The sequence below is a fragment of the Necator americanus genome, chromosome V (assembly GCF_031761385.1).
Source record: "Necator americanus strain Aroian chromosome V, whole genome shotgun sequence".
Classification (NCBI taxonomy): domain Eukaryota; kingdom Metazoa; phylum Nematoda; class Chromadorea; order Rhabditida; family Ancylostomatidae; genus Necator; species Necator americanus.
This window is the reverse complement of record NC_087375.1, coordinates 6948268-7009215: the sequence shown is the minus strand read 5'-3', so window position 1 is coordinate 7009215 and position 60948 is coordinate 6948268. Positions and strand designations below refer to the sequence as shown.

Below are 60948 nucleotides of genomic sequence, written 5' to 3'. Positions count from 1 at the left end.
CTATTTATTTTCTTCTGTAGGAAACGCCAACAAATTTCATTTTTCATTGCTTAAAGACTCTATTCTAAAATCAACAGCGTCAGAAACATACTTACAATACACCGTTGTCGAGAAAACAATTTCCTTACTAATGACTCTACAACACGAATGAACGAGCCTTAAATCTATCGACAGTCGTCTGTCATCTTATGTCCTACGGCCTGAATCGTTTACGCATGTGCATGTACATGATGAGCTTCCACGTACGGATTTTCCTGAAATTACCAGTACTAGGATAATATGTGAAGTGAAATTAATTCAGCTTCCTCTTATTTATTTTTTTCCAAGCGAATCATTTTCTAGCATCGAATTCTATGTTTTAATGGTTTTTTTTTTCGAGAGAAATGAGGAGAGATGGATAAACGTTACTAACTAAAACAGTGCCGAATTCTAGATGACATATCCAAATGAAATAATCAGATCTCACCAAATCCTTCAGTGCCGCCTTCTTTGCTTTTGCCATTGTGGAAGAGTGACGTGTGACAACATTAGTAATATAGAAATCTGGTAGTATCTTCTGAGCTGGTGTCAAATCAGTATCAACGGGGGTGGACTAAAAGAAGTTCTTATAGACGACTGCAATAGCTGCTATCAAAAGTGTATGGTCAAACGACGAGCTATTAACCTACCGAAACTTTAGCCAGTTGCAAGCCTTGCTTGAGGTACCCAGCCGGTTCCACATCACCGAATCTAACCAGATGAGGTGCAATCTATAATTCATTCCGTTTCTCATAAAATGCACGTAAATGTAAAGTTTAACCATAGTAATAACTACAGTAACATTGAAGAAAAAAAGAAAACCATATCGGTCAAATATTGGTTTCTATTTGTTACGCAGAAAAAGAGAACACTAAGAAAGAAGAGAAGAAAAAGAAACTCTCGAAACTGCAAAAAGAAAAGAATGATGAAGAAAGAAGCAAAATGGTGCAAAAGGAAAGCATCGTTTTTTTTTCTTTTCTTTTCATCTTTGATGCAGCTCTCAAGAAATGGAATGCTCGGAAAACACGGTGGAAAATCGTAAATGTAAATGAGGTAAATGATAAAAAAAAAGAGAAAAGAAGAATTATTCAGAAATGCAAACACACCTCTGATATTCTATGGCGCAATTGTCTAAGATCATCGTATGGTAGTGGTTTTCCAGCAACTTCCGAAATAGCTCTAATAATCTTCCAATCAACCCGAGCGTCGCCTGGAGGCGGAACCGCGGGTAACGTCCTGAGCGAGAGTGGATCATCATTTTGTGCCACCTACTTTCGGCTTCAGTTAGAAGTTTCAATGTCATCAGTCACTAACCTCTGCACCCTTCCTTCAGTATTTACAAATGTACCCTCTTTTTCAGTGTAAGCAGCTCCTGGTAGGATCACATCAGCCATTTCTGCCCCAGCATCTCCATGATGACCTTAATAGTTTTTTTTTTGCTGGAACTTCCTCTAAAAATCTCCAAGAAATAGGATCAACCTTGGTAGACCACGAACGCGGATGGATCAAGATTTTGTCTCGTAACCTTCTCTTCATCTGCGCCTAACATATAGAGGAACTTGATTGGCTTCTTACGAATCGCTGCTGTGCCAGCCTTAAAAACAGAGAGCAAACACTAATTTTTTAAAATTTGTCAACTGAATATGAATGGCATGCTGACCTGATATCCCACATCCAGAGCACCAACTTGGCCAGCCCATCGGTGCAGTACGTTCACAACCTTCCTAGATTTATCACAAGCGCTGCCAGAATGCAACTTATCTGCCTAAAAATAGCCACACATTTCAATACTGAGAAGAAGGGAATATCTGGCATATTCCGTACCAGTTGTTGAACTTTAGCCAGTACATCGGCACCCTTTTCTCCTTGTAGAACACCCGATCCAACAATGATCATAGGGTTTTTTGCAGACAGCAATCGCTGAAAATATCACCGTTTACTTACCACCGTTCCACATTTAACTTCAAACCCTGCCATGCAGAACTAAGGACAACGTATACCTTCGCAAACTGTGATTTTCCAGCCATGACGTCATCGAGTGCCTTAGCGCTATCACCAAGATGTTCGTAGTCGTACGTAAGATCGGAGTGACCTCCAATAACACCCACTTCAATGTCAGTGTTCAAGTAACTGCAATATGGCTTTCTCAGCATAGTTTTTCCATTTCTTTCCGTGTCTAGAGAACAGGGAATTGCTGAGTAATGTAACTCACGTCTTTCTTATTCTAGCATTAAGGACAGGTGCTTCATAACGTGGGTTCGTCCCAACAAGCAGAAGAGCATCACAATTCTCTACTCCAGCTATTGCATCATTCATTATGTAATTCGATCTGCAAAAATAGAAGAACTGATATTATCAAAGGTATTCGTTCCAGAAAAAAACATAAAGATCTTCTCAAAATAGTTACTGCTTCCGAACTAATAAATCGAAGTGATATCCGAGTGAATTTTGAATCAAACCTAAGATCTGATGTAGCCGGAAACTCCTCCTCGGTGCAAAGGTTTTCAGAGTTAAAACGATTGAATAAATCCTTGAGCGCCACCATAGATTCTGAACAAATACACGCATGGGATGATGTCTCCCAAGCACACTGTGCGTCTTCGTTTATCAAAGCGTTCAAAATATTTCGGGACGATTACAGAACCATTTCAAATGAAATTTGCACTCCCTCTAACACGTCTTTGCACGTCCGTAATGAGAAGTTTGGAAAAAGAAGGTTTTCGTTCGCTGAAGAAATTTGAAATCACAATTGAAATCCACAACTATACTGATATTATGTAATATTCATCAATTTGCACATCTCTACAAATGCAAATACTCTCGAGGCACAAGCAGAGATAAACTTTAAAAATGGACTCAAATTCACTTCCAGACCCTTTTAGAAGTGCAACTTCAAACTTTAAACTTTGTGGTAAGTCGCAAAATAAATTTTCAGCACCTAAATAAGCAATATGCATAGACAATATGCGTTTCCTCTATCAACCAACAGTACAGTAACCACTCACCAACATCATTCAACCCTCCAACAACAGCAGCTTTCAACTCAGCTGGTGTCTCGCGGAATTTCTGCGCCACCGTGAACAACGTCTCCTCCCAGTTAGTTTGCCTTGAACAAAAAATATTGGATATTGAAGAAATGGAAATCAAATGGGACCCTTCACCTCAAAACGCCATCTTCATCTTTAATCATTGGAGAAAGCAGGCGTTGCGTCTTTAAACCATCAACAGCAAAACGAGTCTTGTCACTGATCCATTCCTCATTAACGTTCTGGAAATATTAAAGGTTAAGCAGCAGTGTTTATTCCTAATGGGCTCCTAGAAATTCTTGAGGATGCGACAAACAGTTACTAACGTCGTTGATCTTGGGGATAACTCGTAACAGTTCGCCGGTTCTATGTGACAAAACTATATTTGAGCCGATAGCATCCATCACGTCCACGCTTTCAGTTTTTCGGGTCTCCCATGGGCGAGCAGTGAAGCTTAACAGAAGAAAGAATGAAAATGAGACAATGAAGAAAACATTTTGAGGATTCCTGTTAAACAAATATGCAACTACGAGAAAATCTAAGACCTGTATGGTTTGCTCGTGAGTGCACCGACTGGACAGAGATCTATGATGTTACCAGACAGCTCAGAAGCGAAAAACTTCTCAACGTAAGTGCCAATCTTAAAGGAAAAAGGAGCTGTATATACTACTTCTGCTCTAGGAAATAAACTGACATATCAAACATTAATTAAACGGTTTCATTAAAGAGACGGAAAGGATGTAAAATCCAAATAAGAATGAACATTTAGTGATATAAATTGAATAGTACGAACCTGAAGATCTGATCCTCGGCCAGTTGTTCCGAAATCAGGGAAACCAGCTATCTATAATCGAAAGTTGAATCTTATGAGACATAGTTCACTCGAACACAAAAAAATCTCACCTCGTTAGCAAATCGGACACATCGCGTACACTGGATGCAACGAGTCATAACAGTCTTAACTAGTGGACCAATGTTTTTATCTTCAACAGCTCTAAAAAATTGAATTTTGAAAAGATGAACATAACCAGTACACTAACAATTCCAAGTGAGCAACAATTTTTTTTAAGCATTTTTTCACAAACTAACACCACGTGGTCGGGTAGTAGGCCTAAATTTCGCTGCAACCCTATGAAAAGGGGGAAAAATGAGAATACTTCACCTCTTTCCATCGTAGGTGCACTGAAGTCGTCCGCGGTCGCTACCGAATGCCATCGACTGATCTTGAAGATCGCATTCACCTCCCTTAAAACAATATATTCAATTCATGCAGAATAAGGCAGAAATTTCTAAGTAAACCAGAACCGCTGAAAAAGAACAGCAATAGCAAGATAAAAAACCTCTACTCAGCATTTATATGAGGGACTGGCTTTCTGTAAGTATGCCAGAATCAGTCAAAAGAAAAACCCGAGCAAAAGTAAAGAACCTCTACTCAACACTCAAGTGTAGGACTGGACTGGGTACACAGGTCAACGTGAAGTGTTCACCAATAAAAGCCAATGTAGTGTCATTCCAATAAAAATGTTTATAATTTGAAGCTTCCAAACAGTTCTAATCTTTCGTATCGCCTCTATAACAGCTACATCGTTTCTTGTCTAAACGCAGAGGCATACCTGATCGCAGATAGGACAATCCAGAGGGTGATTGACTAGCAGGAACTCCATCACACCCTCACGAGCTTTACGAACAAATTCTGAGTTTGTTTTCACCTTCATCCCTTTCATCACTGGCATTGCGCAAGAGGCGACAGGCTGAAGAATATTTTTGCTTCTTAGCTCTCACATGAAAATGTTACGGTACCAAACCTTAATGCTTTTTTCGACTTCGACAAGACACATCCGGCAGTTTCCAGCGATCGATAGGCGATCATGATAGCAGAACCGCGGAATGTCGACACCAGCAAGAGCGCATGCCTGAAGAAAAACGAAAGCTCTCAACAATAAAAAGAAAAGAGGAGCGTGAATGAGAAACACATCTGCCGCAGACGTTTTTCCCATTCTAAATGTACGAATATGACAGAAACGAGGGCTGAAAATTGTAATATGGTTCTCCAGTTTTTAAAGATGATCGAAGACCCCCAAATAACGTGTATAATAGTTTGAACAGAAACATAGACCCCCTAGTGGTTTGAGTGGTGGATGATGACGTTTCTCTGAACATGAACAGGAACATCCGCACACCTTTGTTAGTTAATGGTTAGGCTCACGGATAACACTTTTTTGTGAACCTTCCTGGAACCGTTCGATAAATAATTCCATGATAGTTCCATACTAATACATAATAATTCCATACTACTCAGCAATGGTACGAGGTATTCTTGCAACATATTTTGTCTTTGTGATGTATAACAGGAGCAATGACATTGCTCTCACGACGACATTCTGGACACCACTCTTCAATACAACACTCTCACACAACTTTGCACATCAAAAAGTAAAAAAGTAAAAAGTAAAAACTACAGTGAGAAAATTAAAGAGTAAAAAGTAAGTTAGGAGTAAAGTAAAGTAAAAAGTAAAAAGTAGTGATAGTAGCGGCAATTTTTGGCAAAAATTTGAAAAGTGTTTTCCTTCAGTGAATGAATCGACAGATGGTGGCAACAAACCAGGAGACAAGGATACCAAAATGGAAGCAACTGCACTTCAAGCGAACTCAACGCCTCTACACAAATATGATAAGTAACACTTGAAAAAAAAAAAACTAGCTAATATCATGGATTTTACTGTACACTTCGCTACTTTTCCACACTAGCGGCTAACTTGTTCACATGAAAAAAGCAGAACAGAAATATTGGTGTAACCTGCAAAATGGTTAGTCCTGGATCCACGAGTATCTTTTTGTCGTCAATAAACACTTCGATCTTTTGTGGGGTGGTTGCGGTTGATTGCGTACGTCGGCAGGCAATGCTGCCGTAGCGCACCGCTCGCGCTACCGAACCGACGCGGTGCATACCCTAAAAACTTATGCGAATGCATATGGAAAAATCGCGTATTTTATGTGAACTGCAACAAACGAGCTATTGGTATTTCAGAGTAGGTGACCCTGCGATAACCACATTTGACGACTCAAACAGTGTAAGATTTATCTCGTTTTATACGTATTCCACCCAATATTACGCTTTATTGTGAGTAGAACCGAATAAATATCTACTTTAAATATCACAGATACGATATACGATGTGTACAATAGATGAGAAATAGTAACTGACGACGAAAATTAACACTAACTTGAGAGAAAATCAAATAATGACCAAAGAAATCAAGTGCGGGAGCAGCACCAAACTGTCTTTTCGACTTCTCTAACTAAGAGGTCAACTTCTGAACACTACCTGTCATTATAATACGTTGAGATCTATGGTAGGGTCAAAACTACACGAGCCACGGGTGCAGCTGTGTTAATGGCTGCGCTCGAAGCGATGCGATTGAGAAAGCGGTAGGAATCGAGGTGGGACCATCGCTAAGTGAAGCGAAAAATGGTGTTAGCAAAGGTCCTCTCTTGATCCTAACCGCTTAAAGCCACTTACTGAACTGCACCGTGTTTCATTTCACCGTCTTTTGACCTTACCATACATATATTAAGGCACAGATATGGGGTTAAAATGAGCGCAAAAGGGTGAAAGGATACTCCTCAAAATTTTTAACAACGCACAAAACATGGAAGTTACTGGGAACTATAATACCACGTGCCGATATATTTGTAGAACCAACCGTATGTACAAAAACACGGTTAAGTTGACTCAATAAAACAAGGACAAATATAGCCCAGAAGTTGAACGCTTGACAACAAGTCGTAAAGATAGCATCTCAAGTATCATTCTTCTTCTTCTTCAAAAAAAGAAGTTCCACAAATCCCTCCTAATACCCTCCAGACACATGAAATCCTCTTCATTCCCAATAGACAATTGTCTCCACTTATTTGAAGTTAAGAATGCTAGACAACAATTTGAAAAAGAAACTTCTTACCGCTGCATTATAATCAGTTCTAAATCACAACACATTCTTTCAAAGAAAAAGCAAAAAAAAAAACTTGAGGAACGATAATTAAATAGAATCGGCCACGCCTCCTTCAACAGCTACACGAATATTAGGATTATTCATAGGATCAAGCAGGGGATCTTCTGCTGCTCCTATTCCAGCCTTCGTCAGCACAACAATTACCGTAACCAGCAAAAGGAAGAGAAAAAGCGCAATAATCAGAACACGTTTATATCCCGTGAAGTGATCCGGTGTGGAGCTGCCGTATTTCGCCCTAAAAGAGCAAATACAGTTTAACTAAGCACGACTTTACTCCATATAATTTCCCCTATGCACGAATGCTACTGCAAGAGTTCAAAATAATCTCTACTGATATGTAGAAAAGGTAACCTCCATATGCCTCTCAACCACTCTCTCGCCGGTCTTCTTTTATATTTGTTATGCTCACTGTCTGCATCTCGTTCGCTCGTCCTCGAGAGAAGTGGCTGCGTGTCAGGTTCAGCACCACCCGCATGCTTCTTGCGTGCTAAAAAACCGTTGAGGTAGAGAACAAACATAAAAGGAGAAAACGATTTGGATAGAAATAGAACACATACACGTAAAGGTCACTTGCTCCCTCTTTCCAGAAAATGCAGCATCATCTATCTCTAACGCCACTTCGGGTGTTGCTGTTCCAGACCTAAATTTTCTCTTCCACTCTCAATTTCTTTTTAATGAGCAAGGAGAAGGGAATTACCTATTCGCATGACTTTGCACTGGAAAATGGCCATCGTTGTTCACTACATTGAAATGTGGCGGTCCTGATGTAGAGTTGCTGGTAGGTCGGTGAGCTTGTTGAGGAGGCAAAGACGTAGGTTCCAGTTCAGGTAGCTAAATAGTGTAAAATCCAATCAGAAAGGAATGAAAAAGGAGTGAAAACTCACCAGTGGCAGTCCCAGGCCAGCCCTAGCCCAGTTCGCTTGTTGAAGTTTAGTTCGGAGCTCATCAATCATCGGAGAAGTTTGATTCATCGCAGGAAAGAGGGCTTCCCTGAGTCATTACAGAGTTAAGAATGTGAATATGGTTGTCATGTTGCTTCATATTTTGAGAAATATTTCAGAGTATCACACAGTAACCATCATCTAGACAATATTGAAAAAAAAACGCAAAATGGAATAGCTGGATATTCTGGACATGCTTGCGAGATTACTTTTCGGCGGATCTTATGCAAAATCAAAACGTTTCGAACATAATTGTATATTATCAGCGCATTAGCACTGATTTCCGCAACATTTGTAGCAATGACCTTACGCAAAATACCTGATAATGCACGAAATACTAGAAGATTGGAATGAAAAAAAAAATTGATTTGTGTGAAGGCAATACGTTCAAAAAAACATCGATTTTCCAAAAACCAAAAAAATAGAGGAAGCTCACCGACAGAAGGGGCAACAGTATCCAGCAGGTGCAGTTGTTGCAGGGAAGCGCCGAGCCCACTCATCCAGACAGGACCAATGTAACAGATCTGAAAGGGAATTAGTAAATCAAAAAGATTCCGCATTCAAACAAATGATTCAAACCAAAGAATGAGCTCACGTAAACACTGCAAACGAATAGTCTCTGCGTCAGCCAGAGGTCTCTCGCACAGCGAACAATTTGTGTCGTAGTCACAATCTGTGAGCCATTGCAAATAGCTCTGCACTACGCACTAAAACAAAGAAATAATGCTATGAACGATATACTGTCTTAAATAATGAAAAAAATCAAATTCAGTCTGCCACCGATTTTTATTTGAAGGAACATGTTGAACGAACAGTTCATTAAAGGATAAAGTTTGAAGTTTCAGGCGTTAATCAATCCGCTTGGGATTCGCCCCCACGTTCATTTCAATTCAGAATAGTTTGAGGCTTACAAACGTGTAACTGGCCTATACAAGGACTTGCGGTGGCTAGCCGATGTGCCAAGCCAGTAGTTTTATCCTCCCAGACACGTCTTGTACCAATTTATCGACCCCGGAAGGATGGAAAGCTTGGTTGGCACTAGGACGGAATCGAAGGTCCGATTGATCACGCTGCGGTCACCAGGAACCTCTTACCGACTGCACTATAGCGCCCCACAACATTTGATTACTGTTTGAAGTTATCCGCTTGCTTTAGCATCACGTCTTACGACGAAGATGCCTCCAGAAGCCAGTCAAGAAGAGATACTGCAAATATGCTTCTGAACACTTCTAAGCTTCTTCGCTTTTAAACGAGTGTCTCCTGGGAATTAGTCGTTGACAAAAGAATTGTAGTTTGACCACTACATCTGAACTGGCGGTCTTTACGACCCTTTTCGCTTTAAGGCTGCTAACAATTCTAATTATTTACATGCAAAATTTAATAGCTGCAAGGGAACCACTCAGAACGTCTACAAATCCAAAGAAAGAATAGAAGAGCTCTCCGCCACATGACACAAGTGTCGATTCGCGCTGGGGTAAAAGTTGTATCCTTTAGTTTTGTAAAAAAAAAAATCGAACGACTTACACCACGGTGATTCTCCACCAGACAGTGCTCACAGACGTTAACACGATGTTCGAAGCAAAAAAGGTTTGTGACCTTCTTCCTGGGACATTTACACAATCCCATCGCTTTCTCTGAAAGAAGGGAACGCTACTCAACTCATATCCCAAGCAATTTCTCTGAGATTAGCACAATTAGCACAAACCAAAGTCCTAAAAACCTTGAACGTCTTGAAAACTATTCTTAAAGAAAAGGAAAAGTCTCGCCAATAATAACTCGACAAAGACAAACCAGTACTAGAAACGTGTCCGACTTCAGCAAGAGAATGTTGGTTGTTATCGATAATGCACCTTACCAGCAGGGGATTCGTTTTGGGACGCGCTTCACCAATGACGTCGATGCTGGAGTGAACATTGCTTTGACGTGTTTCTGTTTGCTTTTCCTTCTTTTTCTCCATTGGTTGAGGAGTTTTTCCCCAAGATTTTCTGTACATTGTATAAGATTTGTCGGAAAATATCATGCTTTGGTCTAATTTATCACCGCCTTCAAAATTTGACGTTCCAATGATCAGCTGTTTTAGAATGGGTGCTCAGGGAAGCAAGGTCAATTTTCGACAGGCTGTAATTGATCTCACATCGAAACCAGGCAAACAGGTTCGTGGTCTCGATTTCAAATATGCTGCCTTTTTCTATTTTTGCCATTTTCCTGTTCTTTTTTTTTCCTCTTTTCGATTCATCTCGTTAATATTCTTCTCTGTCCGTCTTTTTTCTGATCAGTTAGAACATGCACTAAAAACTTTCCTATATTTGCAAACTCTGCTCATTTTTATGTTTTGCATGGTTTTTGCCGCTTTGAAGTTTTTCGTTAACTAAATTAGCTGGCAAATGCAGCTTAGTCCGCCTATTACTCTGAAATCAATCCTAAATGTGCTGTGACCACAGCTCGAGAGAAAGATCTGCGGTGTTCTCTGCCATTTCTTTGTCTGTTGTTTTGAAAACTGCCATTTGTACTAAAACCTTGAAGCAAAGCTAACCTATTAAGGTGAGATTTTTTAAATTGAGCCGGATTACCATATTTAGCATTTCACTGCATTGTAACATAAATTTCCACTGAGGAAATAACTTGTCGTAGTGTGCATGCAAAATAGTTTAATTTCCATACTACATGAGTTAGAGCTCATCAGTGAACAACGATTTTGCATGGATTATCAGATCCTGAGAATGGTCTGGTTACCCGTAAGGTTAGCTAATGCGTGAAAATGAACAATAGAAAGCGTTAATGACTTCAAATAAAAGCATATATCTATTTTTCCTTCTATAAAGGCCTTTGCAGGAACATTCTAGATACCTGTTTTTCTTATTTTGGCTAAAATTTCAACCGAAGAAAAAATCTCCTGAATCATACGCGCGATAGGGGGGCCGGACCCTTCTCAGGAGGGGGTCTAACTTCTAGGATGCAGCGCAGCAGGTGATGAGCTTTCCTTCGCCGATCGTCGAAAACTGAAGCGGGTCTCTTCAGCAACCGTCCAAAAGTGTAGGGGTTCGAACTATCGCATGTATAACCTGGATCTTGTGCAGAGTCTTACTCCTACATGTTAGCAATGTTATAGTCGATAAACTTTGGTATATTCAGGATGATGACTCCTTTTGGGAGCAATTATGGTCGCCTGATAGTGTTCACAGTGTTAATGACGTATTTGCCATGATTCCAGCGGATGACGTTCGAAAATTGAGGTTCGTTACATTGTCTCATCTTTCCCCAGTTTTTTAATCCCAACTAGCTCCTATCTATCTGTTAATAAGGCGTTTTTAGTTGGTGATTAATCCAATAGTTGACAATACAATCTTTTCAGGGAGGATTCACCTAAAAATCTTGCCACTTTATGTTACAAAACTTTGGAAAAGTTACAATATGCAAGAGATCACCCTAACAATCTAAGTGAAAGAAAGGTGGCGTTTGAAATAGATTCTATAATAGGTTTTTCGTGTAAGTTGATTATCTTTTGTGTAATTTCAGAAGGCTTTTTTTTGGGTTTGCCATAATTTAGCTTGTATGTAATTGGCTGCTTCAAATGACTGAAAGGGTTTGATTTTCAGGTAATCAACTGTATTCGATTGCTCACTAGACTTATGCCGTACATGTTTGAAGATGCGGAATGGAGGGGCTACTTTTGGTCATCGGTACCAACTGTAAGTTCCTCATTATCGTATTTCATTTTCATTGCCAGCTCGTTCTGTTTAACTCGAGTTCTGGACACGTGAATTTTTTTCTACGAAATATTTGTTAGGGTGATGGACAAACGCCAATGGCCAGCGTGTTATTGGGTATCCTAAGTGATCTGCTTTTCTGCCCTGGATTCACAGTTTCTTCCAAGGTATCGTGATATTTAATTGTATTGCCTATGACGCCAAAAATTTAACATCTGCATCGGTACTTTTTTCTGAAAGTTTTTCTGGTGTCATACAATTTTCTTGTCTCTTGTGAAACGCTTGTAATCCATATGCAAATTTCTATTAGTATTCCGTGTATATGATTGATATGACGCTTGGTATTTTTCATTGTCAAAATGCTGCAATTTTTGGAACGATTCACTTTCCCTTAGCTTATTTTTGAAGAACAAGTCATTGTTCAGGAGAAAACCGATGATTTGGCTTCGCTCGAGACATGTGAATTGATTTGGGAAGCAGGAGTAGGCTTTGCAAATAAGCCAGTTTCCAGCGCACAGTTCGACCAGAATCGTACTGAAATACTTAAATTACTTCTGACGTGTTTCTCAGAAGTAATATATGCACCAATTACTGGTAAGTAACTTTGTTCGTTGTTAATTGGAAGTTTGCTAAATGCCTTCATTTCTCTAGATGAGAGTCGCCTTCGTTGGGTTGCTCGTTTTACTTCGGCTGAGAATCGACACGTGCTACCATTATTCACCTCATTACTTAACGTTGTTTGCGCCTATAATCCTGTTGGACTGGGTCTGCCATACAATTATCTGCTTTTTAATGACTATCGGGAACCGCTTGTAGAGGCTGCACTTCAGGTGAGCTATTCAGGTCTATTTTAAACTGGAAATCTTGTGCTGAAGCGCCAACCTCTTTTTGTTTCTAACCTTTAAAGGACCCTTATTTGCCTTTTTCATGATCTTTCCGTAACATAATTTAGGTCCTTATTGTATGTTTGGACAAAGACAGTCAACCACAAGCTGATGACACTGGCTACTCCGATAACTACTTTATCAACTATCTCGGCAGAATACATCGAGAAGAGGACTTTGATTTCATGCTTAAAGTACTAAATTTTCCATTTGTAACGTGCGACATATTGTTTACCATTTCATTACACAATAACCATTTTCAGGGCATAACGAGATTGCTAAGTAATCCTTTGCAGTCTACATACCTGCCTAACTCTGCAAAGAAAGTCAACTTCCATCAAGAGTTACTAGTATTACTGTGGAAATGTTGTGAATATAATCAGGTTGGTTATTTGACGTTGGTTGACCACATTTTACTCAATTTCACAGCGACTCTGAAGACCTCATGCATTTATTTACATATTTGGTTCCTTAAAGTGAAGGAATTTAATTATTACTCTTATACACGCTATTTGGAAGATTAGATTGTAATTTTTGCAGAAGTTCTTGTTCTACGTTCTAAAGACATCAGATGTCCTCGAAATTCTGGTCCCAATTCTATACCACATTACAGAATCAAGGAACGATCCAAGTGAGTATTTATTTGCAGACTTTGCTTGTTCTAAACATTTTTGAAGAAATTATCCGAAATTGTGAAGAGGTGTTGAAAGTACGAAGGATCTTGCACTTCCTGTTTTGATATACATTCGAGCGATGCCAAATGCCCATGATTATTCTGGGAAACCGACTTTTTATAAGCTTGAATATTTGTAAATGTACCACGTAAATGTGTCTACAAATGAAGAAAAGCTTTTTTCTCTGCTCACATCTGTCTTCGCTGGTCAAGTCTTGGAATCGCTATACTAGGTGTTGTTGAACAGCTTGTCAGTCTATCATTAATAATTTCATCAAATACTCTGTCCAGTCGTCGCAGAACATGTTATACTGGCGTGATGCATGGCGTCCACGGTTGTGGTGGCCACCGCACTCGACAAACTCTTCGAAACCCACTTTTTTCTTTTTCTCGATAATTCTTTGAACTTTTGTTTCCATCACCTATGCATGAGTTAGATGGTTTAGTTTTTTAGTTGGTTACCTGTACTTCTTTATTTGCTCTCATATAATATTGCATTAATGTCATTATCTTACCAAGCTTTGGATCAAGTAGAACAGTTGCAGTCTGACAAACACTGCTGCTGTAAATTCTGGAATAAACAACTGCTACGTTCATTTGAACGTGATCTTAAGCTTCAGTGCTCATAATACTGATCGAGAAATTTCTGCAGAACTCACTCGGAGCAGAATTGTAGTTTGAAACCGTCGTCTTCGACTGGTTTGTACGTTTTGTAGTTTTGTTTTGGTACTTTGATGCCTGTAAGATTTTAGCTTGTAGAGTTTGAATCTCTTTCTCATTATCCTCTGGTAATTGTGTACTTTTAAGCATTCTCCAGAGTCGTAGTTCCAGAAGAATCCTTCTTCGGCAGTTTAGAAGTTTCTCCTGCGTGGAGTTCCTTCAAAGACTTCAGCTTCATCGTGAATCATGTATCGTGAACGTGAACGTAAATCATGTATACTTACGCATAAAAAAGGAGCAGAAATCCAAACCATGCAGACTAGATATTAGAACCGTCTTAATAGCGAACTAAATGAAGAAGAAGTTTGGTGAGATGATGTGGTCTTGTCAATGCTAGATTTTGCAAAAAAAAAGCTATTAAAAGCAAAAAAAAGAGAGCACCGAGGAGTTTGTCGTGGTCTGTGGAGGTGGTGGCCACCTTCATGGAGGACGTGTTTCATTAAGCGCTGCGGTACGTTCTGCACTGTGCTGTCTAAGTAGATACACAACAGTTAAGTTGTGGAAAGAGCACGAATTTTTTTTTAGCAAGTTTAGTTCTGCATCGAAGATTTGATTGGTTCTGTTTAGCGCGTGTCGGTTTAATTCACATGGGCGTGTTCCTTGTGCTGCTGCTAAGTGGAGAACGTAATTTTGGTGTACGTCTCAATAAACCCTATATCGCAAAAGCAGCCATTGATATTCAGTCTTTTACGGGAACTCATGCTGATCTGTTAATCATTGTAAGTTACATTTACGTCTACTCTATTTTGTCAGAGAAAATTCTTTTATTACAGGTGTTCCATAAATTAATAACCACAGGAAATCATAGACTTCAATCTTTATTCGATTGTCTACTTACAATAATTGTAAATGGTAAGCAAATCTCTCGTATGAATGATGTTATCGTGAAATCGATTGTTTTTAGTATCTCCATATCTAAAATCGCTGTCAATGGTGGCAGCAAATAAGTTACTTCATTTGGTCGAAGCATTCTCAACTCCCTGGTTCCTATTTTCTTCACCAACAAATCACCATCTTGTGTTCTTCCTTCTTGAGGTGTTCAACAATATTGTGCAGTATCAATTTGATGGTTAGTTCGACGACAAACGTAATTTTCCTGTAAACACTATATTTTTCTTGTTCCAGGTAACTCTAACTTGATCTATACCATAATACGCAAACGACAAGTGTTTTATCAGCTTGCCAACCTCCCAACAGATGCAGCATCAATCTCAAAATCGCTTTCGGGAAGAAAAGGAAAAGGTTAGTAGAAAGAATGACTGCATGTCGCCCTTGAAGTTGAGCTTCTAATTTGCGAAAGAGAGCCACAGGGCGGCGCTGCACACAAGAAATGTGTTTTTGGTATTTCCACTAGAGAATGTGAGAGTATTCATTTATTTGTTTTTTTTTCCTTATCGTAAGTGCTCACAAAATCTTTTCTCATTCCTGCTGATTATTATTCCCTTCAGCTAGAGAGGAAATGGTAGACCAACTGAAGAGTCCAACAGCTCCAGCGGCGCCAGAAATCCCAACTGGTAGGCTTTCAAAATTTCGCTTTATGTCTTCAACTATCGCTAAAATTTCAATCATTAGGGTCCACTGCTGGTTTGGCCGCCACCCCTCAAGTGACAAGTATGCCTGGAAGTTCAAACGAAACAGATGGGAAAGTGAGTCCAGGAGAAGGTGGGTCCGACATTTTGCAGTGTAAGTTAACAACGCTTTCTGAACCCTTGAGCTTTGCAGATTGGGCACCTACTGCTGAGTGGGCAGAACAGTGGAAATCAAAACTTCCACTGCAAACAATAATGCGTCTACTCCAGGTTCTAGTTCCTCAAGTGGAGAAGATATGCATTGACAAGTGTGGCTTCAAATCAATATTTTAATAGAATCCATATTGACCGCTGATGTAAATGCTTTTATGCAAACTGCAGAGGTCTCACTGACGAAAGCGAAATTCTGAAATTCCTCCAACATGGCACACTTGTGGGACTTCTACCAGTACCGCATCCGATCCTTATTCGAAAGTACCAAGCAAATGCTGGAACAAATCACTGGTTCAGGACTTATATGTGGGGAGTGATTTATTTGCGGTAAGTCTGCAGTTTTTACTTGTTATTTACTTATTTCTTGTGCAAATAAGAAATACATAGGTTCTAGAGCGAACGAAGGGGAAGGAACAATTTTAGGATGTTTAAAACATGTTACACAACTCATCCTATACCTGGATTATTTTTTAAAATCTTTTCCACCACGTCATTTTCCTAGTTTGATTTTTCCCGCACAGAGAATATGTAGTAGGAGTTTTTTCGTAGAATCAGTGGAATAATCATAAAACAATATCAGCGCATCGGATCCAATCATCAACATATTTGAATCATTTGGTTGGCCAGATATGTTACGACATTTAATTATTTAAAATCTGAAAATGGTCTCTTTATTCATCCTGAACTTGGAATTTAGGTGTTTACGATGATCCTTTTCTAAATGTTCACTCACTCTTTTTAGTAACACAGAGCCTCCGATTTGGTACGATACTGAAGTCAAGCTATTTGAAATCCAGTAATGATGCTCGGCATGCGGTGGCATTTCAAGTGATGGATTTGATTTTATAAATTGACTTCTGATCTGTACGTAACTAACAACCAGAATAGTTGTTCTCCTTTGATAGTGATGAGTTGTGATATAGAAGTATTTATTTATCCTGTTTATTCTAGCATTTTCTTCATAGATTTTCAGGATAGAGAGATATCACGACTTGTAAATATTCCATATCAGGCGCTTGATGCACTGGATCCTGTCTATTTTTGTTTCTAGTCTTTTGCTCTGTTTTCATCTCGATTCTCGTAAAATCTTTTCCTTTCATGGGTGCTTTGGATTAAGGTGAAATCAAAATGTTAAGTTTTCTGGCCATTTTGAAGATTACATAAATTATCCTATCAACTTACTTTTCTTTATTATCGTTTCGTTCTCTGTAGGTGGTTCTCATTTTTAATAAATATTTTCGCTGTCTCAGCAGTAACCTACCATTGTGCACCCATTCCTTGCCCGGATCCAGAGATATAGAATAGGAGATAATAAGATCCTATCCTATCTATAGAATAGGATAGTATCTTATTATCTTCAACTCATCGCAACAACAACAACAAAGATAGAAAGCTTACAGAAGAAATTGAAGAAGTTACAGAAGTTTGTAGGAAAAGGTGGATTATTTTTCCGCTAAAAAAACTGGACAGAATCAAACAGACAGTTGAAACCGAGAAGTTTAAGATAAATGTTCTTTTTACAAGAAAAACAAGGATATCCTAACTTTTCTTCTTAAATTTGACATCATCTTGAGCATCAAATTACGTAAGCCGCTACAGTACAGGGGACTGATCTCTGCTCGTTGTATTCTTTTCTCTTTTCTGTATTTTCACTACGTATTTACCGTATTTATATATGTTTGTCTTTGCCAGTTTCTTTTAGCTCGTCATTTAGCGTAGTGAAAGACTGAATAAATAAGTAAATAAGCAAATCTAACGACAGCTGGTAAATTTGTCGATTCCACGCTCCATAACAGAAATGTCTGGGTGCGGTCGCTTGGCGCGCTCCAGCTGATTTGATTTTACATTGCCATGGTCTATCGGACGTCTTTTAGTGAGTCGATTTCGAAGGTTTCCCTGGTTTTCGTGGATTTAATCATTTATCAGTACTTAGTAACGGGTAATTTGTTCAATAGTACTCTTGGGATTGTGCGATTCTGCTCGACTCAAAGCTTGGTGGTGTTTTTTTTGGAAATGTGTTGAAGGAAATACGAATTGACGTAGTGTTGTGTTTCTATCGATTACTTCCTTAATGCGATGAATTCCTGGCAAATATACTTGGTTTAACTTTCGCAAAACGTAAAGCATTCACCTTATTCTAGTTCTACTTCCAAGTTCAGGATTTTCAATGCTCTGATATTTTATTTATTTGTTGCTTTGTGTCTTATTCCCTTATATTGTTTCAACGGGATGTTTCACTCGTAGTTCGCTTAACTAGGTTTAGTTTTGTTTACCAACATTCCTTGTAACATCTACGTGACCGACCAGTTTGTATTCGGATCGAATTCTTTCCCTTTTCCTTTTCTCAGTCCCAGGTGACCTTCAACATCTGTTTTCGTTTCATTGCTACTCTTTTATTCATAATACTGCCGTCAATTAAATCCGTACGACCGCGGTGAACAACGATTCTTTTTAGAGCTCGTTAAAAATTCGCGAAGGTTTTTTTCCAAGAGTCACACATCAGATTTTCCATTCCCTAGGTTTCTTTTTTCTTTGAGCAGTCATTGCAAAACACAGAAATGTGCAACGTCATAAATTCTTAGTTACTTTTGACTGGGCTCTGAAACCATGTAACCCACAGTATTTGTATGCTTTCATATTTGCAATCTTATTCGTGTACAATTTCTTAAATTTCAATAAATTTCTTCAAATGATAATTCTTAAGGAAATTTATTTCTGTTGCTGAACTTATGCTGAATATTTTTTCGTTTGGCATCATTTAGTTGAGTCTTAAAGAAATTTATGCATGCATAAAAATGCAAAGTTTTGCGGAATTATGCCAAGATTCAAGGAAGGTCGAACTTTCGCGTTTCTAAAAGTTATTTATTTATTCTAAATCTAAATGTAGTTATTTGTTCTAAATCGATCGGTATGGTTGAGGAACCATTTTTCAATTCGTTTGCTTGTGTCTCATTCAATTTTGCGCTTTCTTCAATCGCATTCAGGATATTTTTTCGCATTCTTTTTTCGATTTTCTAAGGAACTGTATTAGGTTTAGATGGGGTTTTGACATTTAATTTAGCATTAGAACCCTCAAAAGTGTGGTTACATAAGATTTGGAGGCTTTCGGCGAACGGAAAGGAACGCCAATACTACGTATTCGTCTTATCGCACATCTTTTTTTGTGTGATGATTAACGTCGGAACTAGTTAGCCGATCTGTCTGCTCTTCTTTATGCAATTTTCGAAACGGTTCAGTTCATAGCGATATGAAGTCGAGATAGCTAACAAGAACCAGCTTTTCGGTGCTGTCTGTGGTAAGATCTGTTGCGAGATGGCCGGACGCCGCTGACTATGACGACGACGATCGTCTCGTAACCCGTTTCGTCATCGCCCCCGCTAGTGAACCCGCTTCTACGCGCGACGGGTTCGCGTTGTCGCGCGCAGGACTCATTGCCTGCAAGCGCCAATTGAGTCTGTCTTAATTCACGACGTCATCCACAATGTCATCGACCCAACATTTTCTGTTACATTGATCTCCGAACGAAAGCCGGGGAAATATTTGATTCCCTGCCTTCTTGATCCCTCTGGTGGGTCGTTGCTGATTGGAAAGCGGAAGGAAGTTTTATGGAGGAGGAACGAAACTCAGACGCCTCGGACTGCTCCTCACGACCTGATTCGGTAAGATTTATTCAGAATAGTTACTTTGTTTGTTATTCTTTTGCCTAGTTTACCTACTCAATCTTTTCTTTAATACTGATGGAATTATCGCTGCCGGTTCTCTCCGATGAGATCTCTCATCAGTGGCGAAAAATTTGCGACTTAAGTTTGATCCGATAAATGAGTTGTAATTGGTTCCATCTTGTGCAATTCAAGGTGATTTATAGTAAGGTCAAAACGACATGAAGCGTGGTGCAGTTGCGTAAACGGCTCGGAGTGGTGCGGTGGCGCGTAGCGGTTAGAGTCGAAGCCCTTGCTAACACAATTCTTCGCTGCAGTTTGCGATGTCTCCAGTCGCGTTTTCCACCGCGCCGCTTCGAGCGCAGCTGCTTACGCAACGGCACCGTGCTTCATGTCGTTTTGACCAGAGTATGCTTCGTAAGCGAAGTAAGGTGGCTACGTCGTAAGATTTTAATTGATTCTGAATTAAGCGTACGTTATAAGACTTGATAAAGATCATGGCGAAAGGGAACTGTCCTATAAAAGCACTACTGCCTAGCACATTCAGTTTTATGTGCTTCGCACTGAGATTCTACAGATATTGTAGTCACTGTGTACTAGCATTTCTTTCCTCTGTAGATTCATTTTTTATCCTTTATTGAATGGTGAATCTGGTTTTTTGTTTTTCGTAGGTGCCATAAGTTCTTTTTCTTGAAGCTTTTTAAATTCAATCCGTATTTTTTTTCGTTAAAAGTGCGTCTTGTTGAAGTTTTTTTTTTTGAAAACTCTCCTTCTGTTTAACTTTGCTGCGTTCCCTGGTTTTATTTAGATAGAAAAAATGATACGGGCCAGTCAAACTATAATTCCTCACGATGTCCTGATTCCGCAGTTCGATAGAACTTCATTTCTAGTATCTTTCTCTCAACAAAAACTTGATCTACAACTTTTTATGGGTCAAATTCTGCAAATATCTGCACATTTTTGTTGTTTGCGCAGACGAGAAAGCCGGAATGATGGCTTCTTATGCTTGTTGCTACTGGTGAGGTGAAGGTCAACTACCAGAACTTTCGAAAGCAAACTTTTTGTGTGCTTTAGAGATCTGGGTTTTTCGAGGCTGCGCGACTTGCGTGGAGCTACAGCAACAGATGGCGCGTACAGTTATTTAGTTTCAACTTCGTTTACTTCATTTTCGTCCTCGTTTTCTGAACTTTTCGCGTTTTATTTCGGCTTTTTTGTTCAACCTTCGTTCTTCGTCACAGCTTCATCCTTTCTATAGTTGAAGTTAATTCTACTGCATTTAATGTTGTTAAGGCAGCTGCGAGCGGCCTTGTTACGAATTTTGTAGTTGGAACGTCGAGATTAAGGGATAGTCCAGCGATATATAACCGAGTTATTATCACTAGCACGGAGCACAAAACATGAACATTGACGACAGTGCATCGCCAGAACGTATCATCACCGATCGACGAAGAATCCTATACTCTGTGAGAAGCGACACTATAGAACTAAGTGCTGATTGTACTCTACATCATTCGGTGAATTTCGTGGACAAAATCTATTCTCTTCAGTTTACTAAAACTATGATATCTCCCTAAATATTTTCCAAACCCTTCCGAGCTTTTATCGAATTTCTTCTCGTTGTTGTCGTTTCAATTGTTATCCGTTATAATTTTTGTTGTGTTGTTTACAGAATGGGTAATGAGGGAAATCTGAGGAAGCGAAAGTACTGTTGGAATAACACGTAAGTCGTTTTGAAACGTTTTGCTTTTGTTGTAGAATTAGCTGTAGCACAAGAATTAGTTTGAATTAGAATTGCTTATACTCTGTCTTTGGCTTAACCTATTAAATTTCGTATGAATAGGAAAGTTGTCGTAAAAAGTGACTGACTTTTTTTTGGTGTAATAAATGTGTGGAATTTTGTGTATAATTTTAGTACTAAGCAAAAGAGCGTGGAAGCTGGGATCAGTGGGCTATTCATAACATGCGATAGTCATGAAAAGCAGGCTATTGCTGAAGCATATAACATCATCGATCACTTGATGGAAAATACGAAAGGTCGGGTTTGTGTCTTCAATGATTCAGAGGGGTTCTTTTAGTTTTCTATTTGGAATAAGAATTTCCTCTTAAACAAAATCTTGAGTATTTCTCATTCAAAATTGTTGCGATATATATGATGTTCATCACTAACTAATTCCAAATAGAAACAGTTGTAAAGTTCTTATAAGCAAAAAGTCTTTGAAAGCGTTGTTTGTCGTAAGTGCTAGATATCGGAATTTTTTCAGTGCTTGTAGTTCGCTCGTCTATCTTTTAGCCAGTTGGCATCCTACTCCCACTAGCATTACTGGCGGTAGCTCATTATTTGTCGTAATGATTTGGGTACGCACTGCGCAAGAGATTACGAATGACTTGATGTGCACACGAATGTTGCAGAAGAACTTTATGTTTCCTGAATATCCTATCGTCTTAATGATCTTAGTAGATTTGTGTAATGATGTAATGTTTACCAGCCATTTTGTTTTTGTAGCTGCAGAGCATACCATACACCATTCCGATGACGATGGTAGTGGAGAGGATGTGGCTGATTCATTGAAAAGAGTAAGTCCGCCAATTTTCACGTTCTACATCCACTCTTTGCGTTCTTTTTTTTTTCGTAGTATTGCGTTGGAATGGTAATTACCAATGAGAATTGAAAATGGATAAATACTGTAATAGATTATTGTGTCACTTCATTTTGCGACATTGTTCAAAATTTTTTCGATTGACTTTCTTCGCTAACTTTCTCGCTAAAGCGAAGTGTAGAAAACTCTGACATTAGTTTCACAATGAATTTGATGGAGACATATAGCTTCGTTTGAAATCCACTAAATTTTGCATGACTTGCGAATTCCAATCGTGCACAGCTGTTTCGCAAAATTTTAGCGTTCTGCCAGCATGAGTTTGAGTATTCTTCAATGTTTCTGTTACTATTTCATTGGTCGCTCACTTCGTTCATTCTATTTGAACGTTTTTATTCAACATTTGTCGGCCTATAGTTTCGTACCTGCTTTCTAGCAGCACTGCTGTATTTTGATGGGAAATTAATGTGCCAAATAAGTGACAAAGTATAGTGTTACTCCTGTCTCCTAGATTTCGATGTTTGCATTTGATCGTTATCTGTTCTATCGTGTTCTAATCGAAATTCTCTGAACATTTTCAGGTCTGTGAAGAGGTGCGAGATAACAAGGAAAAAGTTCGGAGATGTAAACAAAGGCCGACTGGTGTGAAAAATTGTCTTTTTATAACGGTTCGAGGTAGGTTTCGGCACTTCCAAAAGCTCTGTTTTCTTTTTTTTTTTAGAAATCTGTCGAATATTCCTATTATGCACAGTAGTCCTGGTTTGTGTGGAGTCTCGTCTTGCAATGCACAAATGAAAGATATACATGAGATGCAAAACTCATACACTTTTCATTCTATTTTATTTTTATTTTAATGCTTAATTTGTCTTACGCCATTTTTATTGTTAGTTGTAGATGAAACAGCGATAGTATTACAGCTTGAGTCCTTATTATTTGATGAAGTTGTACTGAGCAAGCTATTCTCCACTTTAGTTCTTTGAATGACTGAACAACTCTTATTCTGAAGACTTAGTATTATAAGAACAACCTCTTCTATGGGACTTCATGTTTTTCTTTTATTTTAACTACATTATGCATTTGAAGAGGAACGGTTTTCAGATGCAGATGTTGTGGATCTCGCTGAACAAATGGTATCATATGCACAAGCATGTAGGCAGTGCCGATATTTACAGGTAACATTTATTTGTTCACGTTCAAGCGTTCAAAGACCGACCTCAAACATTGCGATGAGTGTCGATGTTTAATATCTAACAATTTCTTCTCCTATCTAGCTCTAGAAGCTTTAAAAAATTTTTCCTAACAGCGGCGAGAAGATTTCATTCGCAAGAATTTACTGTGTTGTTTTGGCTTACTCTTAGCTGTAAATTTTGTTTGTACCTGATCGAAGAAATCAATCAATAACAAATAGCAATTTTCTGTTGGGAATTCCTTTGAGGATATGAATTAGTACTACGTTTCAAAAATAACGCAATTATTCTTCGGAATTTTTCTCGATTTTTCCGAGAATGTCATTTTTGAATGGATTCAGGTTTGTCAGTCGATGCTAATTTTTTTCCGCATATGGAATACTTTATTCAGTAATTGTTCGAATAATTTACCCAGAGTGTTGCTCAATTTGAATATTCATTATTGAAGTGGTTTTTCTTCGTCTAATTATTCGAAAAACTGAAATGCTGGGAATATTCTGACAGTCGGCATTTTCGAAAGATTTGTTTGCTCAAGCAGTTGGACTGTCAGTGTTTTTAAACACTTGCTTGTCCGAATATTCGTTTTTCTTAAATAAAACATTTTAAAGATGGAATTACGTAGATTTGGTAGAGGTACTAAAGATATTTCATACCATCCAATTTTTCTGAAAAAAAAGGGAACCGAAAAACAGCCAAACTGGTCCTGTTACAGCATTGTGATGATTATAGTCCGGTCAAAACGATATGAATCACGAGTGTAGTTGTGGTGTATTTGCGTACGGAGCGCTCGGAACGGCGCGGTGGAGGCAGTTGGGACCGTCGAAAACCATAGCGATGGGTGGTACCAACAAAGGTTTCACCACGCTCCACGGAAGCGCTCCCTGGAGAGCGCACGCAATTGCGTACGTGCTTCATGTCGTTTTGACCCTACTATATGTGGAAACGAAGTGATACGTTGTGGCTACGAATGGTAATTGGAACCATGTAAGAAAATTTTCCTCTGCTTGCATTCCTCGAATGGAAATTGCTCGGGAAAAACAAGTAGTTACAACTGGCTTATATGCGTTACTAACTACCTGCCCACAAGTGAAGTGTACGAGATTAAACTGGTCTCTAAAAGTGAGGTCTATCTAGATGGGATAGCATCTTATGGAAAAAACCACCAAATTCTTTGTATTTGCTGAGCAGTTCCTAGAAAATATTCGGGAAAAAAAGGACTCGACATTGAGATGATGCAGACTTCAAACCCCTATTCTTTAATAGCTGATCTTCTTATACGTCTTCAATAAATCATAAAAGAATAATAAATTGGTGGCATAGTCAATATTCCTCCTTAGATCTAGACTCTAGATTTCTTACAAGTTAACCATTAGTCTAGCCTCGAGCATTTCTCTCTTTACTTAAGGAAATCTAAGTTATATGTAAGTAGAGTTGAACAAAAATCGTTCGGAACATAGGCGTAGATATTTTTTGTTTCATCTATTGCTTTCCTCTAACAATTGCGACAGTTTATTGTTCAAAGCAGGGTTCTCCTTTAAGAAGAGAATTTTGACATTTTTCCCCAGTATCATCGAATAATACGGCTTAGCTTTGGACAACTCGGGTTAATAAAGTAGTCGTGGGCATTTTTCTAGCGTAGCGCCGATTATTTTCATTTTAAAAAATTCTGTCATTTTCTTGGTTTGTCACGTAACTTGACTGGACTGTCATATCCTACTCTTCGTGGCCATTTCAGACCATATCATTGCGGTTTCGGAATATTGTATGTTCCTGTTGTTGCGAGGTCTTTCTGGCAAAAAATCCATAATTATATCTAGTCTTCCGAATTTTCGCCAATCATTTTCCAGCTTTGTACGTTTCAGCGAGTGCTACCAGTAGAAGAGACGGCTGATGTGAATTTGAAGAAGTTGAATGATATGATTTTGAAGGTATTTTTTCCTCTAAATCGATTGTGACGCTTTTTATTATCGCTTGTCGCAGAGTTGGCCAATGATTTTGAATTTACTGTATCTCAACAGAGATTTTCTGAACAAAACTGATTGGTTTTGGTACTTTCTTAGAAATTCTATTTTCTTGTGGTTTGATGATCAAGTATTTTGTTTGATTTTTAACTGAAAGTTGACACCTGTGACAAATTTTAAACCACTTATTAAGGATCTCTGTTTGTAGACCGATTGTGTTTCTAGTGCGTATCTAAACACTTGAAAGCTAAAGATGACGGTTCGTTTCCATCATATGCACTGGAATTCAAAGCTCGAAACAATGACTCCATTAGAAAGTCGGATGTATTAGAGATGCTAGCCGATGCAGTGAACGCAGTTGCTCCATCTGCAAAAGTGGACCTAAGCGGTGAGCTCTATCTCTCTCGCGGTGTTTGTAATCGCCCATAAATACGGTATCTTATCATACTGGTGGGAAAGGCGTTGCTAAGTAGTAATCAGCAGTAGTAGCGATCCAGAGTGGATTTTCTTCAGATCCCGAGCTTCTTCTGAGCGACCTTATGTGTCTTTTTTTTTCTGGATAGAAGACTCGTCTTAGATCTATAATACGAATGTAAAGTCGAACAACTTTGTCAAAACAACAAAGTGACTGTGCTTCATGTACATATATGTTTATTTTTGGTGTAAATTTTTTTTTCTAAATTCAATTCTTTGTGTTAAAATACCTGTTTTTTTTTTTTGTCAAATGAATCTGCTTTAAGGTGCAAATGTAACATTCATGATTCAAGTGGTGCGGAAAACAATGATGATAGGTGCGATGCCGAATTATTATGCGAAGAGAAAATACAGTATGCGACCTAAAGAAGAAAAGCGGGATGATATTAAAGAGACCGAGAATTCCACTGGAAATAATCAGGCTGCCCTGAATAACGAAGAGGTGGGCGCGACGTGAGATGTAGAGGTGCGCGGAATTCCTCTTTTTTTAATCACACTGTTAGTGTTTTGTTTCATTCTGCTGGTTTAAGCTATGATTTAAATTAAGTATTGTGTTCATACATATACACATCTAACATTTGTTGCTCGTCTTTTTTTTTAGTATGACGAGAATTGTTGAATACATGTTTATTACATTTCCAATGTTGTTATTGATATTTCTAGCCTATGCTAGTATCCAAATAAACTATTACGATTGCAAAGTAAGTAAATGACGAGTTGGAGAAATCCGAGGTCTACTGGTGTTTTTTTCTCGGCTGATATTTCTCGAATTTTTCTCTATCCTCTGAGGAATAATGTGTATTCTCCTCTGCGCGCGCGTTAATCTTGCATGGAGTGTAGTTTTACACAAGAAACGCGGTCGAACGCGCGTTGTTTTTGCCCGATCCGCCATTTCGGATTTGTGGGGTGTCCATCTATCTTCCCTTTCTCGCTTTCTTTTTTTTTTCGTTTTTCTCTCGTGACCTTTCAACTCATTAAGTTATTATTCGTTTTCGACAGTCAGCTGCTCGAATGTCAGATAATTCAGTGAGTTTTTGAGTATTTGCTTCACTAAGATACTTTATCAGTGGTCTTTATTATGACAACAGTTGTACTGCTGTCAGCTGTTCCTGCTTTTGATTGGTTGATATTGGCATGATTGTCTGTTTTTGCAATCTCTTTGCTTACTTCTTCTATTCCTTAGTTTTCGTAGTAACGTGTGAGTACCCGTATGATGTGGTTATTATACTAAATATCTTGTGATTAATAGAAATTGGTATTTTCCTCTTACTATTTCTTGTTGAGGGATTTCCACCAGTGAAATTTATCACTGTTGCAGTGTTACGATACTGTGAAAAATAAAAACGAGGTCACGATGGAGGGGAGATCCTTCGTCAAAGTTTAGAAAATGCAATATTTCAAAGTACCTGTTGCACTTAATTATTTGCTTCCAAAGTATTTTTCCTACTAACAGAGATTTGAAATCAGATACTGTTAATCCCATTCTAGCAAAGTGAGAGATTTATTTTTTTAAATTTATTTTGGCTTTCCTCAATTTCACACCAATGATGCATGATTACCTCAGTACTTGTTTGATTCCGTTTCTCTTTTAAGTTTGCCGTGTCAAATTTCCTTCCTTTTTTCTGAAAGACGCAAGAATTTACGAATTTTCCTAAAGTTCTTCCCTGGTTGTGAGTTCTTTCTATTTCTTTTCTCTCGCAACAAAAACATTAGCTATAGATGTTATGTTCCTCTTTCTTCTTTATTTCCGTATATTTTTTTTATTGCAGAAACGACATCCACATCTGATTAATATCGTCCGATCTTCCTTCGACAATTTCTTTTGCTGTTTCCCTGAATTCCTTTCCATTTCTTTTAATTTTTAAAATCCAATATTACTATCCTTTTACTTCTGTTGAGTTTCGATACTTTGGATCTGAAGACTTCATCTTTTCTCCTGTTTCTAGCCTTGAAAATTTTCGTTTCTTTGGAAATTATCTACTTTTTAAAATTTAATGTTACTATCCTTTTACTATTTTTTAAATTGTTGCTTTCAGTATGTAAATATGCAGATTCGCATACAACAAAAATACTAGCAGAATTTAATAAAAAGATATTCTGATAGATGCTCAAATAGAAACCTGAATATCCCCGGATTCCGTTGTGTTTTCTTTTCTCCTTTGAATAACGGATTCTACGTTCAGTGTAAAATGTGTACACAACCACCACATGGTTCAGTGACTAATATAACGAAATCGTGACTAGTTATCGTGCGCAGTGTTTGCAGATTGGCCTGATTGTTGAGCTCTCTATAGTTCCTTTGTAATAGACAACCAGTATGTGGTATATGAGTACGCTTGACCAATGGTCGTAGATTTGGAATTTCTCCGCCTCCTGTACCACCAGTTACAGTACACTCATAGTCAAGTTGTTTGTTGGAATCCTTTCACATTTTTCTAAAGGCATACCTATAAATATGACATTTATTCGTTTTCTCTAGATATTTTTTACTGGCATTTTTTAGAGTCGTGTTTTGATCTCTTGGAGCTATCAACTTCAGAGCAACGAGATTCTTAAATAATAATACTAGCTTCTTAATTAGAGTAATGGCTTCGTAACAAAGGACTTCCAGTAAGGAATACTAGTATGCTAATACTAGCTAATACTAATACTAATAATAGCTAATGCTAATGCTAAGGAATACTAGCTTCTAACCTCTTACTCTTACTTACCTCTTACGTACATAGATGCGATAGTCGCAGCCGATGCTCTGACCCCCTTCATTTTTGCTTTTAAACGGTTGGCGAAATTACCTCTTTCACTTTTGGGCGGGTTGGCGAAAGGACCCCCTTCATTTGAGCTGCACCCCATGAGCTGAACCCCCTTCACTTGAGGAGGGTCCGGCTTCTCCCTATCGCACCTATGCTTACGTATTCTTTCTTAGTTTTTTTTTTCACTTTAACTAACGTCTGCTATTATGTATTATTGCAATCAAAATTATTCATAGTATATTTACCGGTGCTACCTTACTCGTATATTTGACGCATGGTGCTCCTATAGAATATCTTGTAACTCAGACACGAATTTGATTCGTTTTATTCTATTTCTTGATCATGATTCGATGAACTTAAACTTGCTTAGTTTTGCGAGTTTGAATCTACAAAAAATCTTCCCGAGAATAGCTCGATAAATTATGAATTGTGAGCGAAACACGAAAGCTCCAGCGATTATCAACTGATTGATTCGGAGATATCGATGGACGGCGGTTTCCTTTTCTGTTGCCGAAATCTTGCCATTCGCTTTCGTATTAAGAAGCAAATGCAGATCTAAGATGGGCAGGTTCTGTGGGCGAAGCTTTTCAAGCGATGGATTATTTGAGAAATTTTGAAATAGGAAGCGGAGATTGTGTGGAAATTATTTATTTATACTGGGCGGGAATGAGGAATTTCCCTATTCTAATAATGAATCTTCTCTTTACTTTTTTGTGTTAAAAAGGTATAGACTTATTTTTTTCTATCTATTTTGGAAATATTGTTGGATAGTTTTTTTTTGTTTCAACATCTAAACCCAGTGACGTAGGCTTTGCTAGACCTTCTCTAACTTTTTTTCATCATCGAGCAAGTGAAATGGGTTTATTTCCAACATAGGTAAAATATTGAATGGGAATACAACCTATATTAATGGTAATAACTAATAAAAAATAGTAACTAATAATAATAATAGTAATAGTAATAATGATAATAGTAATAATAACCTCATGTAATCAATATAGGTTATTATTACTATTATCATTATTACTATTACTATCATTATTACAATAACACTATTCGGAATTACTGTTCCGAATAGTGTCCTACCTATTTCCAACGTATTTACGAGCACTTCACAGGTTTTCGCTGGTTCGTTGTCATTAGAATTGTATTAGTTACCGTCGCAATGACCAATGAGTGTTTCGTGCAGGAGATTTGTGTCAATGAGTGGGGCGAAAGTACCGGTTTTACACCGTGAACCGCTCATTTTTCGCGTGTGATTAGCACCAGACGTGCGCGAGTCGCTTTTTTAGCACTCATCGCGATCTTGTCCTAGGTCTTCTTCGCTCGACGTGTGCAGCAGTTGCACGGTCAACACGAAACTTTTAGGGAGAACGTGATCCGTGGATTTCTGGCACTTCTCAACCAATTGTTCTGTTTTCGAATTAGCCTACGGTCAGGTATTTGGATTTTAATCATCATCGGTATAGCTGTGATTTGAAATGCACAAGAATTTTCGTTTTTTTTTTCTTCATCTTCTTCTTCTTACGATTCTCTCGTGAGAGCATTTTCTACAAACACAATGTGTTGTTGCTGGTGAATAGCTGTACGACTATTAATCAGCTGTTTTATGGCCTCGTTTTCTTTTAAATAGGTTCGTTGGAATGTGGGATGAGTGTTGGGTCGGGTTGAATACGAACGACATAGAAATTCCCGCTTAGTTCTAAAGTGATTGACAGACGTTTGAAGTCTTATCAACTGTCCACCGTACTTTCTGGAGTGCCTTCAAGGACTGAAGCAAGAGCTGTTTATTATTTTTCTTTTTTTTAGGAAAAAAAATCAAATCTCTAGTAGAAATTCTCTAGCTACGTTCCCCTTAAAGAACTCAAAAACTGTAAAGGGTATAAAAATCACGTAAACTATTTAAGAGGAAGGGTGTGTAAGACATTGAGGATTTCTCTGCCAACATAGTAATTGACAGTTTTTATTTAGGGACAGGATTCTATTGGGTTGTCGTTTTTTTTTTTGTTGTTTGACATTTTTTCACTCGCATATTTTTCATCATGATTTTTCTAGCATTTTTTTCTCTTACTCAACAACAAAGATAATCCAATCACATGGTTGGCAGAACAGTCTTCGTCTATTGATACGATAGATTGCTGATTCCCTCAGCGTCGAACTCAGGTTGCTGTTGACAAAATGTTGACGATCGTGCAAGGAATCTTATGGGGCAACCTAATATCTAGTGTAGTTTAATACGTAAAGAAGCTAACATCATTAAAGGTGCAATGTGATCGAGAACTGGGTTTGAGAACCGGGAGTAATTCATGTTCTACTCAAGTCTTTCGCATGTGTCCTGTTTTAATTTCCCAGTCAACTTCGGCGGAGAGAATCCGGATCATTTACCACTTTAAAGTGAAATGGAAATAGCGAATTATCAAACGATGTGAGAAGATTAAAAGTCCTTTCTCTTCTTCTCACATAGTTTAATAATTATATTATCTCTATACTTTATTATTACTACTTACTACTTACTTTATTATACTTTACTATACTTTATTTATAATTCGTACCATATCATCCATAGGTGGGATACTGCCTGATGAGGTGAACAAATTTCTCACTACTTAGTTCTCATTCACTACCCGCTTATCTGGTTCATACAGAGAGATCCTCGAGAGTCGTCGTTACTTCGTGAAATAAATGGACCGTTAGATAGGAAGTTGAAAATTTAAGTCTAAGTCGCCTCCTCCGTATTTATTGTGTTACTTTTCAATTACTTTATTGTTTACTTTATTACTTTATTGTGTAATGGTTTACATTTTTAAATAGATCTTTGTAATTAGTTGACAGTACTATGTACTACTGTAGTATTTTCTGGATGTACGAAATGATTAACCTTGGATATATGCTAAGGTTGTGGTGTGCTTACATAAGAAAAATCCACTTATGGATTAGTCCCGAAAACTACGTATTTAGTGAAAATATGTAAGCTTCTTGAATTTAGCAATTTTGCTCAGATTTTCTTCTTCTTCGGATTCATTTGTACGTAATTGAACGCTGAGTTTCCTTCCGTTATCTACGGTAAAGGGATAATTAGAGATTATTCACTATCTGTTTTCTTATTTTCCATTTTTTCTTATATTTTGTATTTTTTTACACTACTTTTATATTTATATATTTTTTCATTCATATGTTTTCTTCCATTCATGATCATAGAGCTAGGTAACTTCTAGCTAAGCTGCAGTTTTTCTTCTCAACTATTTCTTCTCCTCTCTTCTCTTTTTCTTTCTTTTTTTCTTCTCCTGCATATTAGGTGGTATTTATCATATAAGTTTCTTCCTACTGTCGTCAACATTTTTAATTTCCAGCACCCAAAGTCCTAGGCCGAAAGAATCAGAAATCTACTTACTGCATCAATGAACGAAGACCATTGACTATATTGTTGATTGGAGTATTTTTATTGCTGGATTTAAAAAATGGAAATAACAAAAAAGTAACGAAGAAACTTGTGAGACAACCTTATGCATGTCACAGTAACATCCTGCTTTTTTTTTTCTTGATGAATGTCTTTATTCCGCCGAAGATTCTGCTAAAATTAGAACGAAAGGTGGAACGTATTCGTTTTCTTCTTGTTATCGATTTGTTATCGTTTTGTCGAACTGGGGATCATTAATTCACATCACATGTTCGCATTAATTCTTTGTCTAAAGGAATGATTTTGGAAATATGTTCGTTCATTTCTCATGCACTCATTTCGCATTTCGTTTTTCTACGGTGAAGTGGGATGTGGAACATTTTCCTAAAATATCACTCATATCTAGATTTATGTCAAATTTCTCTCATCTCAGTTGTTTGATACTAATCTAAGGTTTTGAATCGTCTAAAAAATTCTGGTTGGGACACAATGATCACCCAAATTTTAAATTTCTATAAAAATTAGAGGAAAAATCTATATAGAAAAATTGAAAACATTTTTCAAGAGTACATGCAATGCTTCTTTATTTATTGAGCTTTGCCGTCCGTACTTTTATGCTGAAGGTCGGGCAAAGGTAATTGCAGCTGAATATTACGCTGAAATGTTGAAAAAAATAATTATGCGCCCCAAGTTATGTAGCCGATTTAAATTCCGAGAATGTGTGGTTTCAACAAGACTTTGCTACAGCTGACAAAGCACGACGGTCGATAGAAGTGTTAAGAGAAGTGTTCTCCACTCAAATGCTGTTTTCCGAACACTTTTCCGGACATTATCCTCAATCCCTTGAGGATTCATGGGACAGGAAATCGACGTCATTCCGTCTGAGATAACGCAAAAAGTGATGAAGAACTTCCGGGAACGTCTTCAACAATGTATTGACAACTACGGCCACCCATCTGTCGAATGTAATCCTTCACCTCAATTATTAAAATAGTAATTCATGTACTTTTCAGAAATATGTTGAGATTTTCTTCTATGTCAATTCTCTTCGTTTTTATAGCGTTAAAAAAAGCAGTAGGTCAGCATGCTTCAACCTTTATATGACTAATAGGCTGCGAAATGCACCCCGTCCTGGTTTCTTTAGATTTCATTGGATTGGCTTCTATTTTTCCGATCCATATCCATGAAAGTTTGAAAGTTTGCATGGACTCTTTCGGAACTACTGTCATCTTATATTCAAGTTTCTGCGATTGGTTTACTTTTTTCGTTGAAGGTTTTCTTGTTCTCACCTTCCTTTCCACTTTATGTTTCCTTATTTTTCTTCTTTTTTCTTTGGAATTTAAATGGTCGCGAGTGAAGGAAGTGAATAATTTCCATTCAGGGATCGATTATGTTGGTCCATAACACGGGTGACGCTATAATGCGTCTCTCAATAAATAATAATTTCCGGGAATGACTAGATTTCTTGGATGGTGAGGCCTTGTTGTCTACACGACAAGCGAGAGGATGTGTGTTTATCTATACGGCAGCCGGAAAGATGTGTTTGTCTTTGGTTTCTTTCTGTTTGATGAAGTGATAGACGTGAGAAAAAAGGCTGCAGGCGGCTTGACAGACACTTAAAACTACAAAAAAACCCTACTTAGAACTATGCTTGAAACTAACACGTAGGAGCAGTACGTAAAAGAAGAGGTGTTGGTAGTAGTAAGGGGACGGGAGCAAGGTGGGACCCTTAAGAGAGGCTAAGGAACGACCGTTCTGTATTCGGTGCTAGTTGTCTATAACTACTAGACTACTGCTATAGTGCACTCCGATTCCTAAAAAAAAAGCACACGCAAACGGAAATGTGAGAATTTGACCTAAATTGTGCTGGTTTGCTGGTGGGACATCTCCATTAGGGCCCACTCTAACCTACAATGCAATTGTTGTAACATTCTCTAAGTAACAATTAGGTCATCATCAATGTTCACTCCCGAATATACTGTGTTTCATACATCTCTGAATGTTTTTATTAGCGTTCGTGAATATAAAATGCACCGGAACTGTTCCAGTTCCATCGTTGCTTGTCAAGGATCCGCTCTTCGTCTACATTATTTGCACAACCAAAAGGTGTTTGTGGCGCCATCTGGCGCCTATAACATTTCCGCGTCCTACTTCATTCCGCTTCCGCTGCCGCCGCCGCCGCCCCCGCCCCACGTTCACCACACTCGTCAGTTAGCCCTCTCGCCTCGTCGCCACTCCTTTACAGCTCTATTGATCCCTGTGTGTCAAGCACAAATGTCTTGTGTATGTGTGTGTGTGTGGGAGAAGAGAGCATGGCTGCTCTTTCCATGATATTATGCATCGTTTCATACATTTCCTTTCATTGTTCTTCTGCTATTCCACATCATTTCAATGTGTTCTTGAAACGTTTACTGCTATTCATTGGAATACCGCTATCCGGTTTACTTTATGTGTTTTTTTTTTCTGTAAACTACGCTTTAATGCTTAATCGTCAAAGCATACGGATGGAGGCTATTCATTTTTTTCTTCGCATTCATAATAATGCACATAATAGGTTTCCATTTGGATGTTAGAATTATGGCGCGTAGTCTATATGCGGCGAAGCGCGCTGACGTTTTTCATTCAACGTTTGCATCAGATGGACCTAATTCGTTGTTTTTTTTTTTCAAAACTGAAGATTTATTGCTGAAAACCAACCTTTCATGTCTTAGTCTTGCGTATTTGACCTCAGTAAAATTTTTCTGAGTTTTCCCCTAACAAGAAAAACAGTGTCGACATCGTTTTTTTTCCACGTCACCCATGCAGATTTCCTAATTTATCCTTTTTTGCCCATGTTCGACATGTCTTTGAATCTTGGCATGTTGGAATGTAGTTTTTAATTGATTTTGTTGAGCTTATCCTTTTTTTTGTTTTTCAAGGACTCAATGAGACATTTCTTGATGAGATTGGATTTATAAGTCCCTTTAGTTCTCTGTTATAAGTCCCTATAGTTTTTATTTTATTTCTCTTACTTTTAGGCAATAATTTTATTGTAAGGAGAGGGAGTTCTTGGATATATTCGAAAATCTTGTCCAGGTTTTTCTTTGGTTTTCTATGGTTGTTATAATTCTCTAACATTTATGTTTTTTTGTCTCTATGGCTCATACTTTCCTCGGTTCCTTGATTTTTGATTTGTTTGCCTAAAAGACAGCTATTCTCCAATCTGCATTATTCTCAATGACGTTTTCATCTTTTTCTAGTTTTTTTTTCTTCTAAAAAATTGCTTCTAATAGTTTATTCTTCTGTCATATCATAAAATCTCTTGCAAATATTTTTACATCTGTTGGAACTTTGTGAGTTGTTCTTATTTCTAATCAAATGTTATTCTTCGCTGCACTTTTTCCAAATCATTTGCGTGTTTTTAAGTGAAAACAGCTAGAAATTCTCATGTATTTTTATTTCTTTGACTTCCTGTAATATTCTTCGAACGAACTTCTGTTTCGAAAGCTCAAGGAATACGAAGGATCGCTCGTTGAAACGCACTGGCAACGATTTGGCCGTTCTTCGCCGCCTAATGGGATTTATTCTCATTTTGAGGCTCTTCATGCGTTGAAGCATCCTATAAATGTCAGCTGTTGTGTCGATTTCATTAGCGAAATCTGCCTTACCGTAACCCGCCGCTGCATTTTTGCAAATCTCAATTTTCGAGTAACTGGGGTGTTGTAGCAATCCTCATAGTGTCAATGATGTTTGTACGTGGTGGCCTTGTGACGGGAACTTACGCACTGGTGGTGTGCACGTACACATAGACGAAGTGGCGCCATTGAGTTGGTCGCCTCAAGTGGTTTGGGGGAATCCTGTTCTTTGTTGAAGAGCTCATAGAGTAGTAACGATGGAGATGTCTTCATTACAAGCAAGACGAGCAGAAAGTAGCAAAACATCGTAGAAACTACTCAGCTTTTATACTTACTACGTAAAATACTGTGTAAAACTTAGGCAAAATTCTAGTGAGCTCTTTTCCAGCTTCCTCTTGTTTTGTGACACACCTTTAGGTGTTTTCAAATGAATAAATAAAATAACACGGACCGATAGCTAATTTGAAGCGTTCTGGATCTGAGGGACGGATCATATAAGGGAACGTTTCGCATTCAGTAGGAGAAAAACGACCTGTTCATGCTTGCCACTAGAACGAGTTATGAACGAAAAAAAGAAAGAAAAAAAGAAAAAAGAAGAAGAAAAGAACGGTGGCGTCAGTTTCGATTGCGAAAAAATTAAGCGCGGAATTTTTCATTTCGACTCGGACAAAATATGGTTTTCCTTTTTTGGTAGATGTGAATAATTGGATAAGTGAATGTAAAAACTGCTGAGTACATCAAATATATGTTAAATTTTTGCTTAATTACTTATCTCTTGTTGTAATTAATTATTTTATTGCATTGCACTTATACATCTACACATTTGTTTTTTTTTACATTTTTTATATTTATCTTTCGTATTTTCCGAAGATAAGTTATGTTTGGAGAGCTGTTACTCATCCTTGTTGTCGTTAGGTAGTTGTAATGATTAAATCCATCCTCCTCCCTCCTCACTGGATTTTGCAGGAATACGCCAAATAAGGTCTAAATATGCATTTGAGAAAGATTCTCAATGGAATTCTCAATTGAACGTCCAGTTGAACGGCGACGACTGCGCCCGTATTATGGGTCGTTTCATGTTGTTAAATGGGTATAAGTCCAACAGGGAATATTCATTTGAGTAGAAATACTGGAACTTTCCTCCTGAAATCGTATTGATTTTCTCATTGGAGTGTATTTAATCATTTACTCGTCTATTTGCACATTTATTTTATTTATTTGCATATTTATCTTATTTATTTTTCTATGTTTACTTATTTATTTACTTATTTATTTGTATATTTATTTATTGCATATTTGCATAATTCATCAAAGATGAACCGAAGTAATTGGAAACATGTAATATGAAAAGTGAAGTCGAAATTTCCGCATTTTTTTTTAAATATAAAAAGAAAAGCTGTTATATGTACTTGGTCTATGACGGGGCATATGGTTCTTCTCCTGATTATGGGAACCTTTAAGCTGATTTGGAAACATTTGTCGACAGTTGAGGTTTGAAATGTTGTGCTCTACTTTGGGGTAACTGCGTCCGTGTTAATATGGGCAGCTATTACGCAACGATGCGTGATAGGGGTATTAGCGACGGAACACATCATCTAGATTTTGAATCGCTCCCCGACAAACATGTATAACGGATGAAACTAACACAAATTCTGAAAAATTATGAGCACTTCAGCTTTTTGTTAAAATCTCTTCATGATTGTCTTCGTAGCTCATCTTTCGCACACTTTTTAATGTCGTTGAAAAAAAAATCACAGTGAGTTAATACGATTTTTGGAGTTATTCAGGAAACTCTAAAAGCTGGACTGTATATCAAAATGTATTTATAAGGATAAATATTGAAATAATTAATAATAATTATTAAAATTATATATAAAAATTTATAAGGATAGATAGGATGGCGTAACTATCCGCTTGGGATGCACCAACCCGTTTTACTGCAATTCGTAATCGTTGAAATTTTATGAACTCGTGTTGGCCTAGACAATGACTTGCGGGGGCCAGCCGATGGTCAGGTCAGTATTTTTATCCTCAAGTATAAGTCTGGTACCATTTTATCGACCACGGAGAGATGGAGGGCTTGGTTAGCACTGGTCGGCGGTTTCGAACCATCGACCGTACGCCCACAGAGGACCTCTCACCAAAGGCGCTACACCTGCCTAACAAAAATGTATTTATTTATTCAATTTATGTTCCATTCATAATTCTCTACAAGATCTAATAAATCAGATTTTGTTGCTAAAAACTCGTGACAAAATTTTGGTGATTTTTTCTAACAACTTCTCGTATTTTTACCCTACATTTATGCACAATTTTTCTTTTGAAAGAAATATTTGGTTGTTTCAATTGATCAAATTTATCTCGATGATTTTTTCTTTGTGTATGGAACACCTCCGGCGTGATGCTGAGTTTGTCAACAGAGTTTGCTCAACGGTGGTTGTACAGCGCAGTTGTCGTTTGTTTTTTTTTTCTTTCGATTCTTAAGATAGCAGACATTCCTTTATCTAAAATCTCCTTTATAGACGTGTCTGCTCATTTTTCTTAGTGAGTATTTTTCAGATCTCTGATATTAATTATTTGAGTCAACGGAGAATATCTGTAATGTATACACAGTTTCAAGGTAACGTTCGTTGGAACGCGATACTGTAGCTGCGCAAAGAAACTGTTCAAACAAGAAATAAGAGTTGAGGTGAAATTGTTGTTTGTTGTCTCGTAGTTTCCTTAGGGCGGGTGTAGCGCGGTCGTGTTTTTTTTTTCGCGAGAATCAGCTACTTCTACATTCCATCATAATATTACTACAATATTGAAAATAATAAGAGGCAGGTATGGCGCAGTCGGTTAGTGGTTTGACTGTGACTGCACGATCTATTATATGGTTCGAATCCGCTCTCGTGCCAACCAATCTTATTCTTTCGGGATCGATAAATTGGCAACAGACATGCCTAAGAGGATAAAAAAAACATTGGTTTGTCGCATCAGCTCGCCCCCGCAATAATTGTAAGGCTGCACACGCATTCATCAACCTCAAACGATTCTGAATTGAAGTCGAATGTGGTAGGCGCATCCCTATGGATCTCCGCCGTGCATTTTCCTTTACTTTATAGCTTGTTTTGAAATTTTATTATTTACTGAACTCATTTAATGTGTATTTCTTAGTACAGAAAATCTTAGAAATTATGTTAACGTCACCTGACCACAGATACGAAATTGTTACGTGTGTGTGTGTGTGTGTGTCTGCAACGAAAAGGCTGGCGTCGTCTAATCACAATGGTTGCTTGTTCCTGATAAAGAGTACTTTGAATACGTCGCACCTTCTAATTCGTGCTTCATTTTTGTTTCAGCGAGTTTCATTGTCTGGATAAGGGTTCCCTGACCTAATTTATGCGGTTTTATTCGGCCGTAGCTCCTTCTCTATTACGTCTGTGCACCTGTTCTTTATTCGCTTGATGGTGGTGATTAATTAGGTGTACATATATTTGATTTTCACTTCTGGATCTATTTGTGTACAGCTTCGTTTTTGCACCTCACATCTGCTACATAGGATCGAATCGATGATTTTACGACTTTTTATTCAGGATTTGCAAAAGCGTTCGTTTAAAAACTTTTTTAGCTTACAACGTTTCATTTTATTTTCGAGAGTTTATTTTTTACGTAATATTTGGAGAAGAGAATTCTCAGTTGCTTCATAATCGCAATAACTCATAACTGTAGGAGATTTCTCTTTTCTTTTTCTCCCTCTTCTTCTTTCTCTTTTTTTCTTGCTTCTGTTTGATATTATGAATCTTCCTTTTATCACTTAGCATTAAAACGTGAGTTTTTTCTTCTCTCACCAGTCAAGAAGCTTATTATCCTACTTTTCTAGGCTCCAGAAAGCTCCAGATACAATTTCTCACTTCTCTTCAAAATTATGTGATGTCTTTGCTGTTCTTGCTTTTCTAAAATCTGCCCGCATTGCAAAATTAGTTTTTATATTCATTGTATCTAGTATGCAAAATTAGTTTATATATTTTCTAAGCTACATTTTGAGGGATTGCAGATATTTTCATGTTGAGTTGGAAATGCTCCTCGTAAAATAATATGAAACAACTTTGTACGTTTAGAAATCTCCAGTTTCGTGTTTGTATTTGCTGTCATTTCCATTTTTTCCAATTGTCTTGCTGATATTTGAAGTGCCCAGAGAAATGTGTACTCTCACCATTCTCTTAATTTCTCAAGGGAAAAGTGCTGTTAATTTTATGCTGGTATTTGTGGAATGTTCTCGGAACAGAACATTAGGAAAAGTAAGTAGAGAAAAAAAAACTCGGAAAACTTTTGATGTAGCTATCTTTCAGCGCTGTGGGGTTTTTTTCAATGTCGTTTTTCTAAGGGTAAGTTTGTCGGTTTCACGTGAACATCATTTTTTTTCGAAACAGAAATATCATAAATAAATCCTCCGTATGCTGTAGGAATGTTCGCGTCGCCGTCTCGAACCTGCACTTTTTCCAGGTCCGCGTGTACCGCTGGGCGTGTGCATCGTCGCGTATCCCGTTATCGCCACGAGTGCATCATCCTCATCGACTGTTCGCCATTAGAGAGGTGGTGGCGAGGCACGAGAGAGGTACATGCTTTAGTTTTAGTTTCAAATCCAGTCTTTATCATTCGGTTTTAATGCATCTTTCATTTAGTTCCGTAACGCTAAACCCGTTTAAAAAAACTTTCATTGATCTGTGACTACATAGACAATTAGATTTGAGGTAGAATTCTCCCGTGAAAAAAATGACTGTAGATTTTGGGACATTTGTTTTTGGTACTCGACGAAATGTTGCCTATCGATACAGTTTTTATATAGTTCTACACAGTTTATTTATTTATTTTTTATTTATATTTTATTTATTTTTAGCTTGTTTAGTTTTTATATAGTTTCTATATAAGTTCTTCGTTCTTGTTACCGATCGTGGTCGATATTTCATCTACGTTACCTTTTCCTCATAGAGGGAACCGTCATATTAGCTTTGAAATGCATGTGATGGTTCTTTTTTTTATGGAGGAGCTATGTAGATCGATAGAAATGTGTTGAATGCAGTTGGCGCAATGTTGTAGCCCGAAGTTGTAGAGCACGGCTTCTGTTTCATATTTCTATGTCGAATTTTTATGAATTTTTTGATTTTGAATTGGGATATTGTGGAAATATTATTATATTCTTTGGTTTTTTGAGCTTTACACGATACCGATGGCTAGATTTTGAAGGCAGAAAATATTCAAATATCTTTTTGAACCGAATTGGTGTAATCATGTTACTTATCCTTAGTAATATGGGATAATTCGGTAAAGTCACTTGATTTAACTGTCCATTCCATTTCATTCGTTGCATGTTTTCCTCGTCTTTTTCTCTTTTTTTCTCTTATTCCTTTGCTTTTATTTTGTTTTTGATTTCCATTTCCATATTATTCGCGTCATATATATTTGTCTATTAATCTTTCTATTATGAGCTTTGTAGTTCGTTACGTGCGCCATACGACACACTATCGATCCATAAAAACAGTCCCATTCTCTAACTTTTTTTTTGGAAAATTTGTACTTTTTACAAATTTTTTGTTCTTCTGACTTCCGATTTTGCATTAAAAATTGCTGTTTTGGTCTCAAATCAAGGATTTCTCTAAGGTACTGAGAATACCTTGGAATTGTGGCTTAAGGATGGTTTGAAGTCTATAAAATGAATGAGTCAATAAAATGAACGAATAAAAACAACGGAAGATTGTGTCTGTCTTCTGGATTGGCAGAGTTGTGTAAACACAATGTGTTTGTATGGTTTTTATGCACTTTTTATATGAAAAGCGAATGGAAGCTTTAGCTTAGAACCGATGAAGTCATATAGAACAAACAATATGTTGTCGTGGACGAAGACACACTGATATTTCAGGATCGTTAATAACCGTTCACTTCCCTGGTCTTCTGTGGCGACCATCAATGGCTGCTGAGGAACGATTCCGAGGTGATTGTGGTCTATTTGCATTGTAGTTTACGAAAATCCAACTCAAAAATTTGATGACAAAAGTGGAAAATTCGAATTTAACTCATGTGGAAGATTGTTTTTTGAAACGTTGCGAAAAAAATTTTTTCTGAGTTTTTGCATGTGAGCTTCTCTCGTTGACCTCTTTTCGATGGAATAATCAGAAAATCTCAGTAAAATAAAGATAGCGTTTGATACTGCTGCGTTGATTCGCCAGAACTGTAGCGAATAGTAAAAATATTAATGAAAACGCGGTTGAACCATAAAATCCAGTTGAATAAATGGGAATTACTAAATGTTTGACGTAGATTGCTAAATTTAGAAAGTGGAATGTGATGGTAGCCTTTCAAATTGTTACTCAATTTAAAGCTCTAAGACCTTAAAATGGGACACTGAAATGAAAATGAATAAACACTTATTCAGTTATTTTTTATAAGTTCAAGCAAAGAATACAGGGGAAAAACCTAGTTACGTTTAGAATTTCCGTTCTTTGCGAACGTCATGGTAGTTTTCATCGTGACTGTGATTTTTACCAGTTTTTCTCTCGTCCAGTTCCACCTAGTTTATTTAGGAACTTTTTTTTTGGTGCGTTTGTGAGTCTTTCCAGCTCAGTTTCAGTTCCATTCGATCATTTCGTGCTCTTTTCACTATCTCAGCGGTCCCTTTTCAGATAGCACCCAAGAAGTGGAACACCTCAAAGGAGCGACGCTGGATGGAAGTGTTCTTAAGGCTTCCACTTTCTCATTTAGTGGTAAGTTGTTTTATATTCATTTATTTATTTTTTAGATAACAGTGTGTTTATTTGAGAAATTTGCTTCTCAAAGTGTTGAAATTTTTGGACAATTCACTTCAAAAGTCCTGAACGAAATTAAGAGAGGCTGGACAGAGAATTTTGTTTTTTTTTTCTTCAAAGTATCATAGACATTTCTCTACCTGAGTCCCACTGATTTTGAATCTATTTTCCTATGTGAGAAGGATTTCAGTAGACACGACAACTATAGAAAACTGTATGTCTGAGACCTTTTGAAGCCCATAATTCTACAATATCATTTTTATATATCATAGTATTCTAATAGAATGCTTTAGAAGTTGCTGTTTCTAGCGAAAAGTACAGATTTTTTAGTTCAATTTTTCTTCACTCAAGATTTTCGGAGTTCTTTTATCTAGCGCTTCTAAAAACTTAATATTACATGTGAAGTAGCTGCGTTCTTTTCATTTATTCTTATCTATCTCTATTATTTTTACTTTTATTTCATTCGTCATAGAATGCTTTCCCTTTCGACAATTTTTTTTGCAGTTCGAGATGCATGCGTAGCTGCTGGACAAGTGGACGCTAAAGTATTTCGAGATAGTGAGCAACCAGCCACGATAATGTCACATCTGGAACAGTTCCGGCGGAATCAGAATATGTGCGACGTGATCCTGGAGGTAATTGACGCCATTGTCAATAGAAAAAGCATTTGAATGGGTTGAAACGTTGAGTTATTCACATACAGGTTGAAGGACATTCATTGGCGGCTCATCGTTTTGTTCTTGCGGCTGCAATTCCATATTTTCGTGCTATGTTCGGTTACGATGTTGTGGAAGCTAAAATGGATAGGATTATTTTGAATGTGAGTTTAGTTGTACGTTCTTCCTCGTGGAATAGCATCAGTCGAGAAACTTGTGATGTTCGTGGACGTGGATGCGCTCATGTAATTATCTCGCCTCTATTTTATGCAAAGGAGCTAGCGCGATGATGTGATTAGCTGTTTGTGTGTGTGTGTGGGCTCGCTATAAATTATCATTCTTGGATTCGTAGATTTTATGGGAGTGTTTTATTGAGAGGATGGATTTCTTCGCATAGGTATTCTCTATTTATTTCTTTGAACATCCCTGAACATATCGTCCATCTATGAACCTATCATTTCCCGTGTTTAATCCGTCTTTTTTTAAAAATTATTAAACAATTTAAAAATTACTTCCTTACACCAGTGGGATGTACCAGTGAGTGTGTCTCCTCAGAAAGTCAACACTGTTGCATACCTATTTTGAGAAATACTGGTTCTTTTTTTCAATCTTTAGAGTTTAAATTGAAATTTTGCGAGATTTCCACAGCATCTCATCGCTGTATTTCTCATTTCTGGATACAAGTGCGATTTGGATTTTTATCAATGATTTTTTTAATGAAACATGTTTTTTCATTCCAAAATTTCTCATGTAATCACTACCGCTCTAAAATCCTTCTACTTTTTCTTTTCCTATATTGTTCGGCTGAACAGCTTCAATTTTTCAAATTATTAAGATGTATTTAGTGGGTTACTTTCGGAAAATCGCCAAAAAAAAACATGCGAAGAAATCGGAGCGCACACTTGCAGCTGTTACACGTGAGAAAATGAAGCGGAAAGTTAATCCTCAATGAGCAGAAAAAAAAAACGAAATTGGTCTATTATCTATTCGGACTTAGGGTTTTTTTACTTCTGGATGAGTGAAAATGTTCGTTCTGCCGAACTAATCGGCGGCAAGAACTAGCAGTGTAAGGCATGAAAGTGAAGTCAGTAGTGTAATAGGATCGGTAAACATGCAAGCCGAGCTTGAGTTCGTGACTTCGATCGTGTCGGGTAATAACATTTTTTTTTTAGTCTCAGATAAAGTTAGAATAATACATGAAAGAAAATGGATAGATTTCTTCCGCTACCGTACTCTGCCGCTGTCTTTTATCTTCCTTTTTTCACATTTTTTTTACTACAAGCTGTTATTCGCTCGCTTCCCTTTTGTCTGTGGTGCTTGTATACCAAATTTTTTATAGCTTGAAATCTTAAGTCAGTTGAAATTTGTAAAGTCACGATCGATTTGTTTTTTAAGCTAAAGAGAACACTATTACTTTGTGAATAATTTCCAGGATATATCATTCGAAGCTTTGGAAGCGTTGGTAAATTTTGTCTACACAAGTGAAATATCTATCAACAGTGATAACGTACAAAATTTGCTCTTTGCGGCATCTATACTCCAAGTTAGTGAATAAATTGAGAATTTTTTTTTCTTGAAAATACACACTTTTCATATTTCTACCGATTTCAGATGGATTCGGTTTGTTACGCATGTCAACGGTTTATGACGCAATTATTGACAACGAAAAATTGCCTGCTAATCAGGCAATTTGCTGAACAACACAATTGTGTGGATTTGTTGAATAGTTCGGATGATTTTGCTGTGGATCATTTTATAGTGGGTTTTTTTTTTTGTTTTATTTAGTGTATTATTGTGTTATTTTACGTATTATTTTTATTCATTATTAAGACTTGTTTTACAATTTTACTCGACTTTTGGACTATTCACTTTTGAATTAACTAATTACTTTGGAATTTTTGAATTAATTTTCTTCCGTTGATTTCCTTGGAATCTTACTCTTACACTTTAAAACCCAATGTAATGTGACTTTTCGAACAAAATAAAGTTAAATTCTGATAAGGAAGGAGGTTGATGTAAGTGTGCGGGACTTCCCCAAGTTCTGGTTGGATGAGTTCGTCATTGAAACTCGTGCACCATTAACAAAGATAAATAGAATTTTTTGAAAAAAAAATTAAAATGAAAGTTTCTCGTTAATGGAGCAAATTAAGCTTCTGGATCCTTTTGCATCGCAAATAGATATTTAAGAGCTAATCTCACTTAGGCTAGTGTTCTTTGTTGATACTCTTAACTATAAGTTCGATCTTATATGTAGGCAGATCCATGCATTCTCTTTTATCCGGTGTTAATGATTCTGGGATATTGTATTTTATTCTTTTTTATTTGGACAAGAGCGATCTTAACGTATTTGAACGTTAGTGCTGAATATTTTCTCTTTATTCAGGAATTACGTGAATTGGAAGAGTTCAAACAAATAGCTTTCCCTCATCTACGAGATTTGATCAGAAGAAGCGACCTAAAAATTACTAGCGAGGAACAGGTAGTTCTTTTTTTTTCAAGATCTCATTTCGTTTTTTGTTATTCCTTTAGTATTATTTCAACTATTTCTGATCTCTTCGTGTTTTTCAGCTATTAGTTCTACAGCATTGTGCTATGCAAAATGAAAGAATAAATGTTATAATAACTTGCCTTAGATTATCTGTTGACTGTAATCACGGGTCTTCCAGGTCTTTGAAACGGTAATCGAATGGATGGAAGCGAATCCAAGCGAACGAAAGCAACACCTTTCAGAGCTTTTGTCACTTGTACGCCTACCGCAGCTCAATATGCAGTATCTCGTTGAAAATGTTCGACAAAATAGCATGATCAAAGTAAAATATCTGGAATTAGGTTTTGCAAAGGCTATGTTACTGAATTTTTGTCTTTCCAGGAATCTAGAGAATGCACTGATCTTGTATCGGAAGCGTTGTTTATTATGTTATCACCGCTTAAAGGTACACCTTTGCCTGTTGGTGCTGCAATTAACGACGAAGGTGGCGGACAATACGCTGCTGGATCGTCATTGGTAAGCCGTTCTAAACTTTTACTGGTATAGGAAATTTTTGCCTATATTTTTATTTAAAATCAGAGATGGGCGGAGTTCTGTAGATAATGTTTTATTAATGATTTATTAATAAATCTCGAGTATTTTTCCAGTCAATACCCCGTCCTTTATCTCCATCATCGCAAGCGCTCCGAAGTCGACCCCGGAAAAGTGTTGCTGGAGTGATTTTCTGTGCTGGCGGTCGAGGTATTTTACCCTATAATTAGTCGTACTTTAATTTATCGTTACTATTATTCCATTGTAATTTATTTATTACTATTATTGTTAATTTACCTTGTAATTAATTATATTCTAATTTATTGTTGCTATTACATCATTGTAATTTATTTATTGCTACTATAATTTATCGCTACTTTCAAGAAGTAAAATTACAAAAGAATCACTTAGGTACTGGCGGTGATCCATTCCGATCAGTGGAAGCGTTTGATTGTCGGTTGAATCGTTGGATTTCAATATGTGAAATGACTCAACAACGTCGACATGTGGGTGTGGTCAGTGCCCTAGGGAAACTGTACGTTGTTTTAAACTCTTTTGATTTTTGAGTTCTTTTTCTTGGACTTCCTTATTTGTGGTTTCCTTTTCTAAATGAATCGATGACGAAGGAGCTGATTACAGACTTTTTCTTTTTTCCTTTTTGAATATTCAAGCTTTTTCCCCTAGATTTGCTATTGGTGGTCACGATGGAATGCAACATTTGGCATCAGCTGAAATGTTCGACCCACGAGAAGGCGTTGGATGGCGCCGTGTTGCGCCAATGCGCACATGTCGTCGTGGAATAGCTGCCGCTGCACTTGATGGCGCTATTTACGCTGTTGGAGGGCTGGACGACACGACTTGCTTTAGTGTAGGTGTCCTGAAAAAAGTATTATTGATGGATTTTATGCGTTTATTGATTGCAGACGGTCGAACGGTATGATATCGAGTCGAATACATGGACAGATGTTGCACCCATGAATGTACGTCGTGGTGGTGTCGGCGTGAGCGCACTGGGTAAGTCATCATATAATTATCGATAGGAAATTCGGTTCTATTTGATATTTATACTTGATTCGCTTTTTTCTTTCTTTCTTTTTTTTCTTCTTTTTTTTTGTGCCTGCGTTTTTCTTTCCATTAGATCCCCCCATTTAGGGAAATTCCTATTTGCTGTTGGTGGTAACGACGGTTCATCATCTCTTGATTCATGTGAACGTTACGATCCTGTACTAGATAAATGGAAACTTGTGGCAAAGATGACGAATCGTAGGTTGGTGTGGATTAATTGTAGCTTGTTGTTTACTAACAACCAACGTATCGATGTTGCAGGGCTGGAGCTGGTGTTTGTGTTCTGGATGGTGCTCTCTACGCTCTCGGCGGTTTCGATGACAACTCACCGTTGTGCACATGTGAACGATATGATCCACACACGGATCAATGGGTCCAGTTGGCAAATATGACATTTTCAAGAGGTTTGGATTAAATCCTAACGAGCATTGGATTTGAACGAGACCATTTATCCATGACCAACTGAGCCGTTTTTTGAAGAGGGATTAGGTAGGCGCACGGATCAATTATAATCTTTTATTAGGGAGAAACAAGCGAATTTTGACTGTGACTATAGCAGAAAGAAAGCGTAAACAGAATTAAGCGGCAATTCGGGGCGAGTTTGATTTCTTTGGCTGGAAAAACTGCTACGAGCAAGTCACATTGAGGAGTGTAGGAAATAAATGTGAACTTTCTGTGGCGGATGAAGTACATGAATAAAAAATGAAGCGACAAATGCGACAGTTTTAGGGCAGTCGAGGGGCAAAATTATATCACAAGGCCAAGGCAAGGGAGCTCAGAAAGCAATTCGAGACTCAACGTAAATGGAAGGAGAAAATAGTTCATTTTTTTGAAAAAAAAATTACGTTACATGAGAAGCCAACCATAAGTATGTCTTATACGTCAAATCATACGAGAGGAGGAGTCAGATGAGGTAGCGTTCAAACCGCCATCTCATTGTGATCCTTTATGAGCGAGACAAAGCGACACGCGACTGGCCGCGACATTAATTAGATGCATCACCCCCGAATCTGGGGTGGTGCGGATTTCAGGTGGAGAGTTCCTATACCGGGTCGTGGATTATGGAGAGGAGGGTAATTCCTTCCATTTCTTCCTAATTGCCATAAAAAACGGCCCGGAAGATGCGGCGCGTGCACAAGGCTGGCGCGCTCTGATCGAACTCGTTATAGGAAATAGCGCACCGGAACGCTTGAAGTCGTATCTTCCTGTCCGTTTTTTACGGCAATCAGGAAGAAATAGACGGAATCACCCTTCTCTCCATAATCTACGACCCCGCATAGGCATAACCCACCTGAAACCCCCCGCCTCCCCCCGGGTGGTGCGGGTTTCAGGTGGATTATGCGTAGATGGTAGATTATGGATTCTCCATTCGTGGGGTGATGCCTTTAATATGGAGTTCTGTTGCGTGTTTGAACAAAATATTAGATGGTAATGAATCTTTAGGCTCACCGAAATCCCTAACATTGCCTCGGGACAAAACTATATGAGAGCATAATATCTGAGTTCATACTATTCAGGAGGAGTTGGTGTCGCATCAATGGGCGGCCTTGTATACGCCATTGGCGGTCACGATGGTCAACGTTATTTGAACACAGTTGAAGCGTATGATCCTGTGACCAATTCATGGACACCTGTTACGGATATTAAAGATTGTCGTGCAGGTGCCGGTGTAGCATGGGCTGACTGTAGGTGGGTTGCTTTCACCGTGGTTTTGTATAGCTCATAGATGCGATAGTCGGAGCCGGTGCTCCACCGCCTCCACTGTTGAACAATTGGCGGAAGGACCCCTTCTACTTTGGAAAGGGTCCTCGTCACTTGAGCTGCACCTCATGAGCCAGACCCTCTTCACGTGACGAGGGTTCGGCTCCTTCCTATCGCACCTATGGTATATGTTCTTTCGTGCAACAAATCCTCGTCAATTTAGTGTTGACGATCTTTTGCGTCCGTTTCAACCGGACAGCGGATACGCACCATCTGGCGGGAATCAATGTATATAGGATGAACGAATTTACAGTGTCTTAAGAAAAAAAAGAGTCAGAAATGCCATCATGAGTTAAATGAAGTATTCCTTTTAAGGAATAGCATAAACTCGTGAGTATTGATTTTTCATTCGCTTGCCCCCGTCTTTATTCATGTACAATGAATACTGTGATAATTTCATTAGATGGTTTTTTTTCTATGCATTTTTATTTATACTTGTCTGTATCTATTAGTCTTTCTGTTTCATTTTTCTTCATATTTACTCGTATTATTACATAGGATTCACATAGTACGTTATCTCTAGGATTGTTAGCGCTAAAACTTGAATTAAACGCTGCAAATTTGATTTGTGTTAGTTGTTAGGTTGTTATTTTCATATGATCTGCTATAATGCATGATGTTAGTGAAAAAAAATGTATTTTCCTAGGTTGTTTAGTTTCACTTAGCATTCACTACTCCACTTTTCTCATTCGTATACGTTGTTCTCGATTCGGTGCATTTTTGCGTTGAGATACAAGGTTTGTGTACTTTTTTGCATTATGATCTGCATTTTTTTTCAATAAAGAGCTGCAAATTAAAGATAATTTTTTCAAAATGGGAAATTGGGCTCATTTCAATAGTCCACTGGTGCTTAGCTTTTGAAATTCATTCGTTCATTCATTCATTCATTCATTCATTCATTCATTCATTCATTCAGTCTCACTTTCTTTCACTCATTCATGCATTCACCTATCCATTCGTTCATTCATCCATCCACTCGTCCGTTCTCTCATTCTTTCACCGGTTCATTCATGCATTCTTTGATTCATTCATCGTTCATTCATCCTTTCATTCGTTCATTCATTCATCATTCATTCGTTCATTAAGTCATTCATTCAGTCATTCTCGAATATTCATTTTTCCGTCTTCTTGCTCCGTTCCTCTCATTTGTTACATATTGATTATTCAATCATCCGTTCATTTACCCTTTCATTCGTTCATCCGTTCATTCATTCTTACGTTTTATTTGTTACATATTGTTTTAGCTTTGCTACTATGAATATCCCTATTTTCTGAATAACAGTAAGTAAAGATGGAAAAGAAAAATGGAAACACGAGCGACAATTTCTATTTCTAATTTTTCATTGTCAGTATTTCTTCTTCAAAGTTAGAACTGGAAGTTGAAATGAGAAAAAATAATAATAATCAAGTTCAAAAGATTAAAAAACTGGACTGCTGTTACAGTGATGCATTCTGATTTATTAATAAGGAAAAGTACAATATTATCTACATTCATTAATAGACGTAACTTTTGAGAATATGTACATCACCGGTGATCTTCATAGGTTTGAACATAAAGTAGTAAGAAACATTAAATCGTCTAAAACTAAGAACCATAGAAAATCAAATTATGAGATTCTCAAGGAATACACTGTATTCCTCTGTTCCGATGATTTACTCATTTTTTGGCATTTAGCGCAACAAAAAAAAAAAAAACGAAGAGGTTGAGATGGCTGAACAATTCCAATAAAAATCCTATGGTCCACTTCATGTATGTGACTTCTTCAGTTAAAAAAAGGATTTGTTAAGCATTATAGTAGTTGTAATTAGTTGTAGTTTTCATAGATTTGAACATAAAAGTAGTAAGAGACACTAAAAGATATCTGAAAAACATCTACTTTCTCATGTATAAAACGGAATTTCATTTCGTTGTTGTTGGCCTGTATTGTTTACTGTGACCTTTCGTTTGCGGCCTAAAATTTCCGATCGGTATCATTGCGTATTTTTTGGAGTTCTCTCGAGATGGTCCTTTTGTCTGGAAATCAAGCATCAAAGATTTTAGAAAGAAATTCGACAAGCCGTTCGCGCGTGAAAAAGTCACCTTTGCCTTTCTAGTTGGAAGCTTCTTCTTTTCAGTCCTAGTAACTCCTTTTTTCTCCGTCGACATTCCTTTTGGCTTCTGATCATATTTGTCGTTGATAGGTGTAATGCTTGACATATGAGCTTGCTGTAACTGAGAGTTAAGAGAAAGCAGCAGCGTATCAATTTAGTGATCGTCTAGAATTTTAAGAATTCTTGACGTTCTTGGACCTTGAATTGACACGTTTAGAGAAGAAATTCCAGACAAGAGCTTTGTGATAATTTGCCGTTATTGTGAAAAAATGGGAACCTTGGAAGTCCATCGAAAACCGGTTGCAACCGATTCTGGGTGAAATTTCCGAAACTGTACTACTTTGGAAAGAAATTTCCAAATCGAAGGTAGTGTAGGTCAGAAGCAAGAGATGCGAATAATTATCTGGATACTAATTTTCGTTCACGTGGTTTTTTCTATGAATATAACATCCTCCACATCGGCTTACCGCCTTGTAGTGGCGTGGAGGTGACTCTAGGCGTCGAACTCCAATGCACAACTGAGATAGGTCCTCTGACAGGGTTTCTCAAGCTGAGAACAAGTTCGACACATCCGACATACCGACTTCTCGGAATTGGAAGCTTAGCTGGAAGTTAATAACTGCTAGGATTCATTACCGTCTCAGCAAACATGGCTTCTTGATCCATGCATACTCGCCATGGTAAGGCTGAGTAGTACAGGGAAAAGTCTACCTTCCATTCCAGCATATACACTGCCTCATTACTTTGCACTTTGGTCTCTGCCGCCTCAGATGTCGGACGGTATGGCGACCGGTGAGAGGCGATCAAATCTCAGGTTGCTAAGGACGTCTTCGATTCTAGATCAAGGCGACACGTGCCTCGCCATGGAGACACTGTCCACAGACGCTGACCTACTGTCCTTCTCGGAGCTGTAGGGCGTATCAAATTCCATGTGACTGCTCTGGAAGAGACCCAGAGCGGAAGGAGCGACCTACAGATGATTGACGGTACTTCGTCATTTGGCGGGGAGAAGGTCCCGTCGCGAGATGTAGGCGTTGAAGGTTTTGTTGTGCACCCATCTGTCGTCCATCTTTTCGATCTTCGTGAGATCATGTCATCTTGTTTGGCCATTCTTCTCCTTTGCCTTATGCAAAAATCCGTTAACATCATCAGCTGCCACTCACCAACATCAGCAGCTGATGAATCCGAATTGGACGCCTTTTACGAGGGGCTGGAGGAAGTGATCCGCAACGAGAAATCCTTCTACAAATTCGTTGTCGAAGGCTTTAACGCAAATCTAGGAAAAGTCATAGAAGAGGAACATAGGATTGGAGGATTTGGACTAGGCGACGGGATTGAAAACGGCAATCGTATCTCCGAGCTATTGTCCGCTGCTCGCCTCTTTCATAGGAATTCTATCTTAATAGGGAATGATCATGGTTGGTGGATATGGGAATCGCCCTATGACACGACTCATGCGGGGATCGACCACATACTCACCAATCTTTGGTAGTGTCTAACTGACATCTCGGTAGCTTCCCTTTGTAGTGGTTCTCGTTATCGTCTCCTTCGTGCAAAAGTACGACCTACGATGGAAAAGATCATCTTCTATCGGCAACGAAGGGGGAAAGAAGTCGTCTTGAATACGATGATTGCGTACTCAAGGACTCCTTGTTCCAAAGTGACTGGTACATCGAGAAGGAAACGGACAACAACCTGCTCCCCAGAGAACTGCGAGCCTGTAGGGAACGTAACTCAAAGCCCCTCACACGACAAACCTTGGGCGAATTTCGAGAACTACCAAGAAATTGTAGGAAAGAAGGACTCTGAGGTTTGATCCGAATGCATAGCACATTGAGCGGCAAGTACCTGCAGGAAAACCTTGCAGGAGCATCTTTGGAAATACAGGCAGAAGAAGATTTTGGTAGCAAAGCAAAAAAGATAAGTCGTAAGAAGTGTCGCAGGGACCTCCGCGAATATAATATCCTGCTAACGGCCTGGCGAATACGAGATCCGCACCTCTTTTCGTCGTGAGATGGGAACAATCACGGAGAGGTTTTATTCGAACCTTTTCCGTTCGTCATCTCCTGTGTCAAGCCCGATCATTCCCACTGGTAAAGCTCCATGGATCCTCCCTTTGGAAGTGTGAGTCGCAATCAAGAGCATGAAACCTGGCACAGCTCCCGGATTTGTTCTTATATCAGCAGACTTATAGACTTTCGTCGAGCTGGTAGCCGTCCTCTTTATGTAATTCTAAAGGTGCACATGCAATGCAATCTTTAGAAGGAAAGCATCCCACACGTATAAAAGATTTTGAAAGCTCATCCAAGGATCGAAAGGACATTCGAAATTACTTTGTGGTAACTCGCTGGTCGTTTTGTACAGAATATTCACTAAGATCATTCAACGCGAGTACCTGGGATGCTGGATGAGGACCAACCTCAAGAACAAGCTGGATTCCATCACGGTTTCAGCTGAGTGGACAACATCCAGACCGTGTCGAAGGTCATAAAGGTTTGCCGGGACGCCTACCCTTTGTTATAACCATCGTCGACGCCAATTGCTACGATCGACGCACTTCTACGATGGAGTTTTTCTATCGTCACCGCAAGATACCCATTGGAAACTGAAGTTGTTCACGACTGCTTGGAGTACGACTTGAAGGAGGAACTGAATAGAGGGTTGAGCGCAGTGCTGGCAGAATTGGCATCCGTCAAGGAAGCTTCGGACCAACTGATGGATGAAGATCTCCGCGCCCATCTGTTGGGCTCGACACTTCTTCCAGCTCTCTATTAAGCAGCGGAGACGTGGACAGACACCGTTGCCGCATCTAGTAAGTTACTTGCTACTCACAGAGCCCTTAGGTGATGCCTTATGTTGTTAACTGGCGAAGGCAACACCTAGTAAGTCTTCGCAGCTTCGAATTAAGAGACAAGTTCCGTCTCCGCGATCGAGCGGAATACATACCGAGTGGAAAATTTCGATACTTCGGTCAAATTATGAGAAGTACCGATGATAGATGGACTAGAAGAAGGCTAGAATGGACTCCAAGAGATCATCATCTAAGTGTCTAAGTAAGTGTGAACAAAATATCACTTACGAACTGGGATAATCTTTTAAGAAAATAGAGGTAATGTCGCAGTGCCTTACCTTTAACCGTGCCATTTGCCCTGGATCCATAGATTTTGTAGCCGTCGATTTTGCATTTGTGTTAAACATTTGAGTCTAAAAATGTTTAAAAATTCGCCTTTTCTCTTTAAGAGATTGCAAAGGAAGTTTCACGAAATATCATTTGCATATTTACAACTCTTTCGTTTGATTGAATTAGGCATACGGTACGATACCGTATTTATCTAGAGCAACTTCTCTGCTTTGGAGAGATTCCCGACGATTATTAGTATCTTATCTTTTCTTTTTTTCTTTTTTTTTTTGTGGAAAACAAGATCTCTCCTTGTTAGAAATACCTTGAATGCCATTAGAACTATCTTGGTCTCATTAGGATGTTCCGATTTCAATCATTAACTCATGCATGGTAACTCATGGTACATAAAAATTCACCTGTCTCATGTTTCAATTATCCTTTGTCGCTGCTGTAAGGTCTCTTGGAGAATGAGTACGAAAGACTGTCTCCCCGTGCACAACTTCTCTCTCTCTGTTCTAACCGAATATCTCGCAAAATAAATCAAAAATCTGTTCATTGCGACTATATGTAGTTCAAGCAAAAGCACAGTATCCACGGCAGAGCCATCAATCCCTGCGGAAATGCGTCTAAGCATTCGACTTCAATTCAGAGCCGTTTGAGGTTCATGAATGCGTCTGCTGCCCTACAGTAACTTGCCTGGGACTAGCCGATGTGTCAATACAGTGTTTTTATCCTCCCAAACAGGTCTGGTTGCCAATTTATCGACATCGGATGAGTGAAAAGCGTAGTTACATAAGTGGGTTTCGAACCATCGATTGTATTGTCACAGTTGAACCTTTTGAGATTTTTGACGACTGCAGTACACTCTCCCCATACTCACAGTACGATAGGAAATTTAATAAAGTAAGCGACAGAGTGGACGGATGTAGTGTAGCGGTTAGAAGTTCCGCTTCCTGCACGATCTACTGGAGGTTCGAACCTGCTCTTGTGCTCACCAAGCCTTTCATCCCTCATAAATAAAATAAATAATAGATAAATTGGTAGCGGACTTGTCTGGGAGGATAAAAACACTGACTTGACACGTCGGCTAGCCACCGCAAGTCATCGTATGGGCCAGTTACAGGTTTGTAAACCTCAAACGATTCTGAATTTATGTGAACGTGGGTGCGCATCCCAAGCGGATTGATTAACTTTTAAGTTTACTTCAAGCAACAGAGTTAATACTTGTTTTCGCGTCATTTTTAGACAAATTACACCAATCTCTAGTTCCTCTTTTTCGAAAAATATTACTGGAGAATCAATTTTTGTTTTCATTGTTTCTATTCTAAATAATCTTTCTAACGAACACAGTTTTATTCCTATCTTCTTTTAGTGCTCTTTCTTTAAAACTCTCTTCATTATTTCATATTTCTCTAGAATTTGGAAATTTGGATCTTGAAATTTCGAATATCGTACTGAAAACAAGAGAAGTAAAGAATTGCTTTCAGAACAGTTGGATTTTATTTTTGGCTATTCAATTCCGCATGGATGCGCATACCGTATACGGACTTGATCTGACAATATAAACAAAACATATAAACAGGTAAGAATTAATAACTATCGTAAGTTCTTGCGTACACTGCTACTGTAACATATAATAGCAATGTACACATGAAACCGAACACAAAGAAAGAAGGGTGGAGGGGGTTGAAATAAGTAGGAATAAAAAACTGGGAATAAACATGTAAGGAAACTTTGTCTGGAATGTTGTGAGTGGAAAATATTAAGGAATAAGATCCCTGTTGATGTTAGTGTAGGGCATATTTTTCAAGAGCAGAATATCACGAAATTGACGGTGTTGGAATATCTGCACTAATAGATAGGAGTGAAGGAGTTTCGTTCATGACTATGAGCGTGATAGCGCAATTTCACATAGTAATCCCGGAAAAAGCCGTGGGAAACGGCCTCGTTTGCACCTGTACCTCCTACGATGCAACTTATTACGCGATGGAATGCGAGCAATTCTATCGTCTTCATACGCTAGCACTCTAACTTATGTCACTCAAATAAACATATAAACTTGCAAAATTGCAGTCATATTGTGGATTGACGTCGTTCTACTCCCCGTAGTAAGCTGTAACGTTGGAGGCATGGGTGCAGCCAATGGTGTTTTATCCATCTTTTTCTGGATTAGTAGAGGAGATTTTGAATTTTTTTAACAACACTACCTTTTTTTGTCCCGTCGTTTCACTTCGAGATTTCGTTCTCAGTCGACTGCTGTCCGTCTGTGGTACGCGACGTTCGATTTGATAGCGAGGTGCGTGGAATAACGGCGGTAATCTCGCCGAGATTGACGGTATCCTGTAAAATCTCCAGAAAATATAGAAATCCTTACTGGATAGCTACTTTACTAAAGCAGTTACTGTCACCTATACGAGTTTGATTTTGTTGTTTTCAAGTACTCTTATTTATTAAGATCAGCTTATAGATAACCGTTGTGGTACGCAAAACACGGATTTCCAATGAGTTACGCAATCTCCTGCTTTTGATTCCACATTCTTACTTAAATCAAATACATATAAATTATTTTATTTTATTTATTTTATTTTATTTTTTTTTATTTTCTAAAAGAAGTATATATACTCACTCAACAGGTTTACGACAATGGGAACATTGCCAAGAATAGCAGGTGGTTCCAGGACAGCACAAATCTTCAGAGGATCCTGGCGTGCCGAGTTCAGGATGTCTTTTCAAAGCAACTGACTCCGATTTCTTCCTTGATTTTTCGATCTGCGACGAATTTTATTTCAAACAGTTGATATCGTACCGGCATCAAGCAATCCATATTTCAGTTCAGTGACTTTAGTTTTAGTAAGGAGGGAGATCATCGAAATTAAAGAAATATGCCAAGTGGATTCGATGAATGTTTAGTGTCTATCTGCATAACTTTTCTTGGCATAGAAGAGTAAGTAATACATTTAAAAAGGGTGAATATCGTACCGTCATTGATCTAACTGCTTCTGTTGTCAGTATAGAAAGACGAGCAATTTCTTCTTCCATCAGGGTCTAAAACAGCATCTACTGGATTGCTATTCTATATGGTAAAAAATTATAATGTACACTTAAAAAAAAACAACTTACAGAAAGTTCGACAAGATTACTATTGGGGTATGGTTTAAAAGTTATGAAAAAGAAGAAACATAAATAGAAAAATGTGATGAGCGCTAAGAATTGGATAGGCACATAAGCAAGCGTCCAACCTGAAAGTGAATTTGGATTATTTTCGAGGAAAAAAATTATGAGAATAAATTAAACCGTATCGTACGGTGTGTGCTCTCGTGGTGTGTGGAATGTATATCAAGTGTGGAATGAGGTTTTACTGTAATGAAAAATTGCAATTTTTTTTTGCAAGTTAATACACTGTACACTTTAATCTATTATATTCTCGTAAATAAATGTGAGCATCAAAAATATTAGACATACTTTTAGCTCCTACGTCTGCAACAACTCCGGGAAAAATTCCATCAGATTCATTGTAGAGACATTCAGAATACAGCTCTCCAGGCTAAACAATAAATCCATTATTTTCACTTTTTTTGATTATACTTAATTCTTTTCGTACTACTGCGTAAGCCAATGTCTAATTTTAACACAATTTTCTTTGTTTATGTTATCAGATTTAAACTATTTTCAATATTCCAATCTTTTATGAAGATGAACCAGTCTTCTAATGAGTTTGGATAGAATCCTCAGGTTTTTAATAACTTTACATGGCAGTTGGTGTTAAAAGTGAAGATATTTTTGAACTTTTTGATGTCCCAGTCGGATGCTAAAAATGAAATGTCATCTCTCGTTGCTATCGTTCATTACTATCTTTCTTCTTCATCGGTCATTGTCACCTTGTACTTTTTACGCAGAGAAGAGAAGCAGCGGATTTATTTTCATTTAAAGAAACTGTGAAGCTTTTTCGAAAACATAGGATAATACCTATTGAGACAAACCTTATATAGGATACTATTATACGTGTAAATGCACTTTACTGCTGTTCCACATTGTTTGGTGATCATTCCACCTTCATCGGAGTAGATGATTTCCATTTTATCATACTGAATTCCATGATCCTGTGGAAGAAAAACAAATGAAAACCAGTTCAGAATGGGTGCACATCTTCTGGTGATTGCGTTATAAATACATGTCGTGGATATCGTACTGGATTGCGGACCTAGAGTTCAGCGACACCATTTATGTCTGCGAATTTTCTATAATCGTGCCGCATACGTCCGTTTTATCCGTCCGTTATATAGTACAATTACTGTGATTGCTGTTATTTATTGTTAAGCAATCTACTTTGAAAAAATTAAAGGCAACATGCTACGAAATTGACGATGTAGGGATTTCTCTTCTCGTCAAAAAGCTAGAGTTAGGCATGTAGACTACAAGTATGTACGCCATATGAGGCAAACTTCACTATAATCGTGAGGAAAAACTACGTGGGAAGCGTCATTGTCGATCGAAATTCCCTACGAGGTACCCAAAAACGTGTTACGTATGCGAGTGCGCAGCATCTGCGTCCACCGAGCTGAAGGCAAAGCGGCATCAGTGGATTTGTTGTGCGCTGTCTAGCAAATGCTTTACGTATGCCTGCTTTTGCGGGCTTGACACGTTGTGAGATGTCTCGTGAGAGGATTCGGTGCGGCGAGGCTACTTCGCATGCTGTTTTTTCTGGATTTTCGGCGGAGATCTGGGCGCTCGTATTTATCATCTACACTCCCGATCTTAGCTGTCCTTGGGAGAGATCTTAACACCCTCAATTTCCCCATACATTTTATCCTTTAAGGCATCACTCCACGAATCTGGGGTGGTGCGGATTTCAGGTGGGTTATGCCTATACGGAGTCGTAGATAATGAGAGGAGGGTGATACTGTTCATTTCTTCCTCATTGCCATAAAAAATGGCGCGGAAGATGCTTTGCGTGCAAAAGGCTGGCGCGCCCCAATCGAACTTGTTGTAGAAAGTAGCGCGCCGGAACGCTCGAAGCCGTATCTTCTGGGCCGTTTTTTACGGCAACCAGGAAGAAATGAACGAAATCACTCTCCTCTTCATAATCCATGATTCCGTATAGGCATAACCGACTTGAAACTCGCACCACCCCAGATTTGTGGGGTGATGCATTTAAGGTGCTCCCGTTTCATACGTACATCACTTTGATCACCTTGACTCCCGTTGATCTTCAAACTGGTCGAGCGGGCGCCAGTAATTCCTCCATTTGTCCTGATCGCGTGCCAGAGTAGCCAAGTGGTTCCTCTTTTCGCGAGGACACGAAGAGCATTATATTTTTCTTTGAAGGAATTCATGAAGAAATCTGACTATGGGGTCGGCGATCTTCCTGTAGTGCGCTTAATATCGCGGGGAACCCAGTCGCTCACGGCTCTGGTCCAACGTTAAAGCGCATCACGTGTCTTGCCCAATTTATTTTACTTTCCTTGGCAAATGCGGCGGCGTCTCTAATCTTCGATCGCTGACGTAGGACAGAACTTCGAATCCCGTCCCTCACTTGCGTGAAACGGGATACTCCTAGCATCACTCTATCTGTGTGTTCAGTGACGCTCACCACGCTTTCTTCCTGCTTGCGAAATGCCCAGGTTTCCGAAGCAAAGGTCAAAACAGCAAGTACAGTGGTGTTGAAGAGGTGAACACGGAGCCGGGTATTCCTGGTCTTCTTCACTACATCCTCGATGCTCTTATACGGTCCCCAAGCCGCTCGTCTCCTCCTGCCCAGCCCAGGGGGTCAGACCGTTCATCGTGTTCAATTCCCGATCCAGATAAACGTAGCTGGTGCATTCGGATATGCTCGTTCCGTTGAGCGTGAATGGGGCATAGGAGACTCATCCGTTCCACATGAACATCGTCTTGTCTAGATTCAGCTGAAGACCGATGCATCCATATGTTTCGTCGAATTCGGTCAGCATTCGTTCCGCTTGGCTGATGCTAAGTGTTATCAGAACGATGTCATCAGCAAAGCGCAAATGGTGTAGCTGCCGACCATCGACCTTCACTCCTATGTCGTCCCATTCCAACTTTCGTATTGCGTTCTCGAGGGTGGCTGTGAATACTTTGGGTGAGGTTGTATCACCCTGTCGGACCCCCGTTTTTCACGTCAATAATGATATTCTTGTAGAATGGCGAAATTCCCGGTCGTGAAGTTGCTGTGCAACTCTCGAAGTATCTTTATGTACTGAGTAGGGACGCTTTGGTTGTCCAAGGCTTCTAATGTGGTTAGTCGTGCTGAATCCTTTTCGAAACCCTGCTTGCTCGCATGGCTGTCCTTCATCCAAGACTTTTTCAATCCAATTAAGGATCACTGTTGTAAATAGCTTGTAGAGACAGTAAGCAGATAGTTGCCGATGTCATGTGGATCTCCCTTTTTATACAACAACACGGTCTTGCTGGTCTTCCACTGTTTAGGAACCTTGCATTCCGACAGATAACGTGTAAAGAGCCTTGCCAGGGTGTTGATGAGTACTGGAAGACTCTTCAGGTGTTCTGGTCTTATTCTGTCGGGACCGGGTGCTGTACGATTTCTTACCGACATGATAGCATGTCGTATTTCGGACGGGAGAACCTCTGGAATGACTTGTCCATCTTCCCTTAGATGGTGAGGAGGCAAGTGGACATGGCTGTCGAAGAGATCAGAGTAGAAGTCGTAGATGATTTTCTCCATCCCCCTTCTCGATGCAATGGCTGTTCGCTTTGGGTTCCGGAGAGCAGTCATCCTCGTCTTGCGACTGGCGAAGTCTCGACGGGCATAGCGGATGCTTTTTCCCGCCTCTGCAGCTTCAGCCAGCACTTCTGCTCTTCTCTCTTTAAGGTTTTCCTTTACCGCCTCTCTGCAAAGCCTTGCGAGCTCGGACGTGAGTTCTTGGTTCCCTGCGACTCGTGCTGCTCCACACTGGCGTATCAGCTCAAGAGTTTGAAGAGATAGGCGCCTCTTGGTGGTTTTAAAACTCTCAGCCTTCTTCGCGCAGTCGTGAAGGTGTTCAACAAGCCGGTCATATTCCTCGTCGATGTTGTCCATTGCGGAATCTTCCCAAAAGCCTGCTAACGTAGCGAAGAGATC

General features: G+C 38.5%; 8 protein-coding genes across 10 annotated transcripts in view; 4 read left to right on the top strand and 4 right to left on the bottom strand.

Moving 5' to 3' along the window:
• Positions 1–209: 209 nt before the first annotated feature.
• Positions 210–5991, bottom strand: RB195_013171 (uncharacterized protein; the record flags this gene model as incomplete). The annotated part of the gene is made up of 21 exons (XM_013448915.2): positions 210–254; positions 467–592; positions 669–749; positions 1125–1254; positions 1333–1438; positions 1498–1612; positions 1679–1783; positions 1843–1938; positions 2019–2148; positions 2231–2347; positions 2478–2568; positions 3024–3124; positions 3180–3286; positions 3371–3497; positions 3590–3684; positions 3838–3888; positions 3948–4038; positions 4207–4289; positions 4658–4795; positions 4850–4957; positions 5842–5991. The coding sequence occupies 21 exons, from the start codon at positions 5989–5991 to the stop codon at positions 210–212; spliced, it is 2193 nt and encodes a 730-aa protein (XP_013304369.2).
• Positions 5992–7081: 1090 nt separating this feature from the next.
• On the bottom strand, positions 7082–9988 carry RB195_013170 (uncharacterized protein; the record flags this gene model as incomplete). The annotated part of the gene is made up of 9 exons (XM_064202864.1): positions 7082–7289; positions 7406–7541; positions 7612–7694; positions 7752–7885; positions 7939–8044; positions 8432–8519; positions 8591–8702; positions 9520–9629; positions 9787–9988. 9 exons carry the CDS (start codon positions 9986–9988, stop codon positions 7082–7084), a joined length of 1179 nt encoding a protein of 392 aa, XP_064058745.1.
• An 88-nt stretch (positions 9989–10076) lies between these two features.
• RB195_013169 (uncharacterized protein) lies at positions 10077–16521 on the top strand (the record flags this gene model as incomplete). Its single annotated transcript, XM_064202863.1, has 19 exons — positions 10077–10148; positions 11128–11228; positions 11348–11444; positions 11592–11684; positions 11783–11869; positions 12128–12296; positions 12354–12532; positions 12655–12780; positions 12850–12969; positions 13127–13217; positions 14547–14698; positions 14753–14831; positions 14884–15048; positions 15105–15221; positions 15428–15493; positions 15552–15641; positions 15702–15816; positions 15890–16048; positions 16464–16521. The coding sequence occupies 19 exons, from the start codon at positions 10077–10079 to the stop codon at positions 16519–16521; spliced, it is 2136 nt and encodes a 711-aa protein (XP_064058744.1).
• A 4529-nt stretch (positions 16522–21050) lies between these two features.
• RB195_013168 (uncharacterized protein) lies at positions 21051–26053 on the top strand (the record flags this gene model as incomplete). Its single annotated transcript, XM_013448911.2, has 8 exons — positions 21051–21100; positions 21293–21414; positions 21884–21954; positions 22556–22649; positions 23073–23146; positions 25024–25089; positions 25348–25510; positions 25863–26053. 8 exons carry the CDS (start codon positions 21051–21053, stop codon positions 26051–26053), a joined length of 831 nt encoding a protein of 276 aa, XP_013304365.1.
• An 11375-nt stretch (positions 26054–37428) lies between these two features.
• RB195_013167 (uncharacterized protein) lies at positions 37429–48876 on the top strand (the record flags this gene model as incomplete). 2 transcript variants are annotated; one of them, XM_064202862.1, is made up of 20 exons in its annotated part: positions 37429–37527; positions 37978–38046; positions 39843–39954; positions 41257–41328; positions 42017–42097; positions 42644–42774; positions 42843–42959; positions 44228–44338; positions 44407–44553; positions 45179–45274; positions 45462–45605; positions 45665–45799; positions 45931–46024; positions 46226–46349; positions 46499–46682; positions 46738–46828; positions 46967–47081; positions 47141–47283; positions 48397–48568; positions 48804–48876. In XM_064202862.1, the coding sequence occupies 20 exons, from the start codon at positions 37429–37431 to the stop codon at positions 48874–48876; spliced, it is 2310 nt and encodes a 769-aa protein (XP_064058742.1). The 2 variants fall into 2 exon arrangements, with proteins under 2 accessions (XP_064058742.1, XP_064058743.1); XM_064202861.1 differs by lacking the exons at positions 37429–37527; positions 37978–38046 and adding an exon at positions 39539–39637.
• Positions 48877–50540: 1664 nt separating this feature from the next.
• RB195_013164 (uncharacterized protein) overlaps positions 50541–60948 on the bottom strand; it is a gene marked incomplete at both ends in the record, with an annotated part of 15947 nt that continues 5539 nt past the window's right edge. Inside the window, 10 exons of one of the 2 annotated variants that reach the window (XM_064202856.1) lie at positions 50541–50654; positions 50721–50846; positions 53861–53935; positions 56060–56192; positions 56479–56621; positions 56832–56897; positions 56973–57091; positions 57157–57210; positions 57315–57396; positions 57833–57952. In XM_064202856.1, coding sequence (XP_064058738.1) covers positions 50541–50654; positions 50721–50846; positions 53861–53935; positions 56060–56192; positions 56479–56621; positions 56832–56897; positions 56973–57091; positions 57157–57210; positions 57315–57396; positions 57833–57952 — 1032 coding nt within the window. Of the gene's footprint in view, positions 50655–50720; positions 50847–53860; positions 53936–56059; positions 56193–56478; positions 56622–56831; positions 56898–56972; positions 57092–57156; positions 57211–57314; positions 57397–57832; positions 57953–60948 lie in introns of those variants that run through there. The other variant, XM_064202858.1, reaches the window with a different exon arrangement.
• On the top strand, positions 58469–60102 carry RB195_013166 (uncharacterized protein; the record flags this gene model as incomplete). The annotated part of the gene is made up of 4 exons (XM_064202860.1): positions 58469–58521; positions 59433–59520; positions 59750–59860; positions 60010–60102. 4 exons carry the CDS (start codon positions 58469–58471, stop codon positions 60100–60102), a joined length of 345 nt encoding a protein of 114 aa, XP_064058740.1.
• Positions 60190–60906, bottom strand: RB195_013165 (uncharacterized protein; the record flags this gene model as incomplete). Its single annotated transcript, XM_064202859.1, has 1 exon — positions 60190–60906. The coding sequence occupies one exon, from the start codon at positions 60904–60906 to the stop codon at positions 60190–60192; it is 717 nt and encodes a 238-aa protein (XP_064058739.1).